Consider the following 62,486-nt stretch of genomic DNA (forward strand, 5'->3'; position numbering starts at 1 on the left):
TATTACTTTTCAGTGTCAACGTTATTCTTCTGTTTATAGAGTTCTTTGGAAGAGGAAATCTGCAGTGTAACATACAGTACGTAAAAATGCAACTGCAATATTTAATACGAACAGTTTTATCCTCGTTGATGCAAGAAAGACCTGAATAACAATTTTAATGAATTACACGCCCAAATATGATACAGGGAGTTTATAACTAGTCATACAAAAGTGACGCTTATTGTGAAAAAAGATAAATAACTTTCAGAAATGTTTGGTACAACACCGAATGCAGTATATTCTTACAAATGTTCAGTGTGGTTAGCTTTTGTAACACAACAAATCTCGCATCTGCAATCAGTTTCCTGCCAAATCCTGTTGATGAATGGTGACAACTGCTTATTTTATCCGTTGTCAAAGCTCGACGACGTTTCCCGTAACCTGAGGATCAAACACTCTGTCTTTAATGTAACCCCACACACAGACTATTGGGGTTATTTCAGGAGATCTTGGTAGGCAGGATATTGTTCCACCACGTCCAATCCAGGCTGGCACTTCCCTATGTAGATGCGCGACATTACGATGATAATATGGTGGCTGGAAAATAAATTCTGCGCCCATATCCTGTCGTAATTGAGGTATTAGAAAATGTTCAAGCGTCTGCAGGTACGATATGACAGTTACAGTTGACTCGGCAAACAAGAAAGGATCTTAAATCTTGTTACAGCTTAAAGCGAAAAAAACATTTACGTTAGGCGAGTCCCGTACACAAAGCTCAGCTTATTTTTCGTTGTCACTTTCTCTGAAGGCTTGTAACAACTCCAATTTGTAGTGTCTGAATGACGGCCGTTTCCGTAATTCCTTCCACACTGCAACACTAGGCATATTCAGTTCTAAGCTGGCACGTCTCGTCGATTTACGCAGACTACGAGTGCAAGACTGCGAAACTTGTAAATTGCTGCGTCAGCGAGTGCTGGCCAACCCTGACACAGCGTCATGCATGTTACACAGCCAGTTTCGGTGAAACGACAATAATTAATAACAGTTTCTCTTTGAGATGGTGGCTTGTGATATCTGAGCTGTAGTAGTGAATTTGGATTAATGGAACCAAAAACAACAGTGTGCTCGCTCTGCAACGTTATACGACTTCTCGATGACTGTTGGAGTAACTCATTAGCGCATATCACCTAGCGAGAAGTTACGGAACTGACAGTGATACGCGGGAATAAAACTTAAAGATATACTGCATTCAGTGTGTATAATGTTTTCTGGTAAAACATGTTTTATAACTATACAATTACAGTTTTATTTGTATATAGGCACTGATTACGTCTGTGGACTCTGAATAATAATAGAATAGAGACAATTATGTTATATTTTGTATTTGTAAAGGATTGCGTATTGGATTTGTGAGACAATATCTGTGTCGGCGAGTTCTGAATCCGCCATAGAAAAGAATTAGTAAAGGAAAACACAGAGATTTCATGATAGTCAGCCATTGTATAAATAGATGTGTAAGAATAATGATGTCGTTGTCGTCTTCTTGGAGTCACGTAGAGAGGAGGAACCTGTGACGCTATGTTTAACGCATAGGTAGCTTTCATTTGTCAAGATTGTAAGCAGGACGCCATTAGGCGCTGATTATAAAGAAAGGTGTGTCAAGTTATTATTCGAGTTTTAAATATAGTTATTTAATGAGAACTTGCTTGCTGTTATTAGAAAGCTTGCCTGGTATTTTACTCATTTATTTAAGACATTTTCAGCTTTTTAAGTTGTGTTCGTGGTGCAGAGCTGCGACGGCGGAACGAGCAGCCGCTGCGGCAGATTCAAATCTGATAATAAGGGCAATCACAACGCAATAAGCGATCAGGTAAAAACTGAATGTCAAATTGTTTCTTACAGCAGTTCGAGATCGGAGTACAAAGCAGCAGATTTTATGTTGTGTTTCACAGGCGGACGCGGGCTGCTAATATTGTAAACTTTAACAGTGTCAAAGTTAAAATACTTTCATGTTTCAAAAGGAAATCTTGCTGTGCAAAATTCTGGACTGGTAAAAGTTACAGAAAAATCATTTTCTGGTTAATAATGATAGTCTCATGCTCTAGTGTTAGCCGTGGTACTAATTAATAATTAATGTTGACGCAAAATCCACTGCAAGGTTTGAGGTTCTTTAAGCATTGCGTGCGGTAACTTCATTATTTTCGATAACAGAAATAATTTCAGAACATTTTTACGATAGTTGTAGCAGAGGTGTTAATGTTGTGCATTCTACTGAGTTATAGTAACAAAACAGTGTACATTTAATAAGAAGCCAGTTCCAGTGTTATAATAATTAATCTCATTTGTTCGCTAAAAACATATTTTAGCACATACAATTAACCAAAGTAAACCAGTGTACAGAAAAAATATTGGAGCGTGAAATGTTGTGTCATACAATTTTTGTAAGTTATTTACCTTTTCCACAATTAAAGGTTATCTTTGTATAAATAATTGTTCAGTATGATAATCCCTAAACAAGGACGCCACACTTTCATTGTACGTCGTTTGTTGAACAACTAGTGGTATTAAGATGTTGAACTTTGGCGGCCAATACTTTGGCGGATTGTTCATATTGATACATTACAGCTGGACAGTACGTAAAAGAGTGAGAGCGTAATACTACAAATCATGAGAGAAAATATTTCTGTTGTTATTTCCTCGATATCGTTTTACATGTACATCAGTTTCATTGATGAGTAAAAGTAATCTGCACAGAAAGACACTGTAAGCTGTGCGAAATTTAAGTAATGTATGAAATTGGTATAATCTCCTTTTCTTTGAGTTGATAAGGCTACATTAACGTGAAGCATGTAGGAACAGAATAAGTAGATAAAAGAGGACATTTTTTGTAGTAAATACTTTATTTTACGATGCAGATCGTTTGAGCAACAAATAGATGAACAGTTCATGGTAATGTATCGGCAACTGTAATGGCAGATGAGGGAGATTGCAGTTGTCGTTGATGGACGTGTACGTATACTTGCGATTTCAGGGTTCATTGCCAAGCCTGTGTCGAATCTTCAGGTCTGTCTACCCGTGGTGAGGCAGGTGTGCAGGATCCTGTGCTGGTGCCGGGTAAGCATATGCGTGGGCGGCGGGAACGGGGGCGGCCAGGACAGCTGCGTGGGCGGCGGGGGCGGGAGCAGGGGCGGTGTGCACTGGCGCATGGGCGACAGGGGCGGCGTACACCGCGGTGTGGGCGACGGGAGCGGGGGCGTACACTGGACTGTGGGCGGCGGGCGCCGAAGCAGGGACGGCCGCGACCACGGCCCTGGGCGGCGCCGGCGTCGGGTGTCCGACGCGCTTCACGACCGCCTGGAAGCCGTTGTGGTCGTCGGCCGTGTACTCGACGATGCGGGTCGTGCCGTCGGCGTCGATGAGGCTGTAGGCGCCGGTCACGCGGTCGCCGTCGCGGTGCTCGAACTGCGTCTTGGCGTCGCCCGTGTGCGAGTCGGCCACGGCGTAGTCGAACCTGTAGCTGGGCGGCGCGTAGTGGTCGTAGACGACGGCGTGGGCCGGCGCCGGAGCTGCAGCCGCAGGGAGGTGGGCCGGCGCTACGAGCCCGGCGTGGGCGGCGGCCAGCAGGCAGGCGAGGACGGCGACACTCTGCATATCGGGCGACTGCTGCAGCTGTCCTGGCAACGGGGGAGGTGGGTGTGGTGTGGCTGTGTGGTCGCTGCTCCCGCTTAAGTACGTGTCTAATGTCCGGCACAGAAAGGGGAAAGCATTCTACGTCGCCTCGCCTTCATCGCTGACGCCAGCGTCCCAGGAGAATGTAAAGCCTGTCAAGGTGAACCTGCCGAAGGTACCAGGAAGGCCGTTTGACAGGGATTTGGATACTCATCTGAATCTTAAACAAATTCTAGATATATCCGACTATGAAATACAGCCTTGTTGCCGAGAAGGATATAACTGTTACTCGGTATATCTGTAAATTAAACTTCTGTGATAACTACGGTAGTCACATTTGCTTTAGCAGCATTCTATACGTCTAAAGTCGCTCAGAGAAGCCTTCATAAGCTCTGCATCTTTTGCAAAGAGCTGGGGATAATTCTGGAGAGAGTACACAACTATATACTAGAAGATATCAGCGTCACTTCATTCAGCTACAGAAATGAAAAAAACTCGTGGAGTCACTACGCTCCCCATACTTGATTATGGTGATCCAGTTACCCAAGGACTGTTTATTTTTTACTTATTTACACGTCACGTTCCGTAGGACCGAATTGAGGAGCAAGTCTCTAAGGTCATGGAACGTGTCAGTACATGAAATTACAACGTAAAAGTAATAATAGATAAAAATAAATGTTCATGAACCCGAAAACAGTCAGTCCATAAGTTTAAGTAATCGCAATCAACAATACAATAAGAATCAGCTTAATTTTTCAAGGAATTCCTCGACAGAACAGAAGGAGTGACTCATGAGGAAACTCTTCAGTTTCGGTTTGAAAGCGTGTCGATTACTGCTAAGATTTTTGAATTCGAGTGGTAGCTTATTGAAAATGGATGCAGCAGTATACTGCACACCTTTTTGCACAAGAGTTAAAGAAGTTCGATCCAAATGCACGTTTTATTTCTGCCGAGTATTAACCGAGTGAAAGCTGCTTATTCTTGGGAATAAACTAATATTGGTAACAAGAAATGACAGTAAAGAATATATACAGGGTGTTACAAAAAGGTACGGCCAAACTTTCAGGAAACATTCCTCACACACAAATAAAGAAAAGATGTTATGTGGAGATGTGTCCGGAAACGCTTAATTTCCATGTTAGAGCTCATTTTGGTTTCGTTCTTCCACCTACGCTCAATGGAGCACGTTATCATGATTTCATACGGGATACTCTACCCGTGCTGCTAGAACATGTGCCTTTACAAGTACGACCCAACATGTGGTTCATGCACGATGGAGCTCCTGCACATTTCATTCGAAGTGTTCGTACGCTTCTCGACAACAGATTCGGTGACCGATGGATTGGTAGAGGCGGACCAATTCCATGGCCTCCACGCTCTCCTGATCTCAACCCTCTTGACTTTCATTTATGGGGGCATTTGAAAGCTCTTGTCTACGCAACCCCGGTACCAAATGTAGAGACTCTTCGTGCTCGTATTGTGGACGGCTGTGATACAATACGCCATTCTCCAGGGCTGCGTCAGCGCATCAGGGATTCCATGCGACGGAGGGTGGATGCATGTATCTTCGCTAACGGAGGACATTTTGAATATTTCCTGTAACAAAGTGTTTGAAGTCACGCTGGTACGTTCTGTTGCTGTTTGTTTCCATTCCATGATTAATGTGATTTGAAGAGAAGTAATAAAATGAGCTCTAACACGGAAAGTAAGCGTTTCCGGTCACATGTCCACATAACACATTTTCTTTCTTTGTGTGTGAGGAATGTTTCCTGAAAGTTTGTCCGTACCTTTTTGTAACACCCTGGATATTGAGAGACCAATGTCAAAATACCCAGAATCGTGAACAGGGGTCGACAAGAGGTTCGTGAACTGCACCACTTGTTGCCCGAACCGCCCGTTTCTGAGCCAAAAATATCCTTTTATACTGGGAAGAGTTACCCAAAACTATAATACCATACGACATAAGCGAATGAAAATAAGCGAAGTAGCCTAGTTTTCGTGTTGAACGATCACTTATTTCTAATACCGTCCGAATAGTAAAAATGACTAAGTCTTTGAACAAGATCCTGAACGTGGGCTTTCCACGACAGCTTACTATCTATATGAACACCTAGAAATCTGAACTGTTCAGTTTCACTAATCATATGCCCTTTCTATGAAATTAAAACGTCAGGTTTTGTTGAATTGTGTTATACGATCAGTAAAAAATGACCCTTACTGTGATTTAGCGTTAGTTTATCTTCTACAAGCCATGAACTTAGGTCATGTATTGCACAATTTGAAACCGAGACAATGTTGCACACAACATCCGTTACTACCAAACTAGTGTCATCAACAAACAAATATTTTAGAGTTATCCGTAATACTAGAGGGCATATCGTTTATATAACTAAGGAACAGCAGTGGCCCCAACCCTGATCCCTGAGGCATCTCCCCTCACCCCCCCCCCCCCCCCCCACTTGACAGTACCCCACTCAGACCCCTCGTCACAGCCGTTATCAACATTGTGAATAATGACCTTTTGCTGCCTGCAGCTAAAGTAAGAGGTGAATCAATTGTGAGCTACTCCCCGTATTCTGTAATGGTCCAACTTCTGGAGCAATATTTGGTGATCAACACAATCACATGCCTTAGTTAAATAAAAAATATGCCAAGCTTTCGAAACCTTTCGTTTAGCGCATCCAGCGCCTCACAGAGAAAAGAGAATGTAGCGTTTTCAGTTGTTAAACGACTTCTAAAGCCGAACTGTACATTTGATAGCAAATCGTGTGATATAAAATTATCAGTTATCCTCACATACACAGCCTTTTCAAAAACTTTTGCAAACACTGATGGTATAGAAATAGGTCTAAAATTATCTACATTATCCCTTTCTCCCTTTTTATAAAGCGGCTTTACTACTGAGTACTTTAATCGCTCAGGAAACTGACCATTGCTAAAGGAAAAGTTAGAGATATGGCTAAATGCAGGGCTAACATGTGCAGCACAATACTTAAATATTCTGCTAGACACTCCATCATAGCCATGAGAGTCCTTAGTCTTCAGTGATTTAATTATTGACTCAATCTCCCTCTTGTCTGTATCACAGAGGAGTATTTCAGACATCAATCTCGGAAAGGCATTTGCGAAGAAAGTTATATGATTTCCTTTAGAAACTAAATTTTTATTTGATTCACCAACAATTCTCAGAAAATGATTGTTAAATACTGTACATATATCTGATTTACCAGTAACAGAACTGTCGTAAGAGAACCGGCTGGATCTGGCGATGAATGCTTATATACGATCATTTGTGATGTACGCTGTTTCCGCCATATCACTCCTGCCTACGATCATGGCTATGTGTCGATAAACTTAGACACCGTGTACCACTGCATCACACTGCAACGTCCTTTAAATCATTTTCTGTCTTAGGAACTCTATTTTAGAACGCCCTTCCTCAAACTATGGGAGAAATAATGTTTCAAACTCCAGCAAACAACTAGTGGGCCACCTGTCACTATAGCTATATCTCCAATATTCTTGTCTGCAGCTCACTCTTGTCAACTCCCACCCTTTTCCACAACTTGTCTACAGAGTTCTATGTTTAATTCCGTTCATTTTTGGGTTTCGTATATCAGTCGGCAACGATGGTGCCCTCACAGGATCACTTTGTTGTCCGTTTGCCTGTGTGTTAAAAATCATTTTTCTCAGTAACGGGTAGATGTATCGAGTTCAAATGTAGGTCACATGCAAAGGTCCAAGGTCCCTTGGCACTGTAAACAATTGAAGCTTCTAAGTTGATGCAATCTAAGGATAGGGTCGTTTATTTAACATATTTTGATGGTTGCAGACTCTCGTCGGAACCTAAAGGATACTTCCCGTTTATCTGGATTATAAAATTAGGCAAGAAGCAAGGTTTCACAGTACAAGCAAAGGAAAAAGTCCGAAAATCATTAATCTGTAACTCTATTACAAGAACAAAACCTTTTTGTTATTTGTTATTAGGCTGTCTGACGGTCCGTCTGTTAAGACCTCTTTTTGTCAGGAAGGGCTAGACGTATCAAGTTGAAATTTATGTCACATACTAAGATCTATGATCCCTGTGTTGTGTAACAAAGTTAAGCTTCTACGTCAATGCAATCAAAAGATACGGCTATTGATGTCACATATTTTGATACTCGCAAACTCACTCATAATAGGCTAGAGGGTACTTCCCGTTGACCTACAGTCATGACATTTCGAAAAAAGCAAAGTTCCATAGTAAAATTAAAGGTAAAAATCATAAAATTGTGAATTTTAATCACACAAAACGTATTTACTTTATCATTTGTTAACTGACTTCAAAACTGAAATTAAAACATTCTCGAAAGTCTTGGAATTCCCGGGACCGATATCGCGTCAGTATCAATGTCTATTAAAGGCAAAATTTGTCGAGATTCTCGATTTCCGTGATGTATGGCCTATATGTACGCTTAATTATAGGGGATCGGCAAAATAATGTGAACACTGGCAGTAATGGGATGGTTGTGTTTGGCAGTCAACAACGCAGGTAAGGCACGTGTCGCGCTGGACTGTGAGTGTTCAGTACGGACTAGGCATCAGTACTAGTTGTTTACGAGTAGCGCACACTTCGTATTTGCAGTCAGGGGCCGAGGTCGACGTGCAATGAAAGACCTAACAGAGTTCCAAAGAGGGTGGATTGCGGGGGCCCGATTAGCTGGAGCATCTGTAACCAAGACAGCAAACTTACTGAATTTTTTAAGAGCAGCTGTTTCAACAGTCATGACCACCTACACAAAACATGGAAAGACATCATCTTGTAAACGTAATTGTGGGCGCAAATCAAAACTAAATGACGGAGATCGTCGTACGCTCACACGAACTGCGTAAAAACAACACAAAACTACGGCGGCTAAAGTGACTGCAGAGATCAGTAACCACCTTCGAGACCCCGTATCTATCGACACTGTCCGCCGAGAACACCATAAAGCGATTATTCATGGACGAGCTGCTATACTGAAACCATTAGTGACGACACCCAGGGCAAAGAAGCGTAAAACATGGTGTCAGGAGCATAAATCCTGGACGGCTGATCAGTGTGGGCCGGCCGGAGTGGCCACGCGGTTAAAGGCGCTACAGTCTGGAACCGCACGACCGCTACGGTCACAGGTTCGAATCCTGCCTCGGGCATGGATGTGTGTGATGTCCTTAGGTTAGTTAGGTTTAAGTAGTTCTAAGTTCTAGGGGACTTATGACCACAGCAGTTGAGTCCCATAGTGCTCAGAGCCATTTGAACCATTTTTTGATCAGTGGGAACACGTCATCTGGTCCGACGAGTCAGCGTTTTCGATATTTCCAACATCGGGCCGGGTTTACGTCTGGCGAACGCCAAAATAAGCCTACAATCCTGATTGCTTGATTCCAACGGTTAAGCATGGAAATCGAGGTGTGATATTGTGGGCAGCCATATCATGGTATTCTGCAGGTCCCATCATTAATCTCAAAGGCCGCGTTACAGTCAACGATTATGTGAAAATTTTAAGTTATCAATGATTCAGACGTTGTTCCCCAACAATGATGACCTATTTTAGGACGATAATGCGCCCATTCTCACAGTCAGGACAGTTCAATTGTGGTATGAGGAGCATTCAAATGAACTGCAGCGTCTTCCCTGGCCAGCACTGTCCTCGGACTTAAACGTTATCGAACCCTTGTGGGCGGTACTGGAGCGCAGACTCCGGACCAGATTTCCGCCTCCCTCGTCACTACAGGAGTTAGAAGAGGTTCTGATTGAAGAGTGGCGCCGGCCGGTGTGGCCGAGCGGTTCTAGGCGCTTCAGTCTGGAACCGCGCGACCGCTACGGTCGCAGGTTCGAATCCTGCCTCGGGCATGGATGTGTGTGATGTCCTTAGGTTGGTTAGGTTTAAGTATTTCTAAGTTCTAGGGGACTGATGACCTCAGATGTCAAGGCCCATAGTGCTCAGAGCCATTTGAATAAAAGTCACTAAGGAATAAAAGAGATATTAAGCGTAGGGCAGCCAAGGCAAATAGGCAGCACGAAAAATGTGATGGTCATCGGAAGATCTGACTTCACGTACAGAAAAGTCAAAACAGTCTTCATTACAATTAAAAGCAAAGGCGGCAACATTGAGAGTGCAGAGTGAATTCCACTGTTAAACGCAAAGGAGAGGGCAAAGAGTATACTGAAAGCCTCTATAAGAAGAACTTGTTGGAGGACGTGATAGAAGAAGAAATTGAACTAGGTATGGAAGAAATAGGGGATCCAAATAATAGTCAGAATTTTAAAGAGCTTTCGAAGACGTGAGATGAAATAAAACTACAATCATTAGGGCAAACAGCAACAAAAAGATTATTCAGGTAGGTGTGTACAATGTATGAGACTGGAGACATACCATCCGAATTTTGGAAATGTATCGTCCGAAGAATTCCAACGCCCGTAGGATTTGTCAGCTTAGAAAAAGCGTTCAACAGTGTAGAATTGTGCAAGATGTTAGGAATTCTGAGAAAAATAGTAGTAAGCTGTAGGGAGAGATGGGTAACATACAATATGTATAAGAAACAAGAGGGAACAGTAAGACTGAAAGACCAAGAACGAAGTTTTCGGACTGAGAAGGTTGTAAGACAGGGACGCGGTGTTTCGCCCCTACTGTGCGATATATGCATGGAAGAAGCAGTATGGAAATAAAAGAAAGGCTTAAGAGTGGGATTAAAATTCAGGGTGAAAGGATGCCAATAATAAGATTCGCCGATGGCATTGTTGTCGTCAGTGAAGGCGAAGAAGAATTACAGGACCTGTTGAATGGAATGAACTGTCTAATGAGTATAGAAACGAATTGACAGTTAACCGGTAGCTGACAAAAGGAGCGATAAGTAGGTGAAATGAGAATAGCGAGAAACTTAACATTGAAATGTGTGGTCATGAAGCAGACAAAGATAAGGAATTCTGAGAACTTAGAAACAGTATAACCTATGATGGACAAAGCAAGAACGATGTAAGATGCAGACTAGCACCGAGAAAGAGGCCATTCCAGGCCAAGAGAATCCTACTGATATGAAACATAGGCCTTAACTTGAGCACGAAATTTCACAAATTATATGTTTGGAGTAAAGCGTTACATAGAAGTGAGTTGTGATGCTACAGAAGAATATTGAACATCAGGTTGACTGATCAGACAGGGAATGAGGAGGTTCGCCGAAGAAGGAACACACGGAAAACACAGACGGCAAGAGAGAGGATGTTAAGACATCGGGGAATGAGTCCCATGCTTCTGCTTGTGCAATGCCCCTCGGCTCGGAGGTACACGGGTTCGAATCACGATGATTACAAATTTTCGCAGCCAGTACCTGGCCACCATTTGGAGGAGAGGTGATACTGTAAAGTTCCTGATCACTAGTCTTGCGCCGATGTCCTGGATTAAATTCCAAACCTTTTCCCACTGTATCGTGAAGTGTGGGAATGTGATAGTGTTGAAGATGATTCGTCCCTCGAATGGGGATGTTAAGCTTCACGGGACCCTTAGTGAAATTAGAGAGGAGCAGGCTATGTGCCGGTATCGGGTTTCAACCACTACCTTCCCTTCACCCATAAAAACACAAACCCGACACTACACGGTACAAACATTGTAACACCCCACCCGGCACCTATCTGGTTTTGGTGTGTGTTCACCCCAGGTAACTGACTATCAGATCAACAGAGAGTGCAAAACTGCCGCAATGTCGGATAACGCAAAGAAAGTAATAAGGCCCTGTGACTCCTGATTGAACTGCGGTGGCAGTGTTGACATTAATTGATTCAGAATTGATCACTTTTAATTAAAAAGGGGTGCACATTGATGTTATATTCAGCTATTGAACACCATATGCAAATGTTGAACATACAATTAATTAAGAAAATGACTTGGGATTTCAACTACTTGATTGAAAACAGATGCAAACGATTAGCACAGATTTATTTTAACTCACGACCTTCAATCATCACGTTACATGACTCTCCTAACAGGCAGTGGTAATAAATTGCGTTTGCGTGGAGTAAAGTGCGATAAATCAAAAGTAATTCCTATCGACTGACCCAGGTGTCATGCGAAGTGCGAGAAGAATTCTACAATACAAGGCCCATGAAACCCTCGTGGAAACTTTGCCAACGTGATCCAACAAATTAATCAGTGGCCAGAGCGGGCGCAATATCACCGAATTCAGCGTGGCAGAGTGGCGTCGTCGTGCGGATGTCGGCCAACCTCATGGTGCTGCAGGGCTGCGCTCATCTGTTCACTCCTAGCTATCTTGTTCAGTACATAGCTGAACCAAAACTTCCTATCTCCAAGCTCAATCGTTCCATTTGCTAAGTCCTAAACTGCAGAGATGCTCACTCTTTCTCAGGCAAGCTGAGTCATGAACGCTACATCCTCACTCTAGGCAAGCTGAGAATGGAAGACCTCTACAGAGACTTCTCACAGTCCGCTCTTCACCTCGGTTTCCCCTCCAGCAAAATCACTTACGCCTATTGCAGCGCAAGTCGCGTTAATTATGCGTCGCTTCCCAGCGCCGACCAATGCCTTCTCTGGGAAGTGAACAAATTCCCACAAAATTTCCTTTCCCCTCAACTTCTGCTATTTAGCTCCTCCCAGGCCACCCATAAAGGTTAGCATCTGCACAAACACCAATTTTTCCGGAATTCTGACTCCCAGGAGAGTACTTCAAATTCCTCGGTCCTATGTTCCCATCGGAGGCCGGCGTATTTCATTCTGTCGCTCTTCACCTGATTTTCTTCAGACTCTGCGGACCGTGAATTCAGCGTGAAGTTGCTATAGTCACGAACATGCATATTTTTATCTCTGTTGACCGCTCCACCATAGCTTTGCGCGGTTTTCTCGCATGTTTCACTGAAAACAGGACGACGGACATTTATCAACAGGTGTACCAGTTCTCCGTCTGCTTCCCAGTACACCAGCATGGGGTCGGGGTCAACCACCCATGCTGTCACTCATCTTAAGGCGGCTGGAGGCCGCGCCCCGTTACCGCTTTCTCAGAGCTTGAGCCACCCTAAGCTGCCTATTGTCACTTCCCTTAGCCGCTCCCCCGGCGGCCACGGTCAATTCTGAGTACTTCCTTGGGGTAAACTAGCCTCCAGTAAATCGACGTGTTTCCACAAAGTTTTCATGTCATGTGAATTACTTTAAAACCATCACCCGACATTAATTATTTCAATACGTCCATACTATACCCTCTACAAGATGCATTGTGCCTTGTCAGTCATTTTTGTTCAGCCCCACTGTTCACTCAACGTGAGTTAGGTGATCTTTAATGATTTCATGTAAGGGGCATAATTCTTGCCATCTTACAACATCACGTCTACACAACTCTGATACCCACTTGACACTTTGACAGGCCGTAGTAATTTAACAGTAAACCACCTCCACTGGGACCTGATTTCCTCATTGGCTTTCCTAAGATCATTTCCTGGGTTTGGGACAACTCTGAATAGCTGTGATGGTAAAAAAAATGGAGACTTATTTTAAGCTTGAAATTAGCTGATGCTACAATAAAGAAATGTACTAGTAATTTGATAGATCCAGTCAGCACAATAACTCAACAATAATAATGGACGTATTTTATGTGTCTGTTACAAGGAAAATACCGATGCCTTCATGCATGAAGTTAACTGTGGTCATACTGCCACAAGAGTACATGAAAAATATGTTACGTGTTTCCTCCTTATGACAGTGATATTAAATTCTGAGAGGATCCAACGAACACGGAGAATATTCTGAGAAGGTTGATCGTTTATTTCATCCCATGTACGAGACTAGCGATCACTTTAGATAGTAACTGGGTAGTCTTTCATATTGAGCCATCCTAGCTGGCCAGCATTTCTTTTTATTGGAAACTGGGAAAATATCTACAAACTCTATATTTAAACAAACGAAACAGAAATGGCAAAGTTAACTATAAAAGTGTTTGCGTGCTAAATACTAACAAGGGAACCTCCCCATCGCACCCCCCTCAGATTTAGTTATAAGTTGGCACAGTGGATAGGCCTTCATAAACTGAACACAGATCAATTGAGAAAACAGGAAGAAGTTGCGTGGAACTATGAAAAAATAAGCAAAATATACAAACTGAGTAGTCCATGGGCCACATAGGCAACATCTTGGACGATCTGAGGTCAGGAGCGCCGTGGTCTCGTGGTAGCGTGAGCAGCTGCAGAACGAAAGGTCCTTGGTTCAAGTCTTCTCTCCAGTGAGAATTTTACTTTCTTTATTTTTACATCGTTATTATCTGTCCGTTCGTTCATTGACGTCTCTGTTCACTGTAATAATTTAGTGTCTGTGTCTTGCGACCGCATCGCAAAACCGTGTGATTAGTAGACGAAAGGACGTGCCTTTCCAATGGGAACCGAAAACATTTGATCGCAAGGTCATAGGTCAACCGATTCCTCCACAGGAAAACACATCTGATATATTCTATACGACACTGGTAACGGCATGTGCGTCACATGACAGGAATATGTTGTCGACCCACCTAGCTTGTACACTTGGCGAATAGGTAAAAAGATTCTTCTACCTTGCCCGATTTAGGTTTTCTTGTGGATGTGATAATCACTCCCAAAAAAGTGATGAAAACACAATAGTTTGTCACATAAACTGAAAACAAAAAAAAGTAATCTTTTTACTCGATGGAGGATTTGAAGCAAGGACCTCTCGCTCCGCAGCTGCTCACGTTACCACGAGACCACGGCGCTCCTGCGTTCTTAGAGTCCTTGATGTCGCCTATCTTCCCATGAACTACTCAGTTTGTATATTTTGCTTATTTTTTCACAGTTCCACACAACTTCTTCCTGTTTTCTCAATTGATCTGTGTTCAGTTTTTCAAGGCCTATCCACTGTGCCAACTTATAACTAAATCTGAGGGGGGTGCGATGGGGAGGTTCCCTTGTAAGTACTAATCTTGCTCGAGAATGAGAGCCAGAAGTATAATGTGCATCAGTGACATAAAATTGAAATTTTGATGAAAAAGTACTTTGAGTTGTACATTGAGGATAGTGGGAATTCGTTTGAACACCTCACTTACATGAACGTACACCACATCGCTTATCTCAACAGTCAATTACACTGATCAGCCAGAACTTTATGACCAACTGCGTAATAGCCGGTATGTCCACCTTTGGCACGGATAACAGCTGCGACGCGTCGTGGCATGGAAGCAATGAGGCCCGGGTAGGTCGCTGGAGAGAGTTGGCATCACATCTCCACATGCGGGTCACCTAATTCTCGTAAGTTCCGGGAAGGGGAGCGACGAACTCTGACATTACGTTCAATCACATCCCAGATGTGTTCGACTGGGTTCAGATCTGCCGAGTTGTGGGGCCATCACATCAATTAGAACTCACCACTGTGTCCCTCGAACCACTCCATCACACTCCTGGCCTTGTGGCATGATGCGTTATCTTGTTGAAAAATGCCACTGCAAATGCGAAACATGATCGTCAAGAAGGGGTGTACGAGCCTGCAAGCACCGTACGATACTCCTTGGCCGTCATGGCGCCTTGCACGAGTTCCACTGGATCCATGGACGCCAACGTGAATATTCCCCAAAGCATAATGAAGCCGCATCCAGCTTGTCTCCGACCCACAGTACAGGTGTGAAGGAGCTGTTCCCCTGGGAGACGACGGATCCACGCCATCCCACCGGCGTGACGAACAAGGCATCTGGATTAGTCAGACCGTGCAACGCTCTGTTACTGCGCCATTGTCCAGTGCTGATGGTCACGTGCCCATTTCAGTCGTAATTGCCGATGCTGTGTTAACATCGGCACATGCACAGGTCGTCGGTTGTGGAGGCCCATTATTAAGAGTGTTCGGTGCACTACCCAGCATTAAAGTCCGCCACAGTTCACCGCCTGTCCTGTTTTACCAGTCTACCCAGCCTACGATGCCCGACATCTATAATGAAGCAAGGCCGCCTAACACCAGACGGTTTTGCCACGTGTTGAAGACACTTACCACAGCACTCCTCGTACACACGACAAATCGTGCAGTTTCGGAAACGCTCGTGCCGAACCACCGGGCCATCACAAACTGCTCTCGGTCAGACTGAGACAGATCACGCGCCTTCCCATTGTACACACGGTCAGCACTCGTAACTGATACTACACGAACCGTGCGTGTGTCTGACCAGCAGTCATTCCTCGCCAGGTGACGTTGCTATCGCCTGGTCGGGTTTATATCGATAGTAGGTCGTTGGTCATAATGTCCTGGCTGACCAGTGTATACACAGCGTGTTTCATTCGCCTCTAAAACTTTAAACGTTTCTAGCTCCCTCACTAAAATTAATATATACCGGCCTCAAATTGACACTGTTGGTTCAAATACATTAGTTACGTGATTCAAAAAAATAACGTTCTATTTAAAAAATCATAACTCATTGCTAACGTCTCTGAGAAATAATAAAACAAACCACGTTCATAACTCTGCACAAAGTGTAACCCTTCTAATGATTTCCTACCTAAATAAAGATTCCTTTCAGTTGTGATTTGGTAATTACAGAAAAGCAACTTAGCTGAGAGTAATTTGTAGTGCTTTGCCAGAAGAACTTAAAACTACAAGAAATTCGGCTTATTTTACAAAGAGTTTAAACAATTGTAATGTCTAGTGTGGTGTCACCGCCAGACACCACACTTGCTAGGTGGTAGCCTTTAAATCGGCCGCGGTCCATTAGTATACGTCGGACCCGCGTGTCGCCACTGTCAATGATCGCAGACCGAGCGCCGCCACACGGCAGGTCTAGAGAGACTTACTAGCACCCGCCCCAGTTGTACAGCCGACTTTGCTAGCGAAGCTACACTGACCAATACGCTCTCATTTGCTGAGACGATAGTTAGCTTAGCCTTCAGCTACGTCATTTGCTACGACCTAGCAAGGCGCCCTTACCAGTTTATATTCAGTGTAATAATGTCTAAACAAGAGCGATGTTCTCCAATTGTGGATTAAAGTTAAGTATTCCAAGAACTACGTTCTCTTCTTTATAGGATAATAACTTTACCTTGTTCCAGACCTCACGCCAATCTGCGTGAGCTTAACGCGTGCCTTTCCGCTACCTCCGAGTGGCTTGGCTGTCTTGCTACGCCACTACATCTAGTGGTGACATAGTAAACTGACTAGTAAATCATTCTGTCTGGCTTAAATCTGCCTCTTTGTTAAAGAACGTGTGCGTTGAATTGAAACGTCTGTTCTAAAAATTTTCCTTCTGCTGCTTTCTGTTCAGATTGTTCCAGCACTATCCCGTGCACATCAGCCAGTTGTATTGAGAGCCTGGCGATGAAGATATACCTGAAGTGATGGCACTGAACTAATGTGATTTAAGGTCGGTGTATGTATGCATAAATTAGCTGGGGTCAACAGAAACATCCGATCTCACGCGTCGGCTTTGACCCGTGACGTAAGGGTGTTGTGGCGTGTGACGTCATTACGGCGCGGAGTTTGGTTTGTGAGTGTGGTGTGTTTGTAGATGTTGCCTCGTTGACGTTACCTTAGTAGGAGTTTTAGGGCCTGTAATATATTGTTTACCTTTTTACTGTACTTTTTGTTTTAACGTCGTCTATGAGGCTTTTATCAGTTTGCCATTAGATTGTTCAATCTTTATGGTCTATATGTTTTGTCGCTACTCGTTATGTCTAATGAATCAATATTGTTTTTTTCTTTTTTTTTATTTGTTTCTTTTTTTTATCTTTTGATTGACCTACACATTGATCTGTAGCGTAGCCCTGAATACGAGGTTAGGTTGGGAGTTTTTTTTTGGCGGGGGGGGGGGGGTCAGGGGGGGGCGCAGCCCCCCCCCCCCCCTGCCTGGCCTTGATTACCACTTGCTTATTATTATCTTTGTTTGCTATCAATGTTAGCAGATTGTTCTTGTGAAACCTTTGTGTGTGTTGTTTTTCTATGTGTTTTCGTCTTTGTGATACGTATGCAACGTTTCTATATCCGCCATATTGGAATTGTCGTTTCCGCTATATTTGTGACGTCATGGGTCAAAGCCGACGGGTTAGATCGGACGCTTCCGTATTTCCATTAGCTGAGATGTAGTTATTTGACAGGATTGGGACGTTATTCAGTGTACTTCTGTATATTTAACACACATATTTATTTCCGCATCCGCTGTGTCAGGTTATATTCCTCTTTGACTTGTGTATGCCATTTGCACAAAATGCTCTACATACAAAATAATAATAATAATAATTTGGTGATGATACAGGAGAAACGAGGCATCAAACCGTAGAACTTTGCTTCACAGTCTCTCGTATATAACATAAATGAGGAACAGCTCTACAGTGAAGACATTGCTATTGTTATTTGTATGGTTCTGACGTTCACACTGTTTAGACGAACTGGGTTACTGATAACGCCAACGTGTTGTCGTTGGTCACCAGTGAGATAAGCCAATCTCGATGGGCTTCAGCCACTGGTATTACAACTGACCTACGAAATACGTTTGTTTAGGGGTCCAGTCAACAGGAGGAAGCGTTTCCTGGGGGATAGGCTGTCGAACGCACTGGCCGCTGTCCATTACAGTCTGTGCTGGCGTTTCGTTGGCACGCGTGGTAACATAGTCGGCGGTTCGTCCACAGAGTGACAGGTCTGCTAAACTGCTCCTTGATTTAGACCCAGGGTCGTGGGACGGGCCGCTTTTATTGTTCAGCGCGGCCGCCGCGGTGAGCCGCTGCATTGTTCTCTGGTTTACGCTGGCCGTCATTGTCTCGCACGTGGCGGACACGGCTCCTATAAATGTTTCGTGCCTCTCGCCTCTTTGACGGAGTTCGAGAGCTCGGACGTTCACCCGGTACGGGACGTGAGGAGCAAAACTCAGATAAACAGTTTTCTAAGTAGTGTGCTGTTTCGCATTTGGGAAATTGAACACACAAGCGGATGCAGAGTTGTAAAAAAAAAACTTATGGTAAAAGTCTATTACGAGGTCCCTCGGAACGCTGAAGGCGGTCCTTTGGGGAGCATACATTTAATATGCTCAGTCGCTGCGCCGGCCGGTGAGGCCGAGCGGTTCTAGGCACTACAGTCTGGAACCGCGCGACCGCTACGGTCGCAGGTTGGAATCCTACCTCGGGCATGGATGTGTGTGTTGTCCTTAGGATAGATTTAAGCAATTCTAGGAGACTGATGACCTCAGAAGTTAAGTCCCATAGTGCTCGAGCCATTTTTTACTCAGTCGCTCCGTATGTTGACTCGCGAACGCACTCAGTCTTTGAGATTTATAAATCCAATATTTGTAGAACTGGTTAGCTCGAAGCCAGTTGGCAACAGAGCACAGCATTTATTGATAAAGCACAAGGGCATAAATGTTGCACAAGACCCTCAGAAACTAGATCCACAGCTGTCAATGTCTAGATTAATACGCTGCCCCAGTAATTCGAATTATCACCAACGTTCCGGCAAGAGTAGCGCAAAGAGCCAGAATCCATAATTCGAGAATTCGATGCGGAGTCGATGAAGTGGTCAGTGCTGCTTCTGGTTCGGCACCGTTTTGTCTGCTCCAGCAGTGCCGTTGTCCTTAAGCTTGCTTTTTGTACATGATAAATGCCAGGATTCAGAGAAAAATGGGTTTTATTCCCAAGAACTACCACGAAGTGATACAATGCTCATGAAAACTGGCCATGGCAGCGGAGTGCCCCCCGATCTTCCCATTGTCGCGTTTGTGATAGAAAGCCGACGTCTCTAACTGAGCAGTACCGTGTTGGCGTTCCTAGCCCAGCGTAATAGAGCCATTTCTTACTGCGTAGTAGTTTACGTAACTGTTCACGCCACTAGTTAAAATGACAGAAGCAGAATACAATCAAAAATTTTACTATTATTACCGGTTACTATGCACATTTTTTAAATCTTACGGTCCATACTGATGAGAGAACTGTTGCAGAACTTTGCTATTTTCATCCAGGCTCCCAGTGAGCTGAGAATGAAGAAGATGGGTCCCTATTGGAAATACACTCTAAAGAATAATAATTAAAAAATAAGCAACCACCCACCATGAAGGAATTAACCGAAAGGGACGGAAATTGATAGATGAGATTTACATGTACAGACAAGCAAATGATAACAGTTTCACAGAAATTGGATGATTTTTTTTCCCAAGAAAAAGAGCGTCACAAATTGCGTAAATCAAAACCGCTTTGGTGCACCTTTGGCTCTTACGTAAGAATTTATTCTGTTTGTTATCGATTGACAGAGCTGTTGGACGTCGTCCTGAGGGATATCGTACCAAATTCTGTCCAACTGGCGCGTTATATCTTGAAAATCCCTAATGCTCCAAACGTTCTTAATTGGGAAGAGGTTCAGACACCTTGCTGGTCGAGGTTGAGTTTTACATGCACGAAGACAAGCAGTAGAACTCTCGCCACGTGCGGGCGCGCATTATCTTGCTGAAATGTAAGCCCCTGATGGCTTGCAATGAAGTGCAGCAAATCGGGGCGTAGAACATACTGCTGTGCTGTAACGATGGCGCGGAAGAGATCCGAAGGGCTATACTGCCTGAACAGAAACTGCACCCAGGCTGTCAACTCTGGTTGTCGGACGCTACGGTACGCGACAGTCAGACTGGTATACCATCGGTGCCTGGCGCATCCCTAGATACGTTTTTACTGCTCCTCGGGGGTCAGTTCGAAGTGGGACGCTGCACTGAAGACAATGTGAAACGTCCCCTTAGAAAAATTACTGTGCTGGTAAACCTCTTACGTCATTTGATTTTCAAACAGCTGAGCAAAACTGAACGTACTCAGACATTTCTCTCTTTACTTATTCTGATCATCACTAAACTGACACACAAAATATTTTTAGCGCAACGCAATCTGACTTTCAATAATCTCCACAAAAGAATGGCCCTGACTAACAATAACCTATACCTTTCATGAATCACTTACTTCACAAAAATTTTCGTTACTCGAACTACTGCAATACAGCGAGCGCCAATACTGCCAGCTAAATAGAAGATAGTAACTACTGAAGGCACTGACTACTGATATATATTGATGTGTCGGCAGCTGGGCCAACACCTTGTAGATAGAGGTGGCTTAAAAGGCACGCTAGACTAACGCAGACGGGCGTGAAGTACTGGAACAGGATACGTAATTAATGCTATGAAGAAAAGTACGTAGCTGGTATAATACTTATCTTTAATCAATCATTGTGGTACATCGCACAAAGGAGACTTCAATTACAATCACTGTAAGGCTAATGGCGCCTTGCTAGTTCGTAGCCATTAACTTAGCTGAAGGCTATTCTGTCTCTCGGCTAATGAGAGAGAAAGGCTTCGTACGTCTAGTCGCTAGCTCTGTCGTCCGTACAACTGGGCTGAGTTCGAGTCAGTCTATCGAGACCTGCCTTGTAGTGGCGCTAGGTTTGCGATCACACAGTGGCGACACGCGGGTCCGACATGTACTACAGGAACCGCGGCCGATTTAAGCTACCACCTAGCACGTGTGGTGTCTGGCTGTGACACCACATATATATATATATATATATATATATATATATATATATATATATATATATATATATACAACTGCCCAACACTACAATAGTGAATATTCTAGCAAAGCCAACCAGCCACAACTGCACACAGCACAGTCAGGTATTTTCGTACAAAGCGCTAGGTGGTGTTACCAACATAAAAACATAAACAACCTACTTACAAATTCTACTGGAGTCAATAAGACTCCAGGCCGAACACGCGTCTGGAGACGCCCCAGACGGCGGTGGGATACCAACCTTATTGTCGTCCGCCATACGGCCCAATAACCAGGGATGATGATCTCGGGATCCAATTATTTTCATAGCAGGACCCATTTAGCTGTCACCGTTACAGCACAGCGGTAAGTCGACAGTATTGTACGCCCAGTTTTGTTGCCCTTCATGGCAAGTATACGAGGCTTACATTACAGCAAGGTAAAGTCCGCCCGTACACAAGCTGCATCGTCCTATCGCAATTGAGAACGTTTGGAGCATTATGGGCAGCGCCTGCTAACCAGCTCGATTTTGACAACCCATCGCGTCGATTGGACAGAATTTGGCTCGATATCCCTCAGGAGGACATCTAACAACTCAGTCAATGGCAAGTCCATTAATTGCTTATACTGGGTGGTCCATTGTTCGTGACCGGGACAAATATCACACGAAATAAGCCTCAAACGAAAAAACTACAAAGAACGAAACTTGTCTAGCTTGAAGGGGAAAACCAGGTGGCGCTATGGTTGACCCGCTAGATGGCGCTGCCATAGGTCAAACGGATATCAACTGCGTTTTTTTAATAGGAACCCCCATTTTTATTACATATTCGTGTATTAGGTAAATAAATATAAATGTTTTAGTTGGACCACTTTTTTTCGTTTTCTGATAGATGACGCTGTAATAGTCACAAACATATGGCTCACAATTTTAGACGAACAGTTGGTAACAGGTATGTTTTTTAAGTTAAAATACAGAACGTAGGTACGTTTGAACATTTTATTTCGGTTGTTCCAATGTGATACATGTACCTTTGTGAACTTATCATTTCTGAGAACGCATGCTGTTACAGCGTGATTACCTGTAAATACTACATAAATGAAATAAATGCTGAAAATGATGTCCGTCAACCTCAATGCATTTGGCAATATGTGTAACGACATTCCTCTCAACAGCAAGTAGTTCGCCTTCCGTAATGTTCGCACATGCATTGACAATGCGCTGACGCATGTTGTGCAGGCGTTGTCGGTGGGTCACGATTGCAAATATCCTTCAACTTTCCCCACAGAAAGAAATCCGGGGACGTCAGATCCGGTGAACGTGCGGGCCATGGTAGGGCGCTTCGGCGGCCAATCCACCTGTCATGAAATATGCTATTCAAAACCGCTTCAACCGCAAGCGAGCTATGTGCCGGACATCCATCATGTTGGAAGTACATCGCCATTCTGTCATGCAGTGAAACATCTTATAGTAACATCGGTAGAACAGTACGTAGGAAATCACCATACATTGCACCATTTAGATTGCCATCGATAAAATGGGGGCCAATTATCCTTCCTCCCATAATACCGCACCATACATTAACCCGCCCCAGGCCGCTGATGTTCCAATTGTCGCAGCCATCGTGGATTTTCCGTTGCCCAATGGTGCATATTATGCCGGTTTACGTTACCGCTGTTGGTGAATGACGCTTAGTTGCTAAATAGAACGCGTGCAAAAAAATCTGTCATCGTCCTGTAATTTCTCTTGAGCCCAGTGGCAGAACTGTAAACGACGTTGAAAGTCGTTGCCATGCAATTCCTGGTGCATGTAAATTTGGTGCGGGTGCAGTCGATGTTGATGCAGCATTCTCAACACCGACGTTTTTGAGATACCCTATTCTCGCTCAATTTGTCTGTTACTGACGTGCGCATTAGCCGCGACAGCAGCTAAAACACCTATTTGAGCAATAGCATTTGCTGCAGGTCGTGGTTGACGTTTCACATGTGGCTGAACACTTCCTGTTTCCTTAAATAACGTAACTATCCGGCGAACGGTCCGGACACTGTAATGATGTCGTCCAGGATACCGAGCAGCATACATAGCACGCGCCCGTTGGGCATTTTGATCACAATAGCCATACATCAACACGATATCGACCTTTTCCGCAATTGGTAAACGGTCCATTTTAACACGGGCAGTGTATCACGAAGCAAATACCGTCCACACTGACGGAATGTCACGTGATACCACGTACTTTTACGTTTGTGACTGTTACAGCGCCATCTATCAGAAAGCGAAAAAGTGGTCCCACTTTTTCTTTACGTACTACACGAATATATAATAAAAAATGGTGGTTCCTATTTACAAAAAAACGCAGTTGATATCCATTTGACCTATGGCAGCGCCATCTAGCGGGCCAACCATAACGCCATCTGGTTTCCCCCTTCAAGCTAGACGAGTTTCGTTCTCTGTAGTGTTTTCGTTTGATGCTTATTTCGTGAGATATTTGGCCCAGTCACTATCAATGGATCACCCTATATAAGGGCCAAAGGTGGACCAATAAGTTTTTGACTTCCTAAATTTTGGAAGCTCTCTGTCTTGAGTAAATCACACAGTTTTCTGAAATTTTAATCCTTTGTTTTCTGTGCATGTGCAGAGTATCTACCGATTTCCGTCCCATTCGAACAATTCTTTCGTGACACGTCGTTTTGTTTGTTTTAGAGTGTATTTAGGAGGAGATTTCCAGTTCCGCTATTCTGCTGATATCCAAAGAAGACCTCTGACAGAATCTGAGGATTGAGTCTACTTTTAACTTGTAATTTCAGGTTTATATTACGGCTTATCTTACAATTGTCTTTCCGTGATTTTTTTTCCCAACGTCCCTTTCGCTAATTACATTTATTATATTTGAGACGCGACTAATCGTTATTTTACTGACAGTTCTTTTTATTAAGTTTATCGTCGCGCTCAGACTTGAGGAAGTGTTGGACAGGGCTTGAGCCTCTATTGACTGCAGCGGAGCACGCGAGGTCGTCTCTGAGGTGAATGTGTCTGGGATAGTCCGAAATGGAAGGAAGGTCGTCTGTGGGGTATAACGTGTGCAAAAAGCCCGCACGTGCTCGCAGACAATGACAGTCCGGTACACGACACTGCTGAAGCAAGCTGTAGCAGCACCGAAGGAAATACTCAGTGATTAGCCCACAGCAGTTACTAATAGTTGAATCTTCTCATGCTGAGAAATCAGAAGGAGCGATCTGTTTTACTTGGTAAAAACTTTCTGAAGCCAAGATCGTATAAATATTTCTATATATATACAAACAACCGGTTTCGACACACTTTGCTGTCCTCTTCAGGTCTTCGAAAATTTTTTAATAAAATGTATTCATTTTGTCTTGTATTCTGTATTTTTTAATGACGTAACAATGATCTGTGACCGCTACGAATATGACATGACCAAGTCCATAAGGTACTTTTTGATTTTAAATGTGTTATTTATGACAAACTTTTCTATAAAGTGCTACATTTTATCCATATGACAACTCAGAATAAGGACATTTTATAACAAAAATTTTGGAACACCTTAAGATGACAGCAAAGTCTGTAGAAACCAGTTATTTATAAATAAAGAAATATTTGAGCGATCTTGCCCTTAGAAAGTTTTACCAATTGCAAATGGGACTTACGTGCAATCAAGCTCTTTTTTAACGAACAGTGTTACTATTTCACAACGTATCGTACGCATTTCTTTTTCTCTAGCTGAAGTCATTCGGATGTAGAGTTGCGACGGTATACCAGGAGACTTAAACAATAGGTCCGCAAAATTGCAAACCAATATCCTTAACAGCATTTTCCTGCGTATTCCTTGAGCGTATTTTAAGTTCGAATCAAATAAATTTTAAGATAGCAAAGCTCCTGTCCATCGTCTGGTCGAAGGTCAGCTTGCCCTTTTCTCTCAAGATAACTTGCGAAGCATGGAAAAGGGGTAGGAGACAGATACTAACTTCCTCCACTTACGGAATGTGTTTCACACAGTGTCTCACTGCAGACTGTTAACGAAGGACCGAGCGAACGGAGTAGGTTCTCAGATATGCGAGAGCATCGAAGACTTAGAAAGTAATACAACCCAGTACGTTGTCCTGGGGAAGTTTATAAAACCGTTCTTGTTCTGTATGTACATAAACGATCTGACGGAGGCTGAGCAGCAAACTGCGACTGATTGCTGAGGTCGATACTTTGTCCAAGAAAAGTGTCACCGTTAACAGACTGTAGGAGAAACAAGAAGGATGAAAAAATTTTTTGTCTGATTAATGGTAACTTACTCTAAATGTGGGTAATCATAACTTTATGAAGACGAGTAGGAGAGGAATCCTATAGTGTTCGAATGCAGTACTAGTGGTGTGCTGTTTGAAACACTCACGTTGGTTGAATATCTTGGCGTAACGGTACAAAGCGATATGAAATGGAACGAGCACGCAAGGTCAGTAGTAGGGAATTGTAGACTTCGGTTTATTGGGAGAATTTTAGGAAAGTGTAGCTCATCTATAAAGGAGACCGCGTATAGAACACTAATGCGACGCATTCTTGAGTACTGCTCGAGTGTTTGAATTTCTACCAGGTTTTTTGGTCCACCGGTGTATCGGACCTTAAACTAACATAAGTTTTAATCATTTGAAAAAATGTGGCTTCGTTTGGACTTTACGTTCAAAAACTCGTTTTTCTTGGAGGTATTTGATGTGCGCCCCTTCTATACTTTAAACCCGTACGAATCGGTTGAAACTCTGCACAAAGGTAGATAAATGGTGTAACCTCCCCACAAAAATTTGTTCCCATTTAACCTCCCCACAAAATTCATTCACATTTAATCTAAGCTCAAAACAGAAAAATTGCTAAACCTCTCAACAGTAAAAATTATAATTACGTCGTTCACAGTCATGTGTAACGTCCCCAAAAAAAAAAAAAAAAAAAAAAAAAAAAAAAAAAAATTCACTAACCTCGTAATAATACAATGTAACTAGCTTCTCAATTAAATTGTCGCTCACTTATAACTTTTCAGTAATTGACTGTGAATTTAACCTGGTAAATTTTGGACGTCAGCAGTGCTGCGTCATGGCCCTGAAAGATCATTCTGAATAAAAGAGAAAAATTCTTACCTCAATGAAGTCGCCGGATAACGCATATATATCTGCTCTTACAATAAATTTTTCTCGCACAGCCCTGTGCAACGCTGGCCGATAGATTTATCATTTATGAAAGGAAACAACTGATTTTACTTTTGCAGTAATCGGGATGATCATGGATTGGAGAAATTAGTAAATTCTTTAAATTGAAATGAATGGTTGTTAAAAGTTATTTTTTTATGAGAAAGATTATTATCAGGACATTTTTAAAAACATTTACATGGGACTTGAGATAACATTACTACATATGCGCGAGGTTGCTTTTTACCTTATACAATAATACTCAGGCTACGACATCGCTGCACCGCGACCAGGCCACCCAACACGATACACCAGACCAGACCAGAGCAGACAAGCAACAACTTACTGCTACTGCTACACAGTTCCTACTGCAGTCAACACTGCTCTCTGGTTAGAGATTTTCTTATACCTTGCATATCGCAGGCAGCGCATGAGCAATACATCGAAATTACATCTGCTCGGACCTCTTACAATGGATAAAGTCAAAAGGAAATTTTTTTATCCATAAGGTTTATCCGTTGTCGAGATCGATGGTTTAAAGTCGAGCTAAATGTAGCACGTAAAATTCTATCTTACGTGAACTGAATACACGGAAACGGTATAAAGTGAACCAAAGAAAAGAAATGCATTCTTACGATTAAACTGAAAAATCGATGTAAAAAATCTAGCTTCATTCGTATTTTACGTGTAAAACACGTTTTTTGTTATTCTTTTTTTCGTGCGCCAGTTCTAAGTTTCAAACTTGTACGAATCAGTTCAGATTTTATAAGAAGTTAACTAACAGTTGTCCTGTTATTTTGTGAAAGCTTTATCTGTTCCCACCATAAACAACATGGTTCGAAAGAGAATGAAAGAAACCTACAACGGATCAGTCGTCGCCCGAGTCAAAAAAAATGACCATCTGTTGCAAAGCTACGGTCGTTTAATGTCGAAGTTACGAACCATAGTACAAAATGCTGCTATCATAGTACATTGGGCAGACGTAGGGATTTAAAAGAAGAAAACTAACTTTTTGACTTATCTGGCAGCTTCAGATACGTTTAAATCGAAACATCTTCACATATTCGTACTTCTTTACGCGTTAACCCTGCTTTCCCAGTGCAGTGAGCTCTTTTTGACTCACAACCTGTTACATGTATAGTAAAGTGTGTAAGAAGAAGCCGGCCGCGGTGGTCTAGCGGTTCTAGGCGCTCAGTCCGGAACCGCGCGACTGCTACGGTCGCAGGTTCGAATCCTGCCTCGGGCATGGATGTGTGTGATGTCCTTAGGTTAGTTAGGTTTAAGTAGTTCTAAGTTCTAGGGGACTGATGACCATAGATGTTAAGTCCCATAGTGCTCAGAGCCATTTGAACCATTTTGTAAGAAGAAATTTATATGCTTCTAGAAAGTCCCCCATTCGGATCTCCAGGAGGAGACAGCCAAGGGGGAGATGACCACAAGAAAAACACAAAAAATCAACAAAAGGATTACGTTCTACGACTCGGAGCGTGGAATGTCAGAACTCTGAAAGTGTTAGGGAAGTTAGAAAATTTTAAAAGTGAAATACAAAGCGTCAATCGAGATATAGTGGTGGTCAGTAAGTGAAATGGAAAGAAGACAAAGGTTTCTGGTCAGATGAGTGTAGGGTAATTTCAACAGAAGCATATAATGAAATAACGGGACTAGGATTCGGTGTGAATAGGAATGTAGGGCAGAGAGTCTGTTACTGTGAACAATTCAGTGATAGGGTTATTCCCATCAGAATCGGCAGCAAACCAACACCGACAACGACAGTTCAAATAAACATCACGACGTTGCAACCTGAAGACGGAGAGATAGAGAAAGCATATGACGATATTGAACGGGTAAAGTACGTAAAGAGAGACGAAAATCTAATAGTCGTGGGGGACTGGAATGCGGTTGTAGATTAATGTAGAGAAGGAAGGGTTACGGAAGAATACGGACTTGGCACTAGAAATGACAGAGGAGAAAGATTAATTGAGTTCTGCTATAAATTTCAGATAGTAATAGCCAATACTCTTCAAGAATCACGAGAGGGAGAGGTATACTACGAAAAGGCCTGGAGATAGGGGAAAATTCCAGTTAGATTACGTCATGGTCAGATAGAGGTTTCGAAATCAGATACAAGATTGTAAGAGGTACCCAAGAGCAAATATAGACTGAGATCACAATAGAGTAGTGATGAAGAGTAGGCTGAACTTTGATATTAGTCAGGAAGAATTAGTATGCAAATAAATGGGATATGGAAGTACTAGGGCGATAGATACAGCAGTAAGGAATACCTCAGAAGGCAGTACAGTTGAAGTGGAATAGACATCTCTTAAAAGGGCAGTTACAGAAGTTGGAAAGAAATATACAGGTACAAGGATGGTAACAGCGAAGAAACTTTGGGTAACAGACGAAATACTTCAGTTGATCGATGAAAGAAGGAAGTACAAAAATGTTAAGGGAAGTTCAGGAACGGAGAAATACAAGTTGCTGAGGAATAGAATAAAGAGAAAGTTCAGGGAAGCTAAGAAGAAATGGCTGCATAAAAAATGTGAAGAAATGAATGTCGTAAGGACTGCCTTAGCATATAGAAAGGTCAGAACAACTAGAATCGATACAGACGAGATAGGTGATCCAGTGTTAGAATCAGAATTTAATAGAGCTTTGGAAGATTTGAGATCTAATAAGGCAGAAGGGATAGATAATCACTGCGAGAAGTGACAAGAAAATGATTGTTCGCGTTGGTGTGCAGTGTGTCTGAGATAGGCGATATACTACCTGACTTTCGGAAAAATGTCAGTCACACAATTCCGAAGACTGCAAGAGACAAGTGAAATAATTATCTCACAATCAATTTAACAGCTGATGCATCCAAGTTGCTGACAAGAATAACATAGAGAAGAATGGAAAATTAATCGAAAATGTGTTGAATGATGATCAGATTCGCTTTAGGAAAGATAAAGGCACCAGAGGGGCAATTATGACATTGCGGTTGATAATGGAAGCGAGACTAAAGAAAAATCAAGACACGTTGACAATATTTGTCGATCCGAAAAAGCGATCGACATTGTGAACTGGTGCAAGATGTTCGAAATACTGAGAAAAACTGGGTTAAGCTATAGGGAGAGACTGGTAATATATAACATATACAACATGTGCAAGAGCCAAGAGGGAATAATAAGAGTGGAAGACGAAGAACGAAGTGCTCGGATTGAAATGGATATAAGGCAGGAATATAATCATTCGCCCCTACTGTTCATTCTGTACTACGAGGAAGCAATGATGGAAATAAAAGAAAGATTCAAGGGTGCAATTAAAATTGAAGGTGAAAGGGTATCAATGATATGATTCGTAGTGACATTGCTATCCTGAGTGAAAGTGAGAAAGAATTACATAATCTGCTGAATGGGATGAACAGTCTAATGCGTGAGGAATATGGATTGAGAGTAAATCGAGGAAAGACTATAAAGTAATGAGAACGAGCAGGAATAATAACAGCGAGAAACTTAACATCAGGACTGGTCACGAAGTAGATGAAGATTAGGAATTCTGCTACCTAGGCAGAAAAATAACCAGTGACCGACGGAGCAGGGAGAGCATCAAAGGTAGACTAGCACTGGCAAAAATTGTATTCCTGGCCAACAGAAGCGTGCTAGTGTCAAAACAGGCCTTCATTTGAGGGAGAAACAAGAACTGTGGGAAAACCGGAACACAAGAGAATCGAAGAATAGGTGCTATAGACGACTGCTGAAAATTAGGTGAACTGGTAAGTTATAGGAAGAGGAGGTTTTGCGCAGAATCGGAAAGGAATATATGGAAAATATTGATAAGAAGAAGGGACTGGATAATATGACATCTATTAAGACATCAAGAATAATTTCCATGGTACTAGAAGGAGGTGCAGAAGGTAAAAAGTGTAGAGGAAGACAGAGTTTGGAATAAATTCAGCACTTAATTAGGGACATAGGTAGCAGCTGCTACTCTGAGATTAAGAGAATGACACAGGGGAGGAATTCGTGGCGGCTCGCATTGAACATGTCAGAAGTCTGATGACAAAAAAAAAAAGAAAAAAAAGGAACATGGCATGACAATTGCCTTGTTGAATGACGTGATGGCAAGTGTGTCATGTGATACGACATGACATCATGTATCATGTTACTTTAATTACACGACATTGGCACTATACTAATAAGGGAAAAAGGCGCGAATATTTAAGATGTTTCGATATAAATGCCTTTGAAGTACGCCTTATTTTGTGCTACGATGGAAGCATTTTTGATTTTGGTTTATTAAATAATTCAGCATACAGTGAGACAGCCCGAGCAGCTAATAGCTTCTTAGTGTTGCTTCTTTTATATCACTGGAAAGCTGAGAAATCTGTCTGTTTATTCGTATATAACACACTCGATTTCTTTTTATATTTTGCGAGTTATGAGCAATCAGTTCAACGTTTTGTTAGGCTTATACCCTTCAGTCTCATCAAGGAAACATCCTTCATAAATTGTGTAGTGGGCAGAGCAAGGAAGAAGACAGGTGATACACAGTATGAGTGTGAGAAATATCTAATGGCGTTGCACCTGCCTGTAATTTTTTGGATATACCACAACAACAAAACTTCTAAAACAGTATTATCTTCATTCCTCATCACTTCAGTAAATAAGGATCGATTTATAAAGAATTCCTACCAAAAAATGATCTAATTTTCAGATAAGTATGTAAGACAAAATGTGGAGATTTTCATAAATTTAAATAGTGCGGAGATGGTCTACTATGGGGAAAAATGATTAAAACAGGTTATACATGGTCATTAATTCAAACGGTTTTCACGTCGCTAAAGTGCGTGGCTCACAGGAAGAGGTTTTTTTTTTTTCCTTTATTGTATTTCAATTCCCCATCGGGGCGGGCTGGCAGCAGCATATGCGCTGCTCCTCAGCCGAAAGACATAGAACAAAACAATAGAAGACATTTAAAAACAGCAAAGGAGAGAATAAGGTGAACATAGAGATAAAAAAGGGGAACATCATGGAAGGCAATAGACAAAAAATGGGGTGACTGTAAAATGGAGATAAAAAACTGTTTAAAAGTAGCACACACAAAAAGCCACACACCGCGACGATGAAAAGAACACATGGCACAGTATGACTGGAGCATAAAGGTATCGACGGATGGCAGAGCACATAACGTAACACTGACGGCGAACCTCAAGGCAGTACACAATTAAAATCACACCGCTCAACGCACAGGAGAAACAGCACTAAGCACAACACTGATGTGGCACACTGATGATGATCAATACAGAGGATCTGCCAGGCGCTAGGAGATGAGGGAGACCTGAAGAAGGGAGGGAGGGGAAGGGATGGGGGAGATGAGCGGGGGGCATGCTGAAGAGGGCCAGGTATGGAGGGATGTGGGAAGGAAAGAGGCAAGTATGTGGTGCAGGGTCGCAGGGGAGGGGGGGATGGAGGAAAATCCGCTCTGGGAGAAGGAGGGAAGGGGGAAAAGGGGGCCCTGGGGAGGGGGGGAACAAGGCCAGGTTATAGTTGGAAGGAAGGGTAGATGTCACGGCGAAGTTTGTCATCCGGGAGGGGGAGGCTTTGGAAATTGCCCTGATGAAGGAGACGGAGGGTGTGGAGGTGGAGAGAGGGAGGGATACAGCGATAGAGGCGCGGCAATGGGCGGGGAGTGGAGAGGAAGGAGGAAACCAGAGGGTGGGGGGGATCAAGCCTGCGAACAATGTAAAGGATGTGGAGATGTTGGAGGAACAGGAGGAGGTGGGGGAAGGGGATCAGTTCATACAGGAGCCATGTGGGGGAAGGAAGGCGGATACGGAAGGCAAGTCGGAGCAGCGCATGGCGTTCAAGGATTTGGAGGGCCTTGTAAAAGCGGGTGGGGGTGGAGATCCAGGCAACGTTGGCATAACAGAGGATAGGACGGATGAGGGATTTGTAGGTGTGGAGGATGGTAGAAGGATGCAATCCCCATGTCCGGCCAGACAGGAGTTTCAGAAGACGGAGGCGGGAATGGGCTTTCTGCTGGATGGTCTGGAGATGAGGGGTCCAGGTGAGGTGTCGGTCGAGGGTGAGGCCAAGGTATTTCAGGGTGTGGGTGAGCTGGATAGGACGACCATGAAGGGTGAGGTAGAAATCATGGAGGCGAAAGGAGCGAGTGGTGCGGCCTATGATGATTGCCTGGGTTTTGGAGGGGTTGAGACGGAGGAACCACTGGTTACACCAAGTGGTGAACTGGTTAAGATGGGTTTGGAGGGTACGTTGAGACTGTTGAAGGGTAGGATAGAGAGCAAGGAAGGCGGTGTCATCAGCATACTGGAGAAGGTGGACTGGTGGGGGTAGCTTGGGCATATCAGCTGTATACAAAAGATAAAGGAGAGGGGAGAGGACAGAACCCTGGGGGATGCCAGCCGTGGGATAAAAGATACGGGAGTTGGTGTTGTGGAGGGTGACATAGGAAGGACAGTGCGAGAGGAAGGCAGCGACTAGATGGACAAAATTGATAGGCAGGGCGTAGGTTTGGAGTTTAAAGAGGAGACCGGGATGCCATACACGGTCATAGGCATTTTGGAGGTCAAGGGAAACAAAAATGGCGGAGCGACGGGAGTTGAACTGGAGGGACAGAAGGTGAACAAGATTGAGGAGTTGGTCTTCAGCAGAGAAGGAGGGTCGGAAGCCACACTGGGTAAGGGGGAGGAGGTGGTGTTGAGCAAGGTGCTGATGGATACGGTGGGAGAGGATGGATTCAAAGACCTTACTGAAGACGGAGGTGAGGCAGATGGGACGATAGGAAGAGGCGGCAGAAGGGGGTTTGTTGGGTTTGAGGAATAAGAGGACGCGGGAGGTCTTCCACAGGTCAGGGTAGAAGCCAGTAGAGAGGATGAAATTATAGAGATGGGCGAGGACAGTTAGGAAGGAATAGGGGCTTTCTCGAAGGTGACGGTAGGTGACACAGACGTGACCAGGGGCCGTGTTGCGTTTGGACTGGAGGAGAAGTTTAATGTCTTGTGCTGTGATGGGAGTGTTGACGTCGGAGGGGGGCAACTGCCCCAAGTACTGGAGACTAGGAGCGAGTGGAGCGACCGAGGTATTGGCACGTTCCATGATGGTGGGGAAAAGAGAATAATCAAAGTGGGGATCATCGGGGATGGAGAAGACCTCGGAAAGGTGGGAAGCGAAGTGGTTGGCCTGACTGCAGGAAGAGGTAAGGTGTAATGTAATATGTAGCAACACTTCCATCCTCAAAGTTAGGGTAAAATTTGTAAAAGTGCTGTACAATCTACTTATAGAAAACCTTTTAGCATGACAAGCTAAATAAAACAAGATATTGTGATAGTGTGAAGATTGGGCGAAGCAGTAAATATCTCAACAAAAGTTTTGATGGTCGATAGTCCATTCAGAGGACAGTCCAGCTGGCGCCGCCCTCTGTCGTTTTCTTGTGGAAGTGCCTGCAAGAAGAGACCCACTCTCCACGCCGAGGACCAAACAGACATACGGGCCTTGCGGCGAGCGTCAGAACTCTTTTGAAACCACAGGTCTGAATACGTCGACACACAGAAGGAGTTTGCTAACGTTGAAGCGGCGCTCTACAAGTTTTGTGACGTCACTTCCTGCTATGCGAGGCCCACGAGAAAGACAGGCTGTGGCGCGTACGTCACAGCTTGTGACACTGCAGGTCACGAGTGACAGCAGCCGTCTCCGGCGGGGAGGGAATAACTGCTTCAGACGATAATAATTTTTGACTGGGTATTTAAAAGCATGCAAGTTCTCGATTCCACTCGACAAAGTTAAGACCTGTAGTGGGAACTTTTCCAATTAAATGATTTCCTGTGGGCCCTGCACGAGACCGAGCGTTCGCTAAGTGTGATGTGCAAGTCGACTAGTGTGACGTCAGAAGCTCGTTGCTGGGGGCCCGTCTATCTCGTTGGCCCCGCTGCTATTACACATTGAGCAGTCATTTCGTCACTTGAACCGCAAAAAAGTTCTGCGATATTTCGGCAACGGGTCATGTCACGTAAAGTAGAAACAATAGGAAGCAAGAACGCTCCCTACACCACAAGCAATAAATAACCTTGAAGCCTGCAGAAAGCAAAACGCCAAATTGTATTTGTCGTCCACAGTGGAAGTCCATATTCTGTGGGTTATGGTATACCGTATATGCCATGAATATATGCTGTTTTCTAAAAACCAGCACATTGAATGAGAACGAATCGTTTTTTGTACGATTTGTTGTACTTATAATTGAATGACGGTAAACGTCATATTGGCGGTTGAGGAATTTTCTTATTTAGTTACTATCGCATTATAACTGGAGTGGTGCGGTTCTAGGCGCTTCAGTCTGGAACCGCGAGACCGCTACGGTCGCAGGTTCGAATCCTGCCTCGGGCATGGGTGTGTGTGATGTCGCTAGGTTAGTTAGGTTTAAATAGTTCTAAGTTCTAGGGGACTGATGACCTCAGATGTTAAGTCCCGTAGTGCTCAGAGCCATTTGAACCATTTAACTGGAGTGTTATGAGAGTAAGTCGTTTTAAGGCAACGGCTTATAGAAGATTCGTGAAAAACCTTTTGTTGTTATGATGTGTTACGATCAAATGTAAACCAGTAATATCTCGGCAATTAAAGGCTGTAATACTGAAATATTAAATTCAAAGTCGCTCAGCATGAAACTGCAGACTAACTTAGTGGGTGGAGAACCAAGGTACAGGACAGACGTGTGGTCCGCAAAGGGTTCGAGTCCTGCTGCCTCTTTTTTTCACATACGCGTTTTCTGAAGGGTTGTGGGAGTTTCTTACGGAATTAACAGAACTAATATCTATAGTGCTTGATGTTATGTAAATATAAGTAGTTTCTCTATCAGTAGTGAGTTTGTTCGATTTGGTGAACTTTTACCCTCACTGACCAGACAGCCATCCTTCATTTTTGTCTTACTGCATGTTCACAGACGCTCAAGTTTTTATTTATATATGCTCTTTCATCCCTACGTCCTCATTTATTTGCTGGATGTATTCCAGTCTCTGTCTTACTCTACAGTTTTTCTGCTCTACAGCTCCCAGTAGTAACATGGAACTGATTCCTTGATATCTTAACAGCTGTGCTGTTATTCTGGCCCTTCTTCTCGTCAGTGTTCTCCACGTACTCCTTTCCTGGTTGGTTCTGTGGAGAACATCCCCATTCCTTACCTTATCAGTCCACCTAATTTTCAACATTCTTCTGTAACAGCACGTCTCAAATGGTTTGATTCTCTCTCTTCCTGTTTCCTCACAGTCCATATTTCACAATGCTGCGTTCCAAACGTATAATCTCAGAAATTTCTTTCTCAAATTAAGACCAATGTTTCATACTACAGGAATTCTCTTGGCCAGGATTGCCCTTTTTCCCAACGCTAGTCTGCGTTTTATGTCGTCCTTGTTCCAACCATCATGGGTTATTTTGTTGCATAGATAGCAGAATTCCTTAACTTCGTCTGCTTTATGATATCCAATTCTAAAGTCAAGTTTATTCTGCAACTTCGTCTACTTTGTGATCCCAGATTCTGATATAATGTTTCTCGCCGTACTCATTTCTGCTACTTCTCATCACTTTCGTCTTTCAATTTACTCTCATTCCACTATTCTGTCCTCCACTTTCCCCCAGTGGGTTATTAATAATTGTCCTTTTGCAGCTCTATATTGTAGTGGACTGATTAGGCAGCCAGTCCACAGTGACGGGTAGCCGAAAGGCACACGTACACACACGCCGACTGGCGTGAAGTCTGAAACAGGATACGTGATGAATGCTATAAAGAAAAGAACGGAACTTCTCGTATACTTAACTTTAATTTCTTGTTGTACTTTGCTCTTGATAATACAAGTGAGACTCTCTCCAGATATGGTTAATGGCGCCTTGCTAGGTCGTAGCCATGGACTTAGCTGAAGGCTATTCTAACTGTCTCTCGGCAATTGAGAGAAAGGCTTCGTACGTGTAGTCGCTAGCAATGTCGTCCGTACAACTGGGCGAGTGCTCGTACGTCTCTCTAGACCTGCCGTGTGGTGGCGCTCGGTCTGCGATCACACAGTGGCGACACGCGGGTCCGACATGTACTAATGGACCGCGGCCGATTTAAAGCTACCACCTAGCAAGTGTGGTGTCTAGCGGTGACACCACATATATAATACTACTAAATTATACCGTACAAAGGGGAAAATATGATCGCTAAGTTTATGTCTTCAAATTGATGGATTCAGTATATGATGAATAATTATTAGTCAGTTCCCAAAATGATGGTGATGTTTGGTTCATGGAGTGCTCAATCATTTTCATAAATGATGATGACAACACAAAGACCTGAATGATGATGACAACACAAAGACCCGGTCGCTGAGCTCAGAAAATTCCCAACCCGGCCGGGAATCGAACCCAGGACCCCGCGATCCAGAGGTAGCAACGCTAGTCACTTTTTTTTTCTTTATTTTGTTCGGTGTTCGTTGCGTTTGGTTAGGGCGCACGTCACATGACATCCGTTCAAGTTGATCGTTGATTCCTTTACTCATTTTTTGTTTTTTGTTTTTGTTTTTTTGTTACAGAGGGCCACCGCCTCACTGACCGAACACGTTGAGCTATCGCGCCGGCTCTACACCACGATCTGCGGACTCTCCAAATGACTAACAGAATTTGAAAAGAAGGAAAATATTGCAAGTAATAAATACATTGAACGTTAGTTTGTAATTTATGATTTATTTTACACCACTTGCTTGTACAGTACAAGATATGAATTATTAGTACGTAATGACGAGTCAACAATGACAAAAATTATAAACTCCTGTCATTTTTACTCAGTGGTTTGATACAGGGTGCTGACGTGTCGTTGTATACGATGTTATTGTTCTACCCATGGTAGGGGAGGTGGCTTCCGTGGGCTGCAGCAACGTGTGCTGGTGCCGGGTGCGTGTACGCATGGGCGGCAGGAGCAGGGGCGGCCAGAACAGCTGCGTGGGAGACTGGGGCGGGAGCGGGAGCGGCGTACACCAGCGCGTGGGCGGCAGGGGGGGCGTAAACAGCGGCGTGGGCGACGGGGGCGGGAGCAGCGGCGGCGTACACGGGACCGTGGGCTGCGGGGGTGGCGTGGACCGCAGCATGGGCGACAGGGACGGCGGCGGGGGCGGCGTGCACCGGCGCGTGGGCGGCGGGTGCTGGAGCGGGGGCAGCCACGACCACGGCCCTAGGCGGCGCCGGCGTCGGGTGTCCGACGCGCTTCACGACCGCCTGGAAGCCGTTGTGGTCGTCGGCCGTGTACTCCACGATGCGGGTCGTGCCGTCGGCGTCGATGAGGCTATAGGCGCCGGTCACGCGGTCGCCGTCGCGGTGCTCGAACTGCGTCTTGGCGTCGCCCGTGTGCGAGTCGGCCACGGCGTAGTCGAACCTGTAGCTGGGCGGCGCGTAGTGGTCGTAGACGACGGCGTGGGCCGGCGCCGGCGCTGGAGCCGCGGGGAGGTGGGCCGGCGCTACGAGCCCGGCGTGGGCGGCGGCCAGCAGGCAGGCGAGGACGGCGACACTCTGCATCTCGGGCGACTGCTGCAGCTGTCCTGGCAACGGGGGAGGTGGGTGTGGTGTGGCTGTGTGGTCGCTGCTCCCGCTTAAGTACGTGTCTAACGTCCGGCAGAGACGGGAGAAAGTATCCTGTGTCACGTTACCTTCGTCATTGGGGACTGCATTGTGAGAGAGTGTAGAGGTCGCCGAAGAGAATGTACCAGACATACTCCAAATTTTCCAGAAAGGCCAACAGCTAAGGATTCATATATCCGTTTGCGCTCGTGGTGATTAATAGTGATGGAATATTGCACAGCAACAGTAGCTGTAATATTGTTTCACCTTCTACCTCCGAAGTTCTTATCAATCAAATCAGTAATTCTGAAGTAAGTAAAGCTTTTAAGAATGAATTGACACAATCTGCTATAACGTAATCCACAGCTCATAAAAATAATTCACCGTGGATTCATTTGTTTTTTAGTGTCTCCGTCTTCACGAAGATATAACCAAAGTACAAACAATCCTTTTGGAAGATCATCCTCAACTGAGCATTTTAGCAGAGGTTGAAAATACCGCTTCAGTTGCAAATTTCTTTCTACATCTACATCTACATGATTACTCTGCAATTCACATTTAAGTGCTTGGCAGAGGGTTCATCGAACCACAATCATACTATCTCTCTACCATTCCACTCCCGAATAGCGCGCGGGAAAAACGAACACCTAAACCTTTCTGTTCGAGCTATGATTTCTCTTATTTTATTTTGATGATCATTCCTACCTATGTATGTTGGGCTCAACAAAATATTTTCGCATTCGGAAGAGAAAGTTGGTGACTGAAATTTCGTAAATAGATCTCGCCGCGACGAGAAACGTCTTTGCTTTAATGACTTCCATCCCAACTCGCGTATCATATCTGCCACACTCTCTCCCCTATTACGTGATAATACAAAACGAGCTGCCCTTTTTTGCACCCTTTCGATGTCCTCCGTCAATCCCACCTGGTAAGGATCCCACACCGCGCAGCAATATTCTAACAGAGGACGAACGAGTGTAGTGTAAGCTGTCTCTTTAGTGGACTTGTTGCATCTTCTAAGTGTCCTGCCAATGAAACGCAACCTTTGGTTCGCCTTTCCCACAATATTTTCTGTGTGGTCTTTCCAACTGAAGTTGTTCGTAATTTTTACACACAGGTACTTAGTTGAATTGACAGCCTTGAGAATTGTACTATTTATCGAGTAATCGAATTCCAATGGATTTCTTTTGGAACTCATGTGGATCACCTCACACTTTTCGTTATTTAGCGTCAACTGCCACCTGCCACACCATACAGCAATCTTTTCTAAATCGCTTTGCAACTGATACTGGTCTTCGGATGACCTTACTAGACGGTAAATTACAGCATCATCTGCGAACAACCTGACAACAGATTGTCACCCAGGTCATTTTACAGATCAGGAACAGCAGAGGTCCCAGGACGTTTCCCTGGGGAACACCTGATATCACTTCAGATTTACTCGATGATTTGCCGTCTATTACTACGAACTGCGACCTTCCTGACAGGAAATCACGAATCCAGTCGCACAACTGAGACGGTACCCCATAGGCCCGCAGCTTTATTTTCACACGACCGGTTTCGGACTGTTATAAGCCCATCCTCAGGTGTCGTAGCTGTGCTGTGGTCCCCGAACGCCGCGTGTACCAGGCGCGGTGTGCTGCCTATGAGCGCAGAACAACTGAAGCGGTATTTTCTACCTCTGATATGCAAAGTAGTTAGATAAGAATCATTTACCAACTCGTCCGCCAGTGGCAGCAGTTTAATGAATGGAAACTATAATTCGCCATTAGGTGCAACTTTATCGATACAGCAGGATGTTGAAGTACTAACATCTAGAAGAATTTGTTAATATCCATTCGCTTACCTGCGCAGAAAGATAAATAATAAACAAAAGGTAATAACTAATATCTTTTCTCCGACTTCAGTACATTTTTAATTCATGTTGTGATTTTTGTCGTCTGACACCAATGTTTACACCATTGGTCTGCCGAAACCAAAGAGAGGACTATATGGTCGTAAAAAAGAATATAAATGTTTTAAGCAACAGAATTAAAATAATACTATAAAAAGAATTTGAGAAGAAAGAAATAATGTGGTACAGCAACCGACGGAAAATGAAGTACTCCATACAATGGACTTCTTTGTCTCCACCTAATTTAAATAATGCTTTAATTATTTAAAGTAGATTGCACAAAAGGATTTATTCTCCATCCATTCCAGTATGTTAAATATACAACAAATATACTAACGATCATTATTAGTTGAAAAATACAACAGATCATATTTCTTCATTATGAGAATAACCTCTGTCCATGACACTACAGCTCTAAGATCAGGATCTGTAAGAATATTATGATGTAGAAAAGAAGGGTGTAAAAACGTTGCCCTGGGATGCTCCAGAATACTAAATACGTCAGCTGGAATATTTCTGTTTTCTGTATCTACATCTCGCATCCCAGAACGGTTCACAGATTACGCATTTTTAATCATTTTAAGCCGCAAAATAGAAGATGTTATTCATAACGTCAGGTTTCTATTGTACAGTTGGAGCCAGGAAGTCATGGGATATGATATTGCTCATCAGCTGCTGAACTCATGCTGTGCACAGGAAAATGCCTGAAGCTCACATCGCCAAACGTTAGCAGTAGTTCTGTGGAGATGTTTACGTATGTGGCAACATTGTTTCTGTAAAGACACTGCTGACATAGTAATTCCAACATCCCGTGACGCACGCGTCTTGCACTAACTATCGTTTCACATTCAGAGTTGGTTAGTAATGTTCACTACATAGAGATTGCTCAGATATCATGACCACACTCGTATCACACACCGCATGTAGACGCATCTTTGGCTGTCATACACTGCACTTCTCCAAACTGGACAAACCTTCCACTAAGTGTATAGCCTAATATATACGTAGATTCCCGCCACCTACCCTACCTGTTATGTGAGTGATGTGAAAAGAGATCGGGTCTGCTCAGTGGCTCTTTTTCCTCTGTTTTTTTTTTTAATTTTACCACCATAATACGGCATTTCCGACGAGGTACCTCGAACCACAAGTGATGCTTATCAGACGTTATAAGCAAAAGTTTGAGTAAGCCTAGCCAAAGACTGAGCTATTTTCTACGCCCCATATTATATCGTTTCTGGTGATTTTCATACTTATGAAACGTCCCCTTTTAACAATTTTACAAGACTGTGCTTAACCTGACACACAGTATTTTTATAGCGCAACGCAATCTGACTTTCAACACACAATATTTTGTTAGCGCAACGCAATCTGACTTTCAAAATTCTCTACAAGAGAATGGCCCTGACTAACATTAAACTATCTCTTTCACAAATCACTTACCTCACAAAAATCTTCGCTGCTCAAGCTACTGCAATACAGCGAGCGCCACTACTGCCAGCTAAATAAAAGATTCAAACTATGGAAGGCACTAACTACTGATAGGGATAGTTAGCAAATGAAAGATATTAATAGAGAACAAACAATGTATTTACCTTGATATCATGACAAATTACAAAACTGCGCCATCTCTCTCCCCACATCCACCACTGCTGGCGGCTCACCTCCAACTGCCCAGCGCTACGCGCTGTTCACAGCCAGCTGCCTAACACTACAATGGTTGAGTATTACAACAATGCAAAGCAGCCACAGACTGCACACGGCACAGCCGGTGATTTTCATACTGAGGTGGCGTTATCAATAAAAAAACCTAAACAGCCTACTTACATAGCCCCCATGCTCCCCACAAAAAATTTTACAAATTTTGTTGGGCACTGGCCAATACATATTTGTTAAATTTTTTTTTTCACAATTACAATAACAAAGAAATCAAATGCACACACTTATTGATACAATGTTGGTCAAAAGCTAAAATTTTCTCACAGTCCATAAAGACAGTCCTGATCATTCATCACATTGCAGTGTTTTTCTCAAAGTCTGAGCAGTAAAAGAAAATGCACACGGAAGTAGTGGATTTCCATGCAGTCTTGAAGAAGTATCGTTGTCCTTCCAACGGAAAGACAGTGCTGACTCTCGACATGCTGACAGGTAATGGGCCACAAGAGAGCAAACTCACAGCGGAGTCAGTCGAAGTTTTGAAGAGTATTGGTAGGTAGGTCATCACAGAGCAGACCCACTGTAGTCCTGGTAGAGATTACGGTATTGGTGGGCCACCAGAGGCGCAGACCCACTGCAGTCCTTGTAGAAAGAATGGTACTGGTGAGTCAGCAAAGACGCAGACCCACTGTAGTCCTTGTAGAGATGGCCAGCAGCCATCCGTTGTGACTGTGCAGGTGCACAATCACCATTGAAGAGTCTTGCGGATAATATAGCAAGTCCATAAACCACCACTTGTGCACTCACAATGTTTTTTTTTAATTGTCCTTAGAACCAGCAATGCTGTTATCCAGTCCCTTGCTGAATTATTAACACACGTGCAAACACTAAAAGTCCCAGCTGCTCACATATTGTCCATATACTATGACCAATAGAAACGTGTGCAGTGAAATGTAACTTACAAGTTACTTAATTTGATGACCTGGTGTCAATTACAATTTTATAACATAAGAATACAATTACAAAGGTACAAAATACATCATTAAAAACATAATAGTAGAGATAACATTCGTAGTAATAGGGGCTTTACAAAAGAATAAAAATATATACATCAGTGTTACAAAAATAATGACATAAGTACATACATAAAGATCAGAACAACTTTTGAAACATCAACTTCACATATGAGCAACAAACCAGAATAAATGTCTAAGCATATTTACAAGTTAAATAACATATTATTAATACCAATTATATTTGAGGATAACAGTATTCCTCATCATGGTGAATAGTATTACAAAAGAAATTCTATGAAACTACACAGAGACAGGAAGAAAACAAATACACAAGGGTACACAAACACATAGTGGGATAACAGAAAAGGAAAGGACAGGGTTTGTTTTACTGCAGTATTTGCAAACAAAACTTTCTTTACTTTTTGGAGATCTCCCTTCGTTCCTCACTATTTCCAAAAAGTCCTATCTATACCTCCTTCCTGTATTCTATTCATATTTCTTTCAAAATAATTATTTCTCAGTGAAAAATACTCATTTTTTTGCCATATCTGTTTCTTGTGGCTTCTCAATGCATTTCTTCCAATTCATCATAGTTAGTTTCTTATATAGTCTACCCCCTCTTAAGCTAACTTAAATCTACTGAGCTCAGATGCTAAACTAAGGGACGAGGCAATGCAGCATCACATAAAACAATTAATATAAACAACAATAAAAAAACGCAGATTTGCGAAGCAAGCAGCATTAAGAAATTAGCAAAGCAATTGTAATACTACAACTAATCTAAGGCAATGTGCAGCAAACAATAAAAATATAAAAATAAATCATTAGTAAAACTGGCTTAACAGAATAATACAAAATCAAATTCAATAACACTATGCCTGGCAAACAGCAGCAACTTATACCTAAATATGACATAGCTCAAGCAGAAAAAATAGTACACTAAAGATAACAATGCAGATAAGGGAAATGTATAATCACATCTTAATGTCTAAGTAATTAAAGTGGTGCACCACAACAACTTATTGTAAAAAAAATATTACCATGTACTTGAAAAGAAAATTATGTGTGCAGTAACTGTTACTAGTCCCTTCTTATTGTTCTTTCCATTCCAAGAGCTCCTTTTTCGAAGAATGTGGGTCATAAAGTAATTATTTAATAGATCTGTTGACAGAAAGTGTTCACATTAGCAAATGAATTTTTTTTTTTTTTATGAAACCAATGCTGCAACACAGCTGGAAACTAGATATCAAATGAAATAAGCAACTATGAACAAAGTAAAGCATAAAATAATCATTCAGTAGTCATGTGACATTTCATAAGTTAGAAATTCTCTCAACTCTCGTAGAAAGACGCTTGTCGTAATCAGGTGTGCAGATGTAAAAATATTTCTCGTCATTTCATTAGGCATTTCTGTCGCCATATGGCATTTCTCTCAACTAGCACGACAATAGCCGTGAAAAGGAACGTCAAGCGAGGATAATGGCCTCTTTTTTCTTCTACCTGTGCCGCTGGAAGGCTAATGGTTTTTTTTGTTCGGGCGGCTGTCGCCCAGGTGTCTGACACAGCTGTGTGCCCACGACGTATTACGTGCAGGTGGTCACTTAACTTTCGTACGGAAATATTTACGACAGCAGTTTCCGCTACAATGGCAGTCTTAAATAAAAATATTTCACAGGTCAAGAATTAGCGTTGCAAACCTGTAAAAACAAAATCCCATGAATATAACAGTGTCCAAAAAATTTTCGCCGGCATTGTGATACATTCACGCATTTACACACATTTCATAACGCTTAAAGTACGATTCTTGGTTTCCAACATCCTTTTCCACAAAGCAGAGTCCCTAAATCACTATTCATTACTCCTTACCTTATTGCACATATATATATCGTCGACACATAATCAAATTCCTCATATAGCATCAGCTTCTTGACCATAAACATACCTCAGCAGCATAATACACATCGTCGTCGTAATAATAATATCATAAAACCTCATTCAAATCTCAAAATCGTCGTAGCTTTCTGCAATAATTTCAAATCCTAAAAAAATATTCTCTGCTCATTTCAATAGTGTCATCTACCTCAAACGTACTTTAAAAATCATGATCCCATACCAAATATATCATTCAAAGCTCTCATAATATCACAATGGGTCCGAAAAAAAATATGAACAGTTCACTAAGTACTGACAAAATGCAATTTCATAAGTGTGAAGTTATTCAACTGTGTAATTACGTAAACATCTGTCACTAATGTAGTAAAAAAATGTTTATCTCTCAGTTAAATGATCAGATAGCTGTGTAATTATGTGTTAGAGAAATATGGTACCGATGTGTAAAGTTGTATAAGCAAATACCATATTAGCTAGGGCTCCTTGTGCGTGCCAAACACATGGTACACAAAGTAAGCGTGTACCCCCCTGAGGATAAATGTAATTATACCCTCAGGTGTTACAAATTACATCAATGGAATGAAATGTATCTCGGAAAACTTTCTTTGTAATTCAAAAATCTTCAAAAATAAATGTTTTAAGTACAAAATTAATCACTCAAATACGTGTCCTGTAGCGCTAAACTGTGCGTCATGTTGTAAGATAATCTCTGTGGAAGTCTCGTAGTTATCGTCCTCCGAAAGCTAAGTTCTGCAGAAGACAATGTACTTACCTGATGATACACAAAAGTGAAATGCTTTGCGTATAGATATCTTAGTTATCACGCTTATTGTTGTGATGAAGAAAGTACTGTGCTGTAACGTATTGTTGTGCTACGGAAAAGGCTGCCTCATTGTTGCTATACCACAAAAGTTACTACTAAAACATGTTTTACTTTCCAGAAGAATTCAGAAAAACTGTGCAGATATAAAACAGAAACACCTCAAAAGCAACATTGTAAACTGTCACTCATTAGTAGCGTCGTGATAACATCGTGTAGCTGTCACATAAACTAACCACTGTATCATCTGGTATCTCTCAGAAACCACCTTGAATCCATAATGTATTTGCAAGTAAACCAAAATGTTGCATTAAAAAAAAAGCAGATTATCTTTCAATAAACAGTTTTACGTGTGAAATGTGGTGTAGAATGCGGCATAAGTCGGTAAAGAATACTGGAATTTTTCTCAAGGTTAGCGTCTATGATATTTTTCTCGGAGCCAGCCGGCGCACGCGGCTCCCTGCGGTGCGGGTCATTGTCCGTCGGCGCGCGTCGTTAATGGGATTCGGAGACCGAACCTCTAGAAATTCGCCTTGCCGAGAGGGCCCAGCTCTGTTATAATCCTGCCAGTTCTGATGAAATTCAGGTCTGTCGTTATATCGGTAGTTTACATAGTTTCTTGTTTGTCGGTCATGTGGTGGAGAATTTCTCCCGGAATCGTAACTGCGCGCCGAACTGTTGCGTCTGAAGTTATTCTGCCCCTTTTTTTTTTTTTTTTTTTTTTTTTTTTTTTAACAGCTTATAGTAAAAATCATTGTGTCGGCGAGTAGCATAACGGTCATTGTTAGGTCGTGTCGGCGGTTCCATCTTAAAATTCGGTGCACATTGCCAATTTCTTTCATAACTTCCGAAATACCCTGTGTTATTATGTTGCGGCTTTTCCGTATCTCTATGTCCCTCTTCCCATGTTGGAGCGCGAGTGTCCTCTGAAATATGAAATTTTTGTATTACCTGTGTCAACTGATCTTGTACTTCCCGGATTTCTCTTTGGTGTTGCGTATTAATTTGATTCAGATTTTGTTCCAGTTTCCTAATTTGTTCGCTCTCTTCTGTGTCATTAAAGACTACCGGTTTTGTGTCGTTCAGATTATCATCTACCTTCGTAGATAAATTAGTGAACTGATCCGAAAATTCGGCTACTTTCTCCGATAGTGTACTTATTTCCTCAGTGTATTTTTCTGAACCAAGTTTCAGAGTATCTACTGTGTCCTTTAAGTTGTCTTGAGTTTTTGCAAGTTGCGTAACCGAATCGGTAGATGCAACTGAGTTAATTTTAGCCGACAAGGTCTCATGATTTTCATGAACAATGGTTTGCAGTTCTTTTATGGCTGCTTCGTGATTCTGTAGTGCATTTTCATGACGCGAAAAAATAGGTTGGAAATGCTCACAAATTTGTGTTTTTACGTCGTTACAGACATTTTGACATTTCGATTCAATGGGATGTAACTCAGTAGTTAAATCTTCACGTGTTTGTTCAAGTGTGGTGTCTAACTTTTGAAGATTTTGTTCCATTCTGTCTAACATTTGTTTCTGATTTTGTTCAATTGTGTCTAATTTTTCAAGCTTTTTCAGTGTTTGTCTCTGATTTTGTTCCATTTGCTGCATTAATTGCAATAATAATGTGTTAGTGTCTGGAATCGGTTCCTCTATGCTTTTTGGCACTGAATTTGCACCGGCAACATTTACATTTTGACAAGCAGAAAATGTGTCTTGACTCATTTGAGAAAACGGTGAGGACCCAAAACCTGAATCTACAGTATTTGTGAGATCGTCTCGTGTCATTTCGGATTCCTGAGCCGCGCTATTGCCGACCGATCGATCGATAATGCTTCCCTGTTCTCTAATTGTTTCGCTGTCTACACCATTGTTTGCAACCCGCTCCATTTCCCTATGCGCAATTACCAAATTACTACTTTGAACGTCTGTTAATTCATTACACAGTGGTGCTGGCAAACTACGCTCGTCGTCACTATTATTTCTCAGTTTGCTTTGGAGCCTAGTGTTACGTTTTTCACACGCCATTATTGTCACAGTATTTCACACGACAACACAGAAAAACACAATTTCAAGAGCAAAAATAAGAGAACACATTAACATAACACTGAAAATAATATCTAGTTAATTGCAGCTGCGAAATACTTGGTGCAAATCTACAACAAATCTACAACAATGAAAGACTGCAACTACAAAGGAGATTTTCTCTACAATTACGCGCTAGCAATAAACAAAATCTACGCTAATTACACAAACTACAAGGAAAAAATCAGAAGATTCCAGTGAGGTATCCTCGGCTAAGGGTCGACATATGAAACGTCCCCTTTTAACAATTTTACAAGACTGTGCTTAACCTGACACACAGTATTTTTATAGCGCAACGCAATCTGACTTTCAACACACAATATTTTGTTAGCGCAACGCAATCTGACTTTCAAAATTCTCTACAAGAGAATGGCCCTGACTAACATTAAACTATCTCTTTCACAAATCACTTACCTCACAAAAATCTTCGCTGCTCAAGCTACTGCAATACAGCGAGCGCCACTACTGCCAGCTAAATAAAAGATTCAAACTATGGAAGGCACTAACTACTGATAGGGATAGTTAGCAAATGAAAGATATTAATAGAGAACAAACAATGTATTTACCTTGATATCATGACAAATTACAAAACTGCGCCATCTCTCTCCCCACATCCACCACTGCTGGCGGCTCACCTCCAACTGCCCAGCGCTACGCGCTGTTCACAGCCAGCTGCCTAACACTACAATGGTTGAGTATTACAACAATGCAAAGCAGCCACAGACTGCACACGGCACAGCCGGTGATTTTCATACTGAGGTGGCGTTATCAATAAAAAAACCTAAACAGCCTACTTACACTTATTACAAATGTCAGCGTAGCCTACAGCTGTTGTATGGGGTGACCTGCATTGTTTGTGCTTTCTCCAGCACTCCTTGAGAATGTTATGTGGACATGTGTCCGGAAACGCTTACTTTCCATGTTAGAGCTCATTTTATTACTTCTCTTCAAATCACAATAATCATGGAATGGAAACACACAGCAACAGAACGTACCAGCGTGACTTCAAACACTTTGTTACAGGAAATGTTCAAAATGTCCTCCGTTAGAGAGGATACATACATCCACCCTCCGTCTCATGGAATCCCTGATGCGCTGATGCAGCCCTGGAGAATGGCGCATTGTATCACAGTCGTCCACAATACGAGCACGAAGAGTCTCTACATTTGGTACCAGGGTTGCGTAGACAAGAGCTTTCAAATGCCACCATAAATGAAAGTCAAGAGGGTTTAGGTCAGGAGAGCGTGCAGGCCATGGAATTGGTCCGCCTCTACCAATCCATCGGTCACCGAATCTGTTGTTGAGAAGCGTTCGAATACTGATGTGCTTGATGCTAGTACTGTAGAGCAATGAGTCGCATGTCAACACAAACACCGAAGTCAACATTACCTTCCTTCAATTGGGCCAACTGGCGGTGAATCGAGGAAGTACAGTACATACTGACGAAACTAAAACGAGCTCTAACATGGAAATTAAGCGTTTCCGGACACATGTCCACATAACATCTTTTCTTTATTTGTGTGTGAGGAATATTTCCTGAAAGTTTGGCCGTACCTTTTTGTAACATCCTGTATATATTTGCTGTGGCGTCACCGCCAGACACCACACCTGCTAGGTGGTAGCCTTTAAATCGGCCGCGGTCCGTTAGTATACGTCGGACCCGCGTGTCGCCACTATCAGTGATTGCAGACCGAGCGCCGCCACACGGCAGGTCTAGAGAGACTTCCTAGCACTCGCCCCAGTTGTACAGCCGACTTTGCTAGCGATGGTTCACTGACAAATTACGCTCTCATTAGCCGAGACGATAGTTAGCATAGCCTTCAGCTACGTCATTTGCTACGACCTAGCAAGGCGCCATTATCATTTGCTATTTATCTTGTGGTGCATGTACCGTCAAGTGCGATGTTCACCAATTATGGATTAAAGTTAAGTGTTCCAGAAGCTACGTACCTTTTTTGCTAGTCTCAATACATTGTCCTGTTTCAGACCTCACGCCATCCTGCGTGAGCTTTAACGCGTGCCTTTCGGCTTCACCTCATAGTGGCTTGGCTGTCTTGCCAAGTCACAACATTTGCTGTTTGAGATTTTTCATCCCTCGTCCCCCTGTACTCTCCACATCGTATTCCAACGTCCATAGTTGCCAAATTTGTTCAGTATGTTTATGATTACACCTATTCTGCAAGTTTCTTACTTCCAATTTTCGGACATCAAGCTTCTCGCTTCCTACAAGTTAAATTTTACATTTCCACCGTTGTCTCAAAATTGTATTCTTTAGGTAACTTCAGGGTTTGCGCAGATGTGCTGTTCCTGAAGTCACTTCAGGGTGGCTTTAAATTGAGCTAACAGCATCAACAGAAGTTTCAAAATGGGGGACAGTGTTCCTGGGTGCATTAGTTGTTGCCACCTCTTGCCATATGAGGGTACATACAGCATTGTTGAATATGATCGTTTTCGTGGTCCAGGTGTCACGGCTTGGGGAGGCATAATACTGCATTGGCGTATTGAGCTCGAAATCTTTAAACCTGTTATACTCATCGGCCAACGCTATTTTGGCACAGTACTCTTTCCCCATGTGCGTCTTTTCAGGGGTACATTCGGCCCTGACTTCATTTTCATGGATGACAATGAGCGACCGCACCGAACAGCACAGATTGAGGAGCTCATGTAGCGGGAGGCTATTCGTTGAATGTATAAGCGTATTGTCATATCGCTGGCTTAGTTGCGGAGTATCTTTGCGGGTAGCGCTTTTGCAGAGTCGAGCGCGGGACACGGAACCGTTATGTTGTGTTGTGGTAACTCTGCATGTGAGAGGCATTGTTACTATGGAAGTTCAAGTGTTACTACACGTGCTATTACAGTAAGGTGATGAAATATGGAAGTGATTCAGAGGAAAGTGCGTAATGATGTAATTATAAATGAGCGGTGCCGCCGATAACGTATTTCTGTATCCTCTCGTTGCGTGTCGCACAGCAGCAATTATCCGCGCCGTGTTCGTTCCCTCAGAATGAACTAAGATGAGTTACTAAAAATTAGTTACCATAAAAGAGTGCAATCAAGTGCCACTGTCTTGTAGCGAGCGTGAGAACGTGCGTTCGGTCATCGCGTTCCGCATCATCAACAATCAGCCGCGCCGCGACGGCTACGCGCACGCTCGTACAATTGTGAACTGTGATCTGTAATTTAACTTCATGATCAGTGTTATATCATTACTAGTGTCAAGGAGGACTGGTACCAAAAGAAATCTCTGTATGCGTGGCGAGCGTAAGAACTTTAGTTCGATCATTCGGCTTCCGTGTAATTAACAATCATCCGCGCCGTGTTTGGTTACACGTACCCTCCTCCAAGAGATATTGTGGACAGTTAATTATCTATAAGTTGGAATAAACACTTGTCACTTAGAGTGTAAACAGTGCAATCTGTGATTTTCATATCGTCTCAGAATATACACTACTGGCCATTAAAATTGCTACACCACGAAGGTGACATGCTACAGACGCGAAATTTAACCGACAGGAAGAAGATGGTGTGATATGCAAATGATTAGCTTTTCAGAGCATTCACACAAGGTTGGCGCCGGTGGCGACACCTACAACGTGCTGACATGAGGAAAGTTTCCAGCCGATTTCTCATACACAAACAAGAGTTGACCGGCGCTACCTGGTGAAACGTTGTTGCGATGCTTCGTGTAAGGAGGAGAAATGCGTACCATCACATTTCCGACTTAGATAAAGGTCGAGTTGAAGCCTATCGCGATTGCGGTTTATCGTATCGCGACATTGCTGCTCGCGTTGATCGAGATCCAATGACTGTCAGCAGAATATGGAATCGGTGGGTTCAGCAGGGTAATATGGAACGCCGTGCTGGATCCCAACAGCCTTGTATCACTAGCAGTCGAAATGACAGGCATCTTATCCGCATAGCTGTAAAGGATCGTGCAGCCACATCTCGACCCCTGAGTCAACAGATGGGGACGTTTGCAAGACAACAACCATCTGCACGAACAGTTCGACGACGTTTCGAGCAGCATGGACTAGCAGCTCGGATACCATGGCTGCGGTTACCCATGACGCTGCATCACAGACAGGAGCGCCTGTGATGGTGTACTCAACGACGAACCTGGGTGCACGAGTGGCAAAAAGGCATTTTTTCGGATGAATCCAGGTTCTGTTTACAGCATCATGATGGTCGCATCCGTGTTTGGCAACATCGCGGTGAACGCACATTGGAAGCGTGTATTCGTCATCGCCATACTGGCGTATCATCCGGCGTGAAGGTATGGGGTGCCATTGGTTACACGTCTCGGTCACCTCTTGTTCGCATTGACGGCACTTTGAACAGTGGACGTTACATTTCAGATGTGTTACGACCCGTGGCTGTACCCTTCATTCGATCCCTGCAAAACCCTACATTTCAGCAGGATAATGTACGACCGCATGTTGCGGGTCCTGTACAGGCCTTTCTGGATGCAGAAAATGTTCGACTGCTGCACTGGCCAGCACATTTTCCAGATGTCTCACCAACTGAAAACGTCTGTTCAATGGTGGCCGAGCAACTGGTTCGTCATTACTCTTGATGAACTGTGGTATCGTGTTGAAGCTGCATGGGCAGCTGTACCTGTACACGCCATCCAAGCTCTGTTTGACTCAATGCCCAAGCGTATCAAGGACGTTATTAAGGCCATAAGTGGTTGTTCTGGGTACGTATTTCTCAGGATCCATGCACCCAAATTGCGTGAAAATGTAGTCACATGTCACTTCTAATATAATATATTTGCCCAATGAATACCCGTTTATCATCTGCATTTCTTCTTGGTGTATCAATTTTAACGGCCAGTAGTGTAGATGGTCGTACCAGACGTGGGACAGTGTTGTGTTTGACGCTGGGTGGTTCCCCTAACCTGCTGGTATATCTAGATACATAATTTCAGGCAGGTCGGTCAGCAACGTGGAGCAGAACAATACGACCGCCGCAGGATTATCAGGTACGTGGTGTGGACAGGGAGCGCGGTCACGAAACGAGAAGCGACAACCAGTTAAAGAGACTCCCCCGCCATTTGTACCACCGGGCGTGTTATAAATTGACTGACCTACCCGTTCCCTGGCTTAAATCCCATCTTGCACCTGTGGGATGCGTCCGTTCGGTAGTTGTCAACCGCTCTGATGAAGGAATGGCACGCCATACCACAAGAGCTCATTACCAACATTGTGACCAGCATGGAACCATGAGTGCTCGTGCGAAACTCAGCATGATACCCTACAAACTATAGATGGAGGATAGCAGGCGAATTCCACATCTTAGATTTCCAGAAAGCCTTTGACACAGTTCCCCGCTGCAGGCTGCTAACGAAGGTCCTAGCATACGGTTTAGCTTCCTAGATACGTGGGTGGCTCGATTTTTTTAAGTAACACAACCCAGTGCGTGCACCCTGGCGGCGAGTGTTCATTGGAGACGAGGGTATGGTCTGGAGTGCCGCAGGAAAGCGTGATGTGACCGATTTTATTTTCTGCAGATGGCCTGGCGGACAGGGTGAGCAGCAATTTACAGCTGTTTGCTGATGACGCGGTAATGTACGGAAAAGTATCGCCGTTGAGTGACTGTGGGAATATACAAGACGACTTAGATAAAATTTCTAGTTGGAGTGATGACTGGCAGGTTGCTCTAAATGAAGAAAAATGTAAGTTAACGCGGATGAATAGAAAAAACCGTCCTGTAATATTTGAATACGCCATTGGCAGGGTGCAGCTTGGCAGTGTAACTTAGATTAAATATCTACCTGTAGACATGGCGGTGCAAAGCTATATGAAATGGAATTTGCACATCAAGTTATTAGTAGCGAAGGAGAATGTTTACCTTTGTTATTGGGAGAACTTTGGGAAAGCGTAGCTCATCCGCAAAAGAGACGGCGTATGGAAAGCTAGTGTGACCTATTCTTGAGTATTGTTCGAGTGTTTGGGATCCCCACCAGGTCGAATTCAAGGACGCCATCGAAACAGTTCAGAGGCGTGCTGATGGATTTGTTGCCGGTAGGTTCGATCAGCATGCAAATGTTACGGAGATCATTTGTGAACTCAATTGGCAATACCTGAAGGAAAGACGACGTTCTTTCCGCAAGATTCTATTGCCCAAATTTAGAGAACCGGCATTTGAGGCTGACTGCTGAACGATGCCACTGTCGCCAACCTACACTTCGCACAAGGACTGTGAAGTACATGCGAGAAATTAGGCCACGTACGGAGACTTTTAGACAGTCTTTTCTTCCTCGCTCTGTTTGCGAGTGGAACAGGAAAGGAAATGACTAGAAGTGGTACAAGTACGCTCCACCATACGCCGTACTGTGGTTTGCGGAGTACGTACTAGATGTACAGTAAATGAATGCATTGTCGTCCAAGGTGATCACACGTCCTATTAAGAACCATGTCCCACCTTTCGTAATGTCCAGGGGACCATCACAAATCGGGGTGTCTTTGAATAAATATGTCATTTCTGTTCGTCTCATTGCCTGTTCGTTTCAGTTATCTTCTGTACTATAGCGTAACAGTTCTTTCTATGTACATTGCAAGGTTCATCGAGCTATGTTACTTAGCAGTGGCACATCATGCGCAAGCTACTTTCGTCCTTCAGTTTTGCGCAACATTGTATTGTTTACATACCACTGTCGTACCACTTTCGTATCAGGGTGTTCGGGACTAGTTCGGGATAGTGTAACCCCTTGGTAAAAAAGGAATAATGTACTGTAATAGTTCACTCTGCTTTGCAGCTGCAGATGTTGGAGTGGATCTACGTGTCGAATCTAGTGATATTTCTTCACTTAAAACTTCCGGGCTGATAGGCCGTGGTCGAAGTATGAAACTCTATCCTGACGTTTCGTCTCCGACTGCGGGAGACATCCTCGGAGGTTAAGCGCTGATTATATAGGCAGTACAGAGGGCGCCACTGTCGACCACGTGGCGTCGGCCATGAGATTGTCTCTGGTAATGCCAACATTCTCGATTGAAAGTAATCGACCGTCACGCTTGCGGTGCAACGCTGACATCCAAATTTTATCCAGTTTAACACCTTCGTCTTTCCTGTTAAAATTATTACGATGTTTATCAATCTCGATAGCCTCTCTATACAAGCGTGCATAATAATGCGAGGTTTTTGATATGACGCTCGTCTCGCTGAATTTTATTTCATGATCACCTTCCTGGTAAACATGTTCCGCTACGCCCGTGTGACCCAGGCGGCAATTCCTCTTATGTTCAACAAGACGGGTGTTCACACTTCTCTTTGTGGTACCGATGTAAACCTGTCCACAACTACAAGGAATTTTATATACCACCGGTGTAGCCAAAGGGTGACGTGCATCTTTTGCCGACCTTAAAAATTTTTTTTATTTTCCTAGTGGGTCTGGAAATAGTTTCCACCCCATACTTGCCTAAAACTTTCCCAATGCGATCCGTGACCTTACTAATGAACGGAAGAAAAGCTTTGCCCTTGGGCGACTGTTGTTCGTCGTTACTCCTGGTTCTCTGCCTAGAGCGAAGTGCTCGATCTATATCCTTGCTAGAATAGCCATTCTTCACGAAAGTTGACCGTAGATGTTCAATCTCATCTTTTAAATAAACAGGTTCACAAAGTTGTCATTACACCTTTTTGTCTAGGGTGGTGGTTTGAATCTTTATGTAGATAACGATCAGTATGTATGGGCTTTCTATACATCTATGGCCCAACGTTCCGTCCCGTCGTTTAATCACAGACACATCCAGGAAATTCAATTGCCCATTCCTTTCCGTCTCCATAGTGAATTGGATTTTCGGATTAATGCTGTTTAAATGTGTCAGGAAGGCATCCAACTCCTCTGCTCCGTGTGTCCATACTACGAACGTGTCATCGACATAGCGATACCATCTGGCTGGTCTCTTACTGGCAGTCTGCCAGATGGTTCGCAGTTCGCCGCTTTATCTCAGAGGATGTCTCCCGCAGTCGGAGATGAAACGTCAGGAGAGAGTTTTATACTTCAACCACGGCCTATCAGCGTGGAAGTTTTAAGTGAAGACAATACCGGCCGTGAAAGCTTACATTGTATGGTGATATTTCTTTCTACAATAGGGTAGGCATTTAATAGAACGTCGCCACGGGAAACTATTTACTCAATGCAGCTCATGCCAATTGTAAAGCCAACATTTCACGTTATGCTTCTTGATAACACACCGAAACGTTCATTCTCGTCTGTCGTCACACTGACTACCGGATTCACCCACTCTCGGTGAAATTCGGCACGCGAGACAAGTTACAGGATGCACCGTTACTGCTGCTTAGGATTGGTCGGAAACCTGTTGGCGTACCTGGTAATGAGGAGGTGGCTGTGTACAGTGCTAGGGGCTGCTACTCCTGCCTCATTACGTGTCTAATGTCCGGCTGAAACAGGAGAAAGTCGCCTTACCTTAGACCTTGGTGGCTGCACATTGAGACAGTGCAGAGGTCGCCAGGTGAATGTACCCGAGAACTCAAGGAAGGACACCTACGGTGCGTTACTGGATTGAGATTGCGCACACGTTAGTGACACACTTGCGGGTAAAGAGAGGGCTAACGTATTAATTTCTTTGCAGTATGGTTGCGCTCCTTCTAATGTCGGTAAGACACAGATCGAATTCGCAGATGCAGGTTTGAAATCGCAACTGATAGGTACTACCCTCACGAAAGTGTAGTGGAGAAGCTATTGTAACTTGAATGGGAATCGTTCAAATAAAGGGGACGTTGTTACAGTGAAACCCTGTCGCGAAATCTTAGAGAAGCGGTACCCTGAGTGGACTGTGGAAAAACCCTGTTGTCCCTAGTGAGTACGAGGTCTGTTCAAAAAATTCCGGAACTTTGTCCACAAAACTTTTCTACACTTAGCTTTTACTTGCTGTGCGTCGTCTTCTTAAATACTCTCCTCCACAATTAATACAACGCTCCCCACGCCGTTTCCACTTTCGAAAGCAGTCTCGATACGCCTTTTGCTGAATCGCGCACTGCGAATTTTCTTTTGCATCGTCTGTCGTTTCAAATCTTCTTAACGAGGTTGGCATCCCTGCACACACCTGTGTTTAATGTAACTGCCGGAAGTTTCATCGTCTCTACACAAAACTCAGTTTCGTTGTCACTTTCTCTTAAGGTTTGCAACAATTCCAATTTGTAGTGTCTGAATGACGGCCGTTTCCGTAATTCCTTCCACAGTGTAACACCAGGCACACCTTTCCGCACATTACAGCGTCATCAGCAAACTGCTGTAAATTGCTGCTCACCCTGTCCACCGGGCCATCTACAGAAAATAAAAGCGGTCACATCACGCTTCCCTGCGGCACTCCAGACTCCTCGCCATGTCTCCAATGAACACTCGCCGCCAGGGTGCACGCACTGGGTTCTGTTACTTAAAAAATCTTCGAGCCACCCACATGTCTATGAATCTACACCGTATGCTCGGACCTTCGTCAGCAGTCTGCAGCGGGGAACTGTGTCAAAGGCTTTCTGGAAATCTAGGATGTGGAACTCCTCGCCATGGACGTTGGGAGTGAAGTTGCGCATCATGCACCCTACAGCACACAGTTTGAGTCGTAAAACGACGTCCTGTGGCTGTACGAAAAGCATTATTCAACATAGTAGCGTTGCTGTCTGGGTTCCTCTGAGCCATAATCCGTAGGTAGCGGTCATCCACTGCAGTAGTAGCCTGAGCGAGGCGGGTTATCGATAGTTCACATCTCTCTGTGTCTCCTACATGTCCGAACGACGTCGCTTTGGTGCACTCTGAGACACCTGAACAGTTGCCTTGTTGAGAGCCCTTCCTGGCACAAAGTAGCAATGCGGACGCGATCGAACCGCGGTATTGACCGTCTAGACATTGTAGAACTACAGACAACACGAGCTGTGTACCTCCCTCCTGGTGGAATGACTGGAATTGGTCTAATAGGCGCTGCTCATGCATGGTTGTTTACATCTTTGGGCGGGTTTAGTGACATCTCTGAACAGTCAAAGGGACTGCCTCTGTGATACAGTACCCACAATCAGTGTCTATCTTCAGGAGTTCTGGGAATTGGGGTGAGGGAAAACTTTTTTTGATGTGTGTATTAGTACACTCTGGAAAAAAATACACACTCTAAGACAAAAGGAGCATGAACGAATTATTCGAATGAGACGGAAATCGATAGATGTGATGTACAGACAGACAAATAATTACAGTTTCAGAGAAACTGGATGATTTATTGAAGAGAGAGAGAGACCTTCACAAATTGAGCAGGTCAATAACCTGTTGGCCTACCTCTGGTCCTTAGCAAGCAGTTATTCGACTTAGCATTGATTGACATAGTTGTTAAATGTTCTCCTGGGGGATATCGTGCTAAATTCTGCACAGTGGGCGCATTAGATGCTCAAGATGGCTCCAGGGTCCTGCCCATAATGCTCCAAGCGTTATTAACTGGGGAGAGATCCGGCGACCTTGCTGGCTGATGTAGGGTTTGGGAAGCACAAAGACAAGCAGTAGAAACTCTCTCCATGTGCGGCCGGGCATTATCTTGCTGAAATGGAAGCCCAGGATGAGTTGCCATGAAGGGCAACAAAACGAGACGTAGAATATTGTCGATGTACCGCTGGGCTGTAAGATTACGGCGGTTGACAACCAAAGAAGTCTTGCTACGGAAAGAAATAATACCCCGGGCCATCACTCTTGGTTGTCGGACCGCATGGCTAGCGACAGTCAGGTTGGTATCCCATCGCTGCCCGGGGCATCTCCAGACACGTCTTCGGCCTAGAATCTCTTTGGATCATTGTCTTCAGTGATGAGTCCGGTTTTGAACTGAGCCCCACGACCAGCGAAGAGGTGCGTGGAATTAGTTATACAAAAACTGGCAAGTTTTGAAGCTTGCCTCCTCCTGGAAAAAATTCTACGGATGCCCATGTCACCTACAATTTTTGTGGAAATAATACAAAACAGTCCCTGGTTTGTTCAATACCAGGGTCTTAACCATTGTGTCTCCCATCTCATCCGAAGTTAGCGGCCTGTGTAACACAAGTATTATGTGCAGACTAATTTTGTAATGGAGTAGTTTTATTAGTATAAAGTGGGAAACTGAACGAAGCCATGAGTCGTGCAAGCAGTTCACATGGTTCAAATGGTTCTGAGCACTATGGGACTCAACTGCTGTGGTCATCAGTCCCCTAGAACTTAGAACTAATTAAACCTAACTAACCTAAGGACATCACACACAGCCATGCCCGAGGCAGGATTCGAACCTGCGACCGTAGCAGCAGCGCGGCTCCGGGACTGGAGCGCCTAGAACCGCACGACCACCGCGGCCGCAAGCAGTAAGACCACAGTAATTACTTAAAATACTCCAAAATGAATAGAACAAGAGTGACACGACAGAAAAGACTGTGACAGAAAACAAACAATAAGTTGAAACTTCCTGTCGGATAGAAACTGTGTGCCAGTCCGCGACTCGAACTCTGGACCTTTGCCTTACGCTAGCAAGCTCAGTCGGTGAAGCACGGCCTGATACACAGTTTTAATCTACCACGAAGTTGCGTATCAGCGCACACTCCACTGCAGAGTGAAAATTTCGTCCTGGAAACAATTAACCATTTGGCATTGTTGGCTGAGACAGCGTATGGGTGAGTCAATCCGCCTAATCGGGAAGAGTTTCCCTCCTCCGCGTACGTTGGCCACTTTCCTCGTGGTGTGTGAGAAATGTGTCTTCCTAGTGTACTCCTCTGAAATAGCACCAAGGGCCTGCCGACTTATCATTCGACGAACTGATCACCGTCAACAGTATCACATGTCCTCACTCCAGGAGGGGACTGGAATTTAACCCAGATCGTTGGCGTAACGTTTGGTAATCGGAAGTTAATGCTAGCACAACTCCTTCCCTTGCCGGCCGAATACTCGCAGCGAAAATTTCTTTGACCACAAAGGATTCGAACAAGCGTACCTCCTAGTCCAGCGCCATCAGCCAGGCGTGCGCTAGCGATCCCAGCTACGGTAGCGGGTATTGTTGCGAAATACGGTGCACGTAAGACAGACAATGAAGGAACGACAGCTCACATACAGAAAAAAATGCAGCAGAAAGTAGCGTTCGAAGTAATATGTATTCTTTTAAAGTCAGCTCTCAAGCTCAAAATGGTTAAAAATGGGTCGAATAAAAGTAGTGCAAGCCTTTGTTACAGTAAACAAATTGAAGCAATATGTCTGATGCATAACTGAAGCATTATACGGAATGCATGAAAAATTTATTACACAACGTTCTTTCTATTAAGACTGATCACTGGTTATATCACGCTATCCCTTCACTGCTCGCGTCCGCAGCTCGTGGTCGTGCGGTAGCGTTCTCGCTTCCCGCGCCCGGGTTCCCGGGTTCGATTCCCGGCGGGGTCAGGGATTTTCTCTGCCTCGTGATGACTGGGTGTTGTGTGATGTCCTTAGGTTAGTTAGGTTTAAGTAGTTCTGAGTTCTAGTGGACTGATGACCATAGATGTTAAGTCCCATAGTGCTCAGAGCCATTTTGAGCCTTCACTGCTCGCGACTTCCTTCAGCTCACATCTTCATAAAGAGCTTGTTTTTTTTCCTAACACAAATATGCTGAGTCATTGCGACAGGATTTATGTCAGTTTTGGCCTTCTAAGTTCGAAATACACTCCTGGAAATTGAAATAAGAACACCGTGAATTCATTATCCCAGGAAGAGGAAACTTTACTGACACATTCCTGGGGTCAGATACATCACATGATCACACTGACAGAACCACAGGCACACAGACACAGGCAACAGAGCATGCACAATGTCGGCACTAGTACAGTGTATATCCACCTTTCGCAGCAATGCAGGCTGCTATTCTCCCATGGAGACGATCGTAGAGATGCTGGATGTAGTCCTGTGGAACGGCTTGCCATGCCATTTCCACCTGGCGCCTCAGTTGGACCAGCGTTCGTGCTGGACGTGCAGACCGCGTGAGACGACGCTTCATCCAGTCCCAAACATGCTCAATGGGGGACAGATCCGGAGATCTTGCTGGCCAGGGTAGTTGACTTACACCTTCTAGAGCACGTTGGGTGGCACGGGATACATGCGGACGTGCATTGTCCTGTTGGAACAGCAAGTTCCCTTGCCGGTCTAGGAATGGTAGAACGATGGGTTCGATGACGGTTTGGATGTACCGTGCACTATTCAGTGTCCCCTCGACGATCACCAGTGGTGTACGGCCAGTGTAGGAGATCGCTCCCCACACCATGATGCCGGGTGTTGGCCCTGTGTGCCTCGGTCGTATGCAGTCCTGATTGTGGCGCTCACCTGCACGGCGCCAAACACGCATACGACCATCATTGGCACCAAGGCAGAAGCGACTCTCATCGCTGAAGACGACACGTCTCCATTCGTCCCTCCATTCACGCCTGTCGCGACACCACTGGAGGCGGGCTGCACGATGTTGGGGCGTGAGCGGAAGACGGCCTAACGGTGTGCGGGACCGTAGCCCAGCTTCATGGAGACGGTTGCGAATGGTCCTCGCCGATACCCCAGGAGCAACAGTGTCCCTAATTTGCTGGGAAGTGGCGGTGCGGTCCCCTACGGCACTGCGTAGGATCCTACGGTCTTGGCGTGCATCCGTGCGTCGCTGCGGTCCGGTCCCAGGTCGACGGGCACGTGCACCTTCCGCCGACCACTGGCGACAACATCGATGTACTGTGGAGACCTCACGCCCCACGTGTTGAGCAATTCGGCGGTACGTCCACCCGGCCTCCCGCATGCCCACTATATGCCCTCGCTCAAAGTCCGTCAACTGCACATACGGTTCACGTCCACGGTGTCGCGGCATGCTACCAGTGTTAAAGACTGCGATGGAGCTCCGTATGCCACGGCAAACTGGCTGACACTGACGGCGGCGGTGCACAAATGCTACGCAGCTAGCGCCATTCGACGGCCAACACCGCGGTTCCTGGTGTGTCCGCTGTGCCGTGCGTGTGATCATTGCTTGTACAGCCCTCTCGCAGTGTCCGGAGCAAGTATGGTGGGTCTGACACACCGGTGTCAATGTGTTCTTTTTTCCATTTCCAGGAGTGTAGGTACATATAATGAAAATTGTAAATTTTAACGTATTATCCAAGTGCATAAGCGATATCTCGATTACAAATACGTGTGATAGAACGCTGCGAGGCAGCTATCGTTGAGGCAGCTTATGTTAGGTCGCTCAGTAGTAGGAAGTTGTTCAGGAGGAGCCGGAGTAGCGCGTCAGAGGCTGGCAGTGTCTGTTGTGAGGCTCCGGAGTTGTCAGTCGCTCAGTATTAAATATTCAGTGTAATAATTTCAGTGTTGTGTTTTAATGATTTAGGGAATAAATAAGATCTGAAGTAAAATTAATTAAGAAAATGCTACAAAGATTTTTATGAAATTTTGATGAGAATATTCCTACGTATGTTTACATCGATCCACAATAAGGTAATCAATATTCATTTATTTATGCGCTTTTGTCGCAGAACGAATTTTAATGAGACCAGCATTGTATGTAACCCCAAATTTTTTATTGTATTTTTTTTTTATTTTTTTTTTTGTTAAGATCATTATGATACAGCAGAAGGCAGTGCTAAGGCTAACCCAACCTTCCTTGATACACACACTAAACTCCTTCCTTGTGCTACTAACAAACATATGGCCTATGAGATAGTAAACAGTAACATATGTCTCTCGACAACACGTACCTTAAATGAACTAAGTGTAACAGTTTATAAAACTAATTACCGACACACGTGAAACTAGTACATTTATCTGCCTAAATATAATTTTGAGGATTGGCTTAACAGTTTCAAGTCAGTTTCACAATATAGTAAGATTTTCAAGTAAGATATTACAGTCATTATCTTCAGTCATGTTCCGCCTCCCAACTCCAAGTCGTTTTTATTTAAACAAATTCTAAGTGTGTCTCAGTCAAATATCTTGAATTTTGGCTTCTGCAACTGTAGTTAGTTTAGTAGTGCTGAGAGCAGAACAACGCGTTATCTAAGGCAACACAAATATCAGGGATGAAATTTATTTCACCACAGTTTATGAATTTTCCCACAGGGACCACTTTTGTACTTATTCAATTTTACAGGGCCGTAGTAAGATCGAGTAGATCTCTAATTTGTCATTATCGCACACAGGTTTTAATTAGTTTTGGTTTACTGGTATTGCTGTTTTCCTAGTAGACAGACTGTTTAAAACAGGGTCAGGTAAATAAACAGA

At 43.7% G+C, this 62,486-nt stretch overlaps 1 protein-coding gene across 1 annotated transcript; it reads right to left on the minus strand.

Moving 5' to 3' along the window:
* Positions 1-2,769: 2,769 nt before the first annotated feature.
* On the minus strand, positions 2,770-37,903 carry LOC126235527 (calphotin-like). The gene is made up of 2 exons (XM_049944246.1): positions 37,196-37,903; positions 2,770-3,694 (listed from the first exon to the last, which is right to left on the minus strand). The coding sequence occupies exons 1-2, from the start codon at positions 37,864-37,866 to the stop codon at positions 3,049-3,051; spliced, it is 1,317 nt and encodes a 438-aa protein (XP_049800203.1). The 5' UTR covers positions 37,867-37,903; the 3' UTR covers positions 2,770-3,048.
* Positions 37,904-62,486: the final 24,583 nt, after the last annotated feature.

Source organism: Schistocerca nitens, chromosome 2 (genome assembly GCF_023898315.1).
Source record: "Schistocerca nitens isolate TAMUIC-IGC-003100 chromosome 2, iqSchNite1.1, whole genome shotgun sequence".
Classification (NCBI taxonomy): domain Eukaryota; kingdom Metazoa; phylum Arthropoda; class Insecta; order Orthoptera; family Acrididae; genus Schistocerca; species Schistocerca nitens.

Excerpts from the sequence above, each read along its gene's own strand:
- LOC126235527 (XM_049944246.1), bottom strand. The coding sequence starts at position 37,866 with ATGCAGAGTGTCGCCGTCCTCGCCTGCCTGCTGGCCGCCGCCCACGCC. Across the intron at positions 3,695-37,195 it reads AGCCACCTCCCCTACCATGG|CGACCACACAGCCACACCAC; the intron begins GTAGAACAATAA and ends AAGCGGGAGCAG.